Consider the following 72,089-nt stretch of genomic DNA (forward strand, 5'->3'; position numbering starts at 1 on the left):
TAACTTTTACAAACGATGGTTTGTAAACACACTTTCCCCGGGTTTAAGAATGGTACTGTTCATTGCTTCCTGGTTTCCACTACTAGGCTAATTATACCCACTGCCCCAGCAGACTTCCCGTGGCTATCATGCCAGCAAGGCAACTACTCTTCAGCAAGACAACTACCGCTTCAGCAATGGCCTACTTTTACTCACCAGTCCATAGTCTGTAGTAGGAGAAGGGGGCACTTAGTTCACCCCCTGTAGATAACGCCATACAGCCCCCCTGTAGATAACACCATACAGACCCCCTGTAGATAACGCCATACAGCCCCCCCTGTAGATAACACCACACAGACCCCCCTGTAGATAACGCCATACATCCCAAGGTAGATAACGCCATACATCCCCCCTTGTAGAGAACTCCATACAGACCCCCTGTAGATAACGCCATACAGAGTCCCCCCTGTAGATAACACCATACAGCCCCCTTTGTAGATATCTACAGAGGGGGCTGTATGGCGTTATCTACAGGGGGGGACTCTGTATGGCGTTCTCTACAGTGGGGGCTGTATGGCGTTATCTAGAGAGGGGGCTGTATGGAGTTATCTACAGAGGGGTCTGTATGGCATTATCTACAGGGGGGGTCTGTATGGCGTTATCTACAGGGGGGCTGTATGGCGTTATCTACAGAGGGGGCTGTATGGCGTTATCTACAGAGGGGGCTGTATGGCGTTATCTACAGGGGGGGACTCTGTATGGCGTTCTCTACAGTGGGGGCTGTATGGCGTTATCTAGAGAGGGGGCTGTATGGAGTTATCTACAGAGGGGTCTGTATGGCATTATCTACAGGGGGGGTCTCTATGGCGTTATCTACAGGGGGGCTGTATGGCGTTATCTACAGAGGGGGCTGTATGGCGTTATCTACAGAGGAGGCTGTATGGCATTATCTACAGGGGGGCTGTATGGCGTTATCTACAGGGGGGTCTGTATGCCGTTATCTACAGGGGGGGTCTGTATGGCGTTATCTACAGGGGGGTCTATATGGCGTTATCTACAGGGGGGTCTCTATGGCGTTATCTACAGAGGGGGCTGTATGGCGTTATCTACAGGGGGGCTGTATGGTGTTCTCTACAGTGGGGTCTGTATGGCGTTATCTACAGGGGGGGCTGTATGGCATTATCTACAGGGGGGCTGTATGGCATTATCTACAGGGGGGTCTGTATGGCGTTATCTACAGGGGGGGTCTCTATGGCGTTATCTACAGGGGGGTCTGTATGGTATTATCTACAGAGGGGGCTGTATGGCGTTATCTACAGAGGGGGCTGTATGGCATTATCTACAGGGGGCTGTATGGAGTTATCTACAGAGGGGTCTGTATGGCATTATCTACAGGGGGTCTATATGGCGTTATCTACAGGGGAGTCTGTATGGCGTTATCTACAGGGGCGTCTGTATGGTGTTATCTACAGTGGGGTCTGTATGGCGTTATCTACAGAGGGGACTGTATGGCGTTATCTACAGAGGGGACTGTATTGTGCTAACGCCATACAGCCCCCCTGTAGGTAACGCCATACAGCCCCCCCTGTAGGTAACGCTATACAGCCCCCCTGTAGGTAACGCTATACAGCCCCCCCTGTAGGTAACGCTATACAGCCCCCCTGTAGGTAACGCTATACAGCCCCCCTGTAGGTAACGCCATGCAGCCCCAACCCCCCAAAAAAATCTGACCTACAGTGTGTCCTACAAAAGACATGTATCCCTTATCCACAGGATAGGGGATACATGTGTGATCGCTGGCAGCGATAGGGAGAACGGGGGACTGAAAGTCCCCCAAGTTCTCCATGACTAACCTCTGACTTCCGGCGTCTGCGCAGCTCAATAAAAATGAAAGGAGCGCTGGTCACACATGCGCACAAGCGCGACCGGCGCTCCATTCATTTCTACGGAGCTGCCGACACAGACCCCGGAAGTCCGAGGTTTGTGATGGAGAACTTCAGGAGACTTTCAGTCCCTCATTCTCCCTATCAATGCCAGCGATCACACATGTATCCCCTATCCTGTGGATAGGGGATACATGTCTTTTGTTTAATTGCAGAGCGGGGAGATACCTCCCTGCTCTGCCGTAGTGTTCAGTGCCGTCGCACTGTAGCAGCCACAGCGGCAGCTAGCGGAGCCTCCGGCCATGGTGGGGGCCCGTGCCGGCGGGCGACACGGGCCCCCTCATGCCGCGGGCCCCGTAGCAGCCGCTACGGCGGTAGTTACGCCACTGGCCTAAGGCTATATTCAGGAATGATTATAGCCTGGAGTTAAAGGGGAATTCCTAGAGTCGACAATTATCTCCTATTCACAGGATAGGTGATAATTGTCTGATTAATGGGACCTCCCCCGCTCAACTCTAGTGAGGAGGACTTTAAATTGAGCGGCAGCCAAGCATGTGCGCTACCACTTCGTTCAAAGTCTACGGGAATGACGGAAACTACCAATTACAGCACTTGGCTGTTTCCATCAGACCCATGGACATTGGATGAAGAAGCAGGCACAAGCTCGACTGCCACTCCATTCATGTTCCTCCTTACTGCTGTCGGGTAGTGAGGAGAAACGGGGGGTTCGGGGTCCCCATTCTCACCACTGGTGGGGGAGGTTCCAGTGATGGGAATCCCAGCAATCAGACAATTATCACCTATCCTGTGAATAAGTGATAAAGTGCTAAATGTCGATTTTGGGAATAGCACTTCAAAAGGCTTGTCCACTCCAAAAAACGTGGAGATGGGCAGGAGGGATGGTAGAAGTGGTGTGCACAAAGTGCCAGAAAAAACTGACTTCTTGAATTCTCCGGTCACTACCCCTAAACTACTGCTGGACATGCTCAAAACAAAAAATTACTATACCCTTACAGTACAAGCCTTATTATAATGCCCATATTGTCAGCTTCAAAATATTATCCATAGTATCAGCCTGATAGAAGCTTCCACAGCACCAGCCTCATAGTAGCCCACAGTTAGTAGTGCCCACAGCATGGAACACTGTTGACTTTGCTCCATCTGTAAACTAGTAGATCATCTCCAGATGAAAATGTTAATGAAAAAAATTGTTGTTTTTTTTATACATTAAAATGGGGTAACCAAGTAACCAAAAATCTGATTTATTATGAAGTTTTACTGGTTGAGGATTATTATTATTATGAAGTAAGTTAATCAAGTCACTGCTACGGGTTGATAAACTACCTCATGTTTAAGGCTATTCTTATTGTTGCTCATGTACTGAGGTCACTACAAGTAGCCTAACCCTTTCCTATAACGTGACCTTCTTTAAATGGCCTGTAATTAGAATACTAAAGGTATTATATTGCCGTCACATTAATTTGCCCTGTCAAGTAGTCCCCAGCACAATGCTAAGTCATTTGATCATTTGGTATAATGTATAAAGATTCCATGACCTAGGAAGTACGATAACAATTTCCCTTTTTGGGGGTGTTTTAGTGTTCACTAATATGGTTATTTAAGAGCTTGTCCAATTTTTCATTGTGTCAGCTCTAACATACATATTAATGCTTCAATCAGGATCACATAACCTATATAGTAATAATCAATGCACTGTTACTAGAAGCCTTCAAACCAATATATCAACCATATCATCTAGAATAAAAGTGATGAGGTGGAACAGCTGTTATTCAAGATTTGCCTTTCATTATAGTCATTTTGTTTATCCTCTCTTTGTTTTTATTTATTTTTTTGTTTTTGTTTTTTTCAGTTAGTCCCTAAATAAAGTTTCTCATTTGGCCCATTTCCCTAGAGAAGTCTATAACTCAATATCATGTGTCTCATGCCATTTGTACTGAACAGTTCAAACATGTATGTGGCAGAGTGACCTACACGAGTGACTTTAAGAAAAATGTGCTGCTTAGAGCGGATAGTGCAGGATTAAAAAAACATGGCTGCTTTCTTCCAGAAAGAGCGCCAAACCTGTCCATGGGTTGTGTGTGGTATTGCAGCTAAAGTGGAGCTAAGCTGCAATACAAGACACAACCCATGGACAGGTGTGGCACTGTTTTTGGAAAAAAGCAGCCATGTTTTTCTAATCCTGTTCAAACCTATTAAAGATATTAAGGCATATTCCTGGGAAACTGTAGGACATTTTGAAACATCGAAGTAATGAGCATTGCTAATCAGACCTAAATCATCTATTTGGATGGATATGTTTTTTTTTTCTACAACACCAAACATCTAGCTAGTCATGAAAATGAATCAAAGACAACAAACGGGAACACATCCTAAAACTATATATTTTGCTCATGGTACCCTTAACAAAGCCCTGCATAAAATTGGGACAATTTACATAACATCCACTATAATCTACTATTTGTTTCACAGTAAATATGTCTTTATTTGTTGTATCACACGTATTTAGTGTTTGCTATATTTAGGGCCAGATTTACCTTGTGCCTATAGGCGGACCTGGAGGCAAGGCATCTACCATAGGGAACGTTCATATGTGCATACACTGAACGGTGTGTATTTGGATGTAAATCATACATATTTATATATAAATTAGGCACTCGCAGTGATGAGAAAGTGAGAGGAGGAAACCCAGGAAGGGTCGAGGGGAAGGGTAAAGAAGATGATGCTAGATGTAATGAGAAACATACTGCAATTCAGGGCTTCCATCAGGGCAGGGTACTACTGTCAGTGGCCCAGCCACTAAGATAAAAAAATAAGCCCGCTACTCGCAATGTGGCTCATATACAGTTGCTTTAGTGAATGGAGCGGGCCCCAATACATTACGGGGCCTGTTCTTTTCTCCTAAGTAACTATCGCTGTGACCATGCTCACAAAGTCCTGCCGCTAGCCAGCATCAGGATGTTGTCTACGCTGGCGTAGACAATGTCCTAACACTGGCCAGCCGCAGGACCTTGTTAACAGGGCCTTTGTCTCAGGAGCTTAAGTTGCCTAGAAGTGAAGAGGCAAGATGACCCAGAAGTACATAGTGTAAGGTCTTCAGTGTAAATTTTTTTAGGGGGTGTCTGGTCTGGGTTCAGGCGCCTGGACTAACGTCTGAAAAATGTTGGGGTCTAGTCTGGGATCTAAATTAATGTAAGGATTTGGTCTAAAGTCTGAATTAAAGGGGTTGTCCAGGCATGGGGCGGTTTTTCCTACTGATGACCTATCCACAGGATATGATCGGTGGGAGTCCGACACCCAGAGCAGCTGTTCCGGCTGCCTCCGACCACCGGATGTTATGCAGTGCAGCGACTGGAAGCAAATGGCTCCAGTCACTGTATAGTGGCTGTTCTGAGTTACTGTAGCTCTGTTCCTATTCAGGTGAATAGGAGCAGAGCTGCAGTACTGCAGTACAGCCACTGTACTGTGACCGGAGCCATCTGCTTCTGACACCGACCACTGCATAACATTCGGTTCCAGGAGGCAGAAGGAACAGCTGATCGGTGCGGCGTCTGGGCTGATCGGACGTCCACCAATCATATACTGATGACCTGATCATCAGTATGAAAAACCGCCCCATGCCTGGACTACATCTTTAATTTAGGGGTCTGGGGTTTGAATGAATTAAGGTATGTGGGTCCAAATTCATTTAAGAGTGTGGTCGGGGTCTGAATTAATTAAGGGGTCCGGTCGGAGTCAGAATAAATTTAGGAGTCTAGTTTCTTAATTAATTTTGGCATCCGGTCTGGGGTCTGAATTACGCAGGTGACGTGGGTGACGTGTGTGAAGCGAAGGTGGAGACTTCATATAGGCATGTTACAATGATGGAAGATCTTAGAGCCTGCAGGAACTAGAAGCAGCCGCCAGCACTGTGCTCTGAATAGGCAGTAGCTTCTGCGCAATGTTTTTTCTTATGACCACTTATACTTATCTATACTGTAAATAGTTTTCTTTCATATGAAATGCACTGAAATCACCGTAGTAAAACCACCATATTGTATTCCACATTCCTTTTAATGGTGCGGTTCACTAAACTATGTATTTGGCTTTCGTCCAAGCTTTGGATCATTTGCAGACTTTGATATTTTTCACCTTTGACCTTCCTCTCGATCAGCCATGCCTATCAATGCTGGAGAAAATGACTTTTGCTCACAAAACAAAGTTCTCCATTGTAATCTGGTGATAGTTCAATGTTTAAATAAACTGGTGTTATGTTAAATGGGATACTGACTTCAATCACACAATGGGATATAAAAGGAATCTTACATGCAATCGCAAATTAAAATTAGTGTTAGAGGAGAAGCAAATGGACGTACATACCTGGCTAGATTGCCCAAGTTCACCGTAGTTAGAAAATAAACAGATCTGGTAGGAGTGTCAATTTCCATACTGGCCCCTGGGCCAGTTTTCCTATGTAAGGAAAGTGACATATCAGTACAAAGGAGTCCTTCTTTCGTGTAAACCCTTTTGCAGGCCTGTATATTTGTATTATGGCCACACAGTCAAATTTGTACATTCATTTTTGCCTTGTGCCTTCTCTCATTGAACTTCCGTATGTGATGATAAGCATATGAGCAACAAAACACTGATTCTTAGATTATACAGTAAAGTCTGGAGTCTTTCTTGCTTGCGGCTCCTTTTTCCATCAAGGTTTATCAAGCTCCTTCTCTTTTCAGCAGATTCTTTAAAATCACGAGCACTTTTGAACATGCAATCAAGTGAACAGTGTTTGCATTGGTTAGTGGATCCAGCTGTTTCATCAAATCTTGATGGACAATTTACCTTTTCAGGAGTGTATGTTAATGGTCTGGAAAACACCAGTACATCACCCTGTCACAAAAGGCAGTTACATTTCCCTGGTTACCAAGCTTAACAAAATTGCATTTACTTGTATTGTCTTTGTGAGGCTTGTAAGGATGTAAAAGTGAAATGTTGCCAGACCCTCGTGCTGGGTTCCTCCTTTGAACAATGTATTGTTATATTTCCTTTTTTCTGTACTTTTCTTGAATTTTCAAAAAGCATCAAATCAAATATTTTTCTTTAACTTCGCCTTGAAGCTAGTTAACTGAACAATTGATCAATCAACGGCTCCCTTTTGAGAAATGTCCATGTTCACAGTCTCATATGGAAGAGGTCATCTACAATAGACATTTAGTATTTTGTCTTTTAAGAAATGCAAAGTAACAATAAAAAAAAGATCTAAAAAATCTATTGAAGTGTGTGTTTGCTCAGGTACTATATATTTTAACACATTCAAATATATTAACAAAGTTGTCCAACGTTGTACTCTCAAGTTATTTTATGTCCTTCTGGCACTCAAGTGACAAAAACTGAACATATTTTGGGATGTAGTATGACTAGTCACTTATATAAAAAATATATTAGTGGATCTATTCCCTCTTGATGCATACCAAAAATCTCATGAGCTATAACTCCACCATAAACATGCACGCTCGGCTGAACATGCATGTTTATTTAAATCGGGAGAGTGGAATAAGCCACTACCAGATCCTTCCCATGGGAAAAAAAGATAGTCATATTGAAATCCATCCAATCGGCAACCAGGGGAGTCAAGAGGTCCCCATAAACATAAGAATGTCAGCTAATCTTACCAAAATCAGCGGGATCAAGCAATTATTATCTTTTAATTTACCATGCAAGAATCACAGTATCGTGGCACAGATATGTAGCCATCTATTTATCCACATTAAATATTACCTGTTATGAAAACGTTACTTTCTAGTTCACCTACAAATATCTGCAAATATCCGTATTTATTAGCCAATTACTCTTTTTTTCTACGTGTATTATGCCCATTTAATGTAACACACCAAACTTTAAAGTAATCTAAGTAAGGAAAGAACTAGAAGTAAATGGGGGAGGAATCACTGATCCTATGTCCGAGCCCGGACAGCGCACGGATCCTCGTGCCGGCGCACAATGAAGATCAAAACAGAAAAATAGAAACTAGATCCAGCGCTGGGTTTAAAAGGAAGTAATATTCCAACTTTATTCCAAATATATCAACCCTTTCAAGACCGAGCTCATTTTGGCCTTCAGGACCAGACCCATTTTTTCAAATCTGACATGTGTTACTTTATGTGGTAATAACTCCGGAATGCTTTTGCCTATCCAAGCGATTCTGAGATTGTTTTCTCGTGACATATTGTACTTTATATTAGTGGAAAAATTTGGTCAATAAATTCATTGCTTATTTGTGAAAAACACCAAAATTTAGAGAAAATTTGCAAAAATTATGATTTTTCCAATTTTTAATGTATCTGCTTGTAAAACAGATAGTAATACCACACAAAATAGTTACTATTTCACATATTCCATATGTCTACTTTATGTTTGCATCATTTTTTGAACATTATTTTATTTTTCTAGGACGTTACAAGGCTTAGTACTTTACCAGCAATTTCTCACATTTTCAAGAAAATTTCAAAAGGCTATTTTTACAGGGACCAGTTCAGTCCTAAAGCGGCTTTGAGGGCCTTATATACTAGATAGATCCCATAAATCACCCCATTTTAAAAACGGCACCCCTCAAAGTATTCAAAACAGCATTCAGAAAGTTTCTTAACCCTTTAGGCGTTTCACAGGAATTAAAGCAATGTAGAGGGGAAATTTACAAATTGTATTTTTTTTGCTGCAATTCATTTGTAATACATTTTTTTCTGTAACACAGAAGGTTTTACCGGAGAAACGCAACACAATATTTATTGCCCAGATTCTGCAGTTTTTAGAAATATCCCACATGTTGCCCTAGTGTGATAATGGACTGAAGCACAGGCCTCAGAAGCAAAGGAGCACCTAGTGGATTTTGTGGCCTCCTTTTTTTAGAAAATATTTTAGGCACCATGTCGGGTTTGAAGAGGTCTTGTAGTGCCAAAACAGTGGAAATCCCCCAAAAGTGACACGGTTTTGGAAACTGCACCCCTCAAGGAATTTATCTAGGGGTATAGTTAGCATCTTGACCCCACAGGTCTTCTGCTATATTTATTGGAGTTTGCCTGTGAAAGTGAAAATCTACTTTTTTTCTGAAAAAATATTTAAAAAAAAAATATTTGCAACGAATAAAGAATAAAAAGCACCCCAAACTTGTAAAGCTACTTCTCCCGAGTACAGCAATACCCCATATGTGGTACTAAACTGCTGTTTGGACCCACGGCAGAGCTCAGAAGGGAAGGAGCGCAATTTGGATTTTGAAGCGCAGATTGTACTGGATTGGTTTTTAGTGGCATGTCGCGTTTGCAACACCCTGGAGGGAGCAAAACGGTGGAAACCCCCCAAAAGTGACCCCATTTTGTAGACTACACCCCTGAAGGAATTTTTCTAGGGGTATAGTTAGAATTTTGACCCCACAGTTTTTTTTTGCTGAATTTAGTGGAATTAGGCCGTGAAAATGAAAATCTACTTTTTTTCTGAAAAAACATAGAAATGTTTAATTTTTACAATGAATAAAGGAGAAAATCACCCCAAAATTTGTAAAGCAATTTGTCCTGATTACAGCACTACGCCATATGTGGTAATAAACTGCTCTTTGGACCCACGGCAAGACTCAGAAGGGAAGGAACAATATTTGGCTTTTGGAGCTCAAATTTAGCTGGAATGGTTTTCGGGTGTCATGTCGCATTTGCAAAGCCCCTGAGGTACCAAAACAGTGGAAACCTCCCAAAAGTCCCTTTAGGGGACTGGAACGAGCAATCATTAGGTCGCTGGTACAATACACTGCAGTACTAATGTATTGCAGTATAATATCATTTTTACAGGCTCCTGTAACAGCGCGATCGCTGTTCCTGTCCATTAGTCCCGGGTGTCAGCTGTAATACACAGCGGACACCTGCAGAATATGGGGCGTGAGCCTGCTCCATATATAACCCCTCGCACCACGACATGCTATTAAGTAGTGGTGCGCGAAGGTGTTAATGCGCAGCTGATGGTGCAAAGTGAAAATGAAAATTTTCCACTGATATGCCCTTTTAATGCACAATATGTTGTGCCCAGTTTGTGCCATTGAAGACAAATACCTTATACAATGTTGAGCGGGTTCTCCCTGATATAAAATATCATATATGAGGACATAAGCTATTGTTTGGGCACGCTGTGGGGCTCAGAAGGGAGGGAACACCATTTGGCTTTTGGAGCGCAGATTTTGCTTAGTAACTGTTCTATTTGGTGTTTTGCTGGTATTTCAGTTTATGATGTGGGGGTATGTGTAAATTGGGCAGAGTACATCAGGACATAATAAGAGGGTATAATAATTCGGTAAATAAATAATAATCCGCAGATATGTGGCCAATGTCGCACTGATAAATGGCGCCCGATCTTATCAGCTTTTGGACACTGCACAATTTCTGTCGCTATATTCTGAGAGCCAGAACCTTTTTTTTTTTTCTTCACCGGAGCCGTGCGAGGACTTATTTGTTGCGGGACAATCTGTAGTTTTCATTGGTACCATTTTATGGTACTGTAATGATAGGGGTAGGGAAACGGACAAGTGAGCCCTAATCTACCCGCCACTCTGTCCCTGCCTACTTGCAACGACCCGCTCTAGGCGACGGGGTACAACTGGGCGGTGGTCCCTACGCTCAGTAAGTGCACGAGACAAAACATACAAGGGAATATAAAGCAAAGGGAAAGGGGCAGTTGCCCACGGCAACACCGTGAGCAACAGAGTGGTGAACGAGCCAAGTCAAACCAGGAGAGCACGAGGTACCAAACGCAGAGCAGAAGCGTAGTCAGAAAGCCAGGGTCAGAATGGAGCAGGATCAAATTGTTAGGAGCTGTAGCTGGGCCAGGAAACCACACGGAAAGAATTACAAGCAAGGAGGAAAAGGAAAGGCAGGTATAAATAGACAGAGGGCGGGAGCTAGCTGAGTCTGGCCAGGCTGCGATAGGCTCTCCCACTCCTAAGCCTGCCAGCCTGAGTGGTGGAAGCTGGAGTCAGTCTCAGAGAGATAGACTCAGGTGAAGACTGATTACCTAAGGAAGTTAACCCCGAAGCTGTGCCTGGCAGATCCTTTACAGGTACATGTGATTTTTTTATCACTTTTTATTAGATTTTTTTTGGCAAGCAAAGTGACAAAAAAACAAATTCTGACAAAGTTTTTTGTCTTTTTCTTTTTACACTTTTCACCGTGCGCTATAAATGACATTTTACTTTATTCTGCGGGTCGATACGATTACGGCGATAGCAGATGTATATAGTTTTTTTATGTTTTGTGGCATTTCCGCAATAAAATCACTTTTCGATAAAATTATTTATTTTTTGTGTCACCATATTCTGAGAGCCATAACTTTTTTATTTTTCAGTAAAAAAAGCTGTGTAAGGCTTGTTTTTTGTGGGACGAGTTGTCGTTTTTATTGGTACTATTTTAGGGTACATGCGACTTTTTGATCACTTTTTATTCTATATATTTGGAGGGTTGATGACCAAAAAAATAGTGATTCTGACATAGTTTTTTAATTATTTTTTTTGCGCTGTTCACCGTGCTGGAAAAATAATATTATAGTTTTATAGTTTGGGTCGTTACGAACGCGGTGATACCAAATATGTGTACTTTTTTTAACATTTTCATTTTTTTCCTATAATAAAAGACTTATTAAAGGAAAAAAAGCATTTTTTGTTTTTGTAACTTATAACTTGTTTTTCCACTTATATAAAACATTTTTATTACTTTATTTTATGCTTTTTACTTGTTTTACTTGAAGACCTGCAGCACTGATGGCTGCTATAACACATTACACTACCTAGGTAGTGTAACGTATTATAAACTGTCAGTGTGACGCTGAGAGTCACACTGACAGGAAGCTTATGAGGACCGGCGTCCGGCTTGTTCTCATAGGCTGCTGTGCATGGCAGACCCAGGGGCCGTTGTATGGCCTCCGGTTCTGCCTTATAACCGACTGCAGCACCCGCAATCGGTCCCCGGGAAAGTTTGTTGTAGCAACAAACTTTCCAGTTTGTTGTAGTAACAAACTTTCCAGTTCGTTACTACAACAAACTTTCTCTGCGATCACATGACCGGGACCTGAACCAATTAGGTCCCGGTCATGTCTCCGGGACCAGAGGCAGGGGTTAACAGCGCGATCCGGTTGTCAGCGCTACGCTGAGACACCTGGATCGCGATTTTAACACCCACAGTGAATTCACGTCGGCGCTGCACAGAGCCCAGCGAGCGCCGACGTGAATTTACTGTGGGCGGTCGGGAAGCGGTTAAAAAGTTCATATACAAAGGGATGGATGCATCAGATAGCAGGCCTACGCGTTTCAGACCAATCATTTGTCCTTTCATGGCGTGTTTCAAATACTATTTTTATTGGAATAGCAATTCCTATGTTTATTCTATGCATGTGCAAAACTTGATACTGTACATATGGAAAGAAAAACTCAAACAATATCACACACAGTACTGACAAAATGCTTTACAATATTTTATTTGTTTAAATGAACTTAGATATTTGTACTGAGTGTCATAGGTGGTCTATAGTATTGTCTTAAATCTGGTGTAGCACTCCACCAAAACAACTGGTCATAGAAAAATTGCAGAGTTTAGCGGGAGGCGTGCATTTACCATCATTAATGCCAGAAACTGGAGTCGATTTCACTCAGTGGCGCACAGACAGTCAAAGATGGTGCAAGTTTTTTTACCTCTTAAATTTGTCACATCTTACTTCGGAAGGCATTAAGTTAAGAATGGCGTATGAAATGCCAGTCTTAGTAAATTTTCCTTTATGTACTTACACCATTCATCCATAACATTGAAACCACTGACTAATGAAATTAATAACTTTGATTATATTGTTACAATGGTGCCTGACAAGGAGTGGGATATATTAGCATGTCATTTCTTAACATTGATGTTTTGAAAGCAGGAAAAATTTGCAAGCGTTTGGATCTGAGGGCTAACTTGTGATGTGTACACCACTGGTTCAGAGTATCTCCAAAATGGCAAGTTCCCGTTGTGCAGAGTTTAGTACCTTACCAAAAGTGGTCCAAGGAATGTCAACCAATGAACCAACGATAAGCTCATGTGTCCAAAGCTTATTAAGATTGATCAGATTGCCCCTGATGACCCTGTCCAACGTCGAAAGCGCCAACAATGGGCATGTCAGCATCAGAATTGAACTATAAAGCAGTGGTAGAAGGCGGTCAGATCTGGGAATCATATTATGAGGTAGAGGTTAACAATGTAGAATAATAATCACTTCATTAAATAGATCACATACAAGTAACAAATTACTTGAAACCAAATTAAAGAAGCACTCAGGCATTTTTTTATTCGGCACCCCACCTTCCCTATTTGTAAATGTGACTTAGTGAAATGTAGTCATGTGTATCAATTTACCTGGTGCTGTATTTCACGGGAAGCCACTCTGGGCGCCTTCAGTCAGACTCCCTGTAACCTACATCGTCTACTGTAGAGACTCGAAGTCAGCCTGTCAATGCAAGTCTATGAGACTCACATTGAGGAACTCATAGACTTGAATTGAGAGACTGACTTCTGGTCCCTACAGCAGATGCTGTAGGATACAGGGAGTAAGACTGAAGATCCCGTGACCCAGCGGAGGACTGGATTGGAGCAGTTTCGTATGAAATACAGCACCAGGTGAGCCGATTCACATGACTACAGTTAGATCCAGAATTATTTGGACAGTGACACAGGTTTTGGCATTTTAGCTGTTTACGAAAACATATTGAATATTCAGTTATATAGTCAATATGGGCTTAAAGTGCAGACTCTCATCTTTAATTTGAGGGTATTAACATCCTAATTTGAGGAAGGGTTTAAGCATTACAGCTCTTTATTATGTAGCGGCCTCTTTTCCAAGGGACCAAAGGTAATTGGACAATTATCTTAAAAGCTATTTAATGGGCTGCAAGGGCTATTTCCTCGTTAATCCATCATCAGTTAAGCAGGTAAAAGGTCTGGAGTTGATTCCAGATGCGGCATTTGCATTTGGAAGCTGTTGCTGTGAACCCACAACATGAGGTCAAAGGAGCACTCAATGCAAGTGAAACAGACCATTGTTAGGCAGAAAAAAAATAAGCAATCCATCAGAGAGATAGCACAAATGTTAGGAGTGGCCAAATCGACAGTTTGGTACATTCTTGAAAAAAAAAAAGAGCGCACTGGTGATCTCGTGAACTTCAAAAGGCCTGGACGTCCACGGAAGACAACAGCGGTGGATGATTGCAGAATCCTTTCCGTGTTGAAACCCTTCACAACATCTACCCAAGTGAATAACACTCTCCTGAATGTAGGTGAATCAGTATCTAAGTCTACCATAAAGAGGAGACTACATGAGAGCAAATCCAGAGGGTTCACGACAAGGTGAAAAACTTTAGCCTCAAAAATACAAGGGCCAGATTAGACTTTGCCAAACAACATGTAAAGAAGACAGCCTAGTTCTGGAACAGCATGAAACGAATATCAACCTGTACCAGAATGATGGGAGGAGGAAAGTATGGAGAAGGCTTGTAAGGGCTCAGGATCCAAAGCACACCACATCCTCTGTAAAACATGGTCGAGGCAGTGTGATGACATGGTCAGGGCCGCCATCAGGAATTTCAGGGCCCCATACAGCTACATTTTCTGGGCCCCCCTTTTACTGCTCGTGGGAAAAAGACGCCGACGCCTCCCATTGAAATCAATGGGAGGCATTTTCGGGCCGTTTTTGACGAGTTTTGCGACGCAATTTCCCCGTCAAAAAACTTGTCAAAATACTCCGTGTGAACATAGCCTTACACGTGTAAATTCCCTGCGAGTGGTGCAGCACCCCATCCTACTGTACAATGGCATTCTGCAGCTTTCTGTCTTCCTGCTTCAGTTCCTCATGATTTTCAAGATCTCTGCCTGCTGTCTGTGAGTGAGAACATTAAAACCAGTCCTGGCTTATTACTTTCACAGCTGATGGTCTTGTTACAATGTATCAGTGTAGATAAGAGCCATCTGCCTGGAGTCCAGCACAGGAGAAGTGTTTGGGCGGGTTCACACATAGCGGAATTTCACTTAAATTCCGCTGCGGACACTCCGCAGCGTTAATCCGCAGCGGAGCCGTTTCTCCATTGACTTTCACTTTAATTTAGCAGTGTTCGTTTACACGATGCGTACAATTCCGCTGCGGAGCATAGGCTGCGGAGCGGAATTTGGTGTCCGCAGCATGCTCTGTCTGTTGCGGAGCAGTGGCGGACTGGTTGCGGACTCATGGCGGAATTTCTCCATTGACTTCAATGGAGAGTCAAAATTCCGCAATGAAGTCCGCAGATCTTATGTGTGCTGCGGAGCGTATTGTTTTTACTACCATGACATTTCTTCATTCTGGCTGGACCTATGTATTTCTAGGTCTACAGCCAGACTGAGGAAGTCAATGGGGCTCCCGTAATGACGGGAACGTTGCTAGGAGACGTCTGTAAATAGTCACTGTCCAGGGTGCTGAAAGAGTTACGCGATCGGCAGTAACTGTTTCTGCACCCGGGACAGTGACTACCGATCTCAATATACATGTATCTGTAAAAAAAAATATAAGTTCATACTTACCGAGAACTCCCTGCGTCTGTCTCCAGTCCGGCCTCCCAGGATGACGTTTCAGTGTAAGTGACGGCTGCAGCCAATCACAGGCCAAGCACAGGCTGCAGCGGTCACATGGACTGGAGCGTCATCCAGGGAGGTCGGGCCGGATGCCGAAAGAGGGACGCGTCACCAAGACAACGGGCGGTAAGTATGAATTTCTTTGACTTTCACTATGGAAAGTGCTGTCCCTTCTCTCTATCCTGCACTGAATAGGGAGAAGAGAAGCACTTTTCCTGCAGTCCGCAGCGGCCAGTCCGCATCAATTTTCTGCACATTTTGTGCAGATCCGCTGCAGAATCTGCAACGCAGATTCTGTGCGGCATTGATGCGGACAGTTGCGGAGGAATTCCGCCATGTGTGGTCATGCCCTTTGTGCTGTTGCGTTTAGCTCACAGATGATTGACTGATACATTGTAACAAACTTTCTTATATACAACTTTAACGCCATACAGCCCTCTCTGTAGAAAACTCCATACAGCCCCCATTGTAGAGAACGCCATACAGCCCCCTCTGTAGATAATGCCATTAAGCCCCCTCTGTAGATAACGCCATACAGCCTCCTCTGTAGATATCTACAAAGGGGGCTGTATGGTGTTATCTACAGGGGGTCTGTATGGCGTTCTCTACAAGGGAGTCTGTATGGCGTTCTCTACAAGGGGGTCTGTATGGCGTTTTCTACAGTGGGGGCTGTATGGCGTTCTCTACAAGGGGGGCTGTATGGCGTTCTCTACAGTGGGGGCTGTATGGTGTTCTCTACAAGGGGGTCGGTATGGCGTTCTCCACAGAGGGGGCTATATGGAGTTCTCTACAGAGGGGGCTGTATGGAGTTCTCTACAGGGGGGGCTGTATGGCGTTATCTACAGGGGTGCTGTATAGCGTTATCTACAGGGGGGCTGTATAGCGTTACTCACAGGGGGGGCTGTATGGCATTACCCACAGGGGGGGGGCTGTATAGCGTTACCTACAGGGGGGTGCTGTATAGCGATAAATACAGGGGGGGGGCTGTATAGCGTTACCTACAGGGGGGGCTGTAAGGCGTTATCTACAGGGGGACTCTGTATGGCGTTCTCTACAGTGGGGGCTGTATGGCATTATCTACAGAGGGGGCTGTATGGCGCTAACGCCATACAGCCCCCTGTAGTTAACGCTATACAGCCCCCTGTAAGTAACGCCATGCAGCCCCCTATAGGTAACACCATGCAGTCCCAACCCCCGCAAAAAAATCTGACCTACAGTGTGTCCTACAAAAGACATGTATCCCCTATACACAGGATAGGGGATACATGTGTGATCGCTGGCAGCGATAGGGAGAACGGGGGACCGAAGGTCCCCTGAAGTTCTCCATGACTAACCTCTGACTTCCGGCGTCTGCGCAGCTCAACAAAAATGAAAGGAGCGCTGGTCACGCATGCGCACAAGCGTGACCGGCGCTCCATTCATTTCTACGGAGCTTCCGACACAGACCCCGGAAGTCCGAGGTTTGTGATGGAGAACTTCAGGGGACTTTCAATCCCCCGTTCTCCCTATCAATGCCAGCGATCACACATGTATCCCCTATCCTGTGGATAGGAGATACATGTCTTTTGTTTAATGGCAGAGCGGGGAGATACCTCCCTGCTCTGCCATAGTGTTCAGTGGCGTCGCGCTGTAGTAGCCATAGCGGCTGCTAGCGGAGCCTCCGGCCATGGTGGAGGCACGTGCCAGCGGGCGACACGGGCCCCCTCATGCCGCGGGCCACTGGCTGGGCCCCTTACAGAAGTACCCCTAATACCCCCCTGATGGCGGCCCTGGACATGGGCATGCATGGCTGCCAAAGGCACTGGGTCACTAGTGTTTATTGATGATGTGACTGAAGACAGAAGCAGCCGGATGAATTCTGAAGTGTTCAGGGATATAGTTTCTGCTCCGATTCAACCAAATGCAGCAAGATTGATTGGACGTCGCTTCACAGTACAGATGGACAATGACCCAAAACATACTGCGAAAGCAACCCAGAAGTTTTTTTTTAGGTAAATAAGTGGAATATTCTGCAATGGCCAAGTCAATCACCAGATCTCAACCCGATCAAGCTGCATTTCACTTGCTTAAGACAAAACTTAAGGCAGAAAGACCCACAAACAAGCAACAACTGAAGACAGCTGCAGTAAAGGCCTGACAAACATCACAAAGGAGGAAACCCAGCGTTTGGTGATGTCCATGGGTTCCAGACTTCAGGCAGTCATTGCCTGCAAAGGATTCTCTACAAAGTATTAAAACATTTTTAAATGTTAAATGGTAATGTTAATTTGTCCAATTACGTTTGAGACCCTGAAATGAGGAAGCTGTGTAGAAAAATGGTTGCAATTCCTAAACGTTTCACAGCATATTTTAGCTCAACCTCTTGAATTAAACCTGAAAGTCTACACTTCAAATGCATCTCAGTTGTTTCATTTCAAATCTAATGTGGTGGTATGCGGAGCCCAAATAATGAAGATTGTCCATGCGGAGGCCAAATCATGAAGATTGTGTCACTCTCCAAATAATTCTGGACCTAACTGTACGTTGTAATACATCGCATTTGCAAAATAATATTATTCATGGTTGTATTGTGAATTGGACCTCAATGACATCACAGGCTGTAACCCCTGTTTTGGAGCTTAATGCATACTGTTTATTCATTGAACTTAATAATAAAATAGTTGGCAGTAAGACCCTCCTAATGGTGTCCGCGGCAGCCAGTTTGGAGCTCAATGTAAAAAAAAAGGAGCTCTGACCGCTATAAAGATATATTAAGAAATTATTCATTGCATGATTTTTGGAACAAAAAAGGCCACACATGTCAAATCCAAACACAAAGCAATGAAGACCACACATGAGTCAATATAGCAAACACCTCGTACATATTGACAATGACAAGAAACGGTCTATCATCTAGGTATATTTTTTTTATAATTATCATCTTATTTTGGCAGCTATAAAAGACTATGGCGCCTAACACAGGCAGTGGACTTATCTTTTACAGTAAAATCCCATGACTGATTAACCACAAACTATATAGGGCACTTGATATGAAAGTAACCTACACAAGTGCTATATTAGTGAGTGCTGACAGCAGAGTCATCACATTCCAATATGCTGCTACATAGGACAATAGTTATTATGAGTTAGGCCTTTGTTGGGCTGGTGTCTCTGGTCTTCTAATTACCATGGAATGGAGGAGCCTCATCTAGATAATCCTACAATTATGGGACAGATTTAAGAGAGTGGTTTATCCCCTGTACAATAATGCAAGTCCCAATAAAATGATATACGTGCATAGGCTATAATTGTGCAATCATTGGTTAACCACTGACAGCAATAACGCTTTGTTGCTGGTGCCTGTATGTTGATCATTCATTATAAAACTCGTGGAAAATAAAACGATACACTGCTATATTTATTATCATGAATGTCATGACATTCTTTTATCCGCTTCATCTTTTTATGATTAGCACAGCTGATTATAATCCGTCTTGTTTCATATTCTCTTCTGTTTCCATACCTGGGTCAATGGAAATGAAACTTCTACCAAAATTAAACTGTGGCTTTGCAGCCTATCATTAACCTTTGCATCCTGTGAGATTTGGTATCATGTGGATTTCTGTGTATGAAAATATATTTTAAAGATTAATCACATGAAGGGAGAGATTAAATCTGCAATATCATTTACTCATAATGCTTCAAAGATTACTTTTAAATTACTTTAAACCTGTAACTTAGTTTTGAGATTAGTTACAGTTGCATGACAACCCAACAAATATAGATACATAGTGACGTCCTCTAGGCTTGAATGGATAACAAGCACAACTCGTATATAGGATTTCTTCCATATCAATTACCACGCTCCTCATAAAATTGAGAACTACCAGTCACCAGTTCTCTGTTCACAACAGAATCCATGAAAAAAAGAAAATTGGGCCCCTTTGTTTTGCTGGGTCTTACCATCTAGTAGAACATTGATTTACAGCTTGGTCACCCGCTGCCCATTCTCTTCCTTGCAGTAGATGGGTACAACATCCCTCAGATCTTTTTTCTGCTCCCTTTTGCTGTTGTAAGGGGGATACCTAAGCTGATATTATCCATGGTGGGCTAACCTGAGATGAGACATCCCCCCCACAGGCCACACAGAAGAATTAATATATTTATTAGGATCCACTATATGTATTGTATTCTTGCACCATAGCCTTTTTGTACATATTTACATAGGAGAAACTGACCTTGACTTTATAGTACAAAATAGTTCCTAGGACCGGTAGACCTCCCGACTCTGAGAGAAATAAATATCTGATATGCATGATATGCAATTATAACTAAATTTGTCAACAACTAGAGCATGCCGTCATTTGAATAAAAATAAAAAACCCAGTAGTTAATATTGACAATGCCAATCTTGTGTCATATATGCCTTTTCCTAGCTACCTTACTGCTGTGTAAGGTGTCTCCTAACTATTTATCTGGATCTAGTTGAGCAGTTGGCATTGCTAAGGTTAATTGACAACATAAAAATGAATGTGTTGCTTATAGCATCCCGGAAAGGCACTGATTCTTGATGCCTAGATCCAGCTGACAAAAAGACTTTAGGGCAAGGCTCCCTGTGAAAAAAAATATATCCAAAATCCATTTCTCAACATTGAAATTGCAACACCAAGAAAGAAAAGTTTTGGAATTGTGGAAATCACTTGATCAATAGACATGTTAATGATATGCACATTTTAAACAAATGGAAACATAATATTACAAATATCGTGATTTATTCAGTATTGAATATGAGCGCCATGCACAGAAAAACAAGCACTTACACACCTTGGCATGCTATCAATGAGGTTACTAATGGTTGTCTGAGGAATGTTATGTCACGCTGAATGCATTTGGGCACGCAAAACGTCAAGATTGGCTGCTGACAACACCCTTAGCAATTGCTGACCAATGAAGTCCTAGACGTGCTTGATGGGAGACAAGTCAGAGAAGCTGCATGGTAGCACGTTTAGGCCACGAGGGCTGCTCACAGTAGCATGAGCAATATGTGGACTGGAGTTGTCCTGTTGAAAACCGCCTTCTGGGACACTTTGGAGAAATGGAGTACCATTGGTTCCACAACCAAATCAATGTAACGCCAATCTGCTAGTGTACCTGAAATGAAGACTAGAGGGGTCCGGCTACCGTACATTATGCCACCCCACAACATAATCCCGGGAGTAGTCCCATGTTGTCCCTAGACCAATCTCTGACTATCATTGCGTCAAAGATAAAAGCGGGACTCATCGCTGAACAGTGTAGACCTCCATTCCAGCCTCCATTGCCGTCTTGCTGTGCACCATGATAGCTTTTGAGAGCGGTGGCGTGTGGTCAATTGAACACCTGTAGCTGGACATCTGGTTCGCAGCCTGTTCTGCAAACGCCTTCTGATGGCTTGTGTCGACACTCATTGCCACCCTAGGCTTAGGATGTGAGGTCCAATTTCACCTGCAGTACAGAATGAATCACAAAGCACCATTCTTCCAATCAGACGATCCGTCCGTGCAGAGGGTCGCCTCCACGCACCTCTTGCTGTCATTCCCATTTGTTGTTGTTCTCCCAACCTACGGGACATGCAACGTTGAACAGTGCTGACATTTAGGCCTAGGCGCGTAGCGATCTGCCAAAGTGATAAACCAAGGTCTCTCAGTTCAAGGATTCTGTCCCTCTCAAGTAGCGATAACTGGCACATCGACGAAGAGGAGGCATCACACAATCATCACACACTACTTGATCCAATTTATGAGGCTTCATGTGGCTAAAAAACTTTTCTTTCAGTCTGGCTTTTATGCCCTCCCACATGCCACAGTTTGGAGCTAGGTGATTGAAAATGTGATCATTTGTAGATTTTAGCGGCACCTGCTACTTCCTTGATTTGCATAATCTTACGGCTTGCCCTTCTGGTGTTGCAATTTCAATGTTGAGGAGTGTACCTCTACTCCAGAAAGAAGAAAGGTGGCTGGTGGCTCATGTTTTAAGGCTCTTTAGAGGGTTAAATATTGACTTACAGGATAGCCACCTATAGGTGGCATTCGAGAGACTGTTTTGTTTCTTCTAGAGGAAAACTATTTTACCTTACAACTTGCGCTAGCTGGGGCAGATGAGATGGGAGTGGAGGCATTGAAGTACAGGATAAGGAAGCAGTCAGCGTCATCCAACAGATTGATGAAGGAGTAGAGGGAAGATAGTCAGAAAGACTTGCCTTGATTTGGCAAATGCAAGCAATATTCCATATTACATTTGCCAGCTTATGTGTAGTATTGCAGCAGCAGAACATTTGCTCTGGCAAACTCCTCCCATAAAGGTATGTTCATACAGTGCAGATTTACTACAGATTTTGCATGCATTTTTTATAAGCCAAAATAAGAATTAGAACCAGAAGAGCAGGCCTTCCTTTATATCTGTTAAGTTTCTGTTCCTGATTTTGACTTTAAAAAAAATACATGCAGAATCTGCATCAAATCTGCACTATGTGAACAAGGCCTAAGGATGGGAATATGAGCAAAGAAAATACTGAATTAAGCTAACTGTTCGGGTATATTCACACACGCAAAACTTCTGCATCTGTGGCAAATATCTGAATGGGACTTGCTGCAGAAACAACCCCATTCACATGTATGAAACTGCAACTATGGCACCACTTTTTTTGAAAAGGCTATAGATACTAATGCATGCATCATTCCCTGATGTTTTACCAAATCATTTAATATCCATCATTCGTAGCGAAAAGTCTAAATGAAAGACATGTACTCCTGCAGTCAAGAGGTGTATCCTGGCATGTGAACACCCAGAATCCTTTTCTCCTATACTGTTTTAGGCTTAGGCATCTGGAACAAGTTAGAGGCGCTAGTGAACTCTGGAGACCTCAATCTGCTTGTTTCTCTGCTATATACATTAGAAGAATATCTAAATTGAGGTGTGGGAGAATAAAGATGTTTATAAAGCTAGAGGCACAGCCAAAGCAAGACATTTATTTCAGCGCTGCATGTTGCCTAATATTTGACCCTTTCAGAGTTTGTGCTTTATTTGGCTGTGATATTTCTATATTTAAATGTATTAGGTGAGTTCTACGTGACCACATAGCCCTAGTGTTACTTATAGGATTGCATAATAACCAGCTAAGGCTTCGTTCACATCTGCGGCGGGGATCCGTTCATGGGTTCTGTCTGTGCTTTCCGTCAGGGGAACCCATGAACGGAACCCAAACTGGAAATGGCGATGATTATTATTATTAACATTATTCTATGATTACAAATGTAAAGCAGTATAATATCATCACTATAAGTGCATGGCTGGATTTATGTTCTTTCTTCTTCTAGTCCTAAACTGTATAATTGTCTACTCTTAGGCCAGATTCACACGAGTGTGTGCATTTTGCGCACGCAAAAAAATGCGGCGTTTTGCGTGCGCAAAAGGCACTTAACAGCTCAGTGTGTCATGATCATATGGTGCGCGGCTGCGTGCTTTTCGCCCAGCCGCCATCATTATGACACTGCGCTTGTATGTTTGTAAGCAGAAAAGCACGTGGTGCTTTTCTGTTTACATTCATAGTTTTACTGCTGTTGCGCAAATCACGCATGTCCCACGGAAGTGCTTCCGTGTGCTGCGCGTGATTTTCACGCCCCCGTTGACTTCAATGGGTGCGTGATGTGCGACATACACACAAAAAACGGACATGTCGTGAGTTTTACGCAGCGGACTCACGCTGCGTAAAAATCACGGACTGTATGCGCGGCACCCTAGACTAATATAGGTCCGTGCGAGGCGCGTGAAAATCACGCGCGTTGCACGGACGTATATCACGTTCGTCTGAATAAGCCCTTAGGGTGATTACTTATTATTTCATAACAAAATCAACCATTGTTACAGACAGAATTGTAGTTCAATGAACTTGTTAACGTTTATTAAAACCAGGGCAACTCCAGTCAGATAGAAAAATTCTCCCACCTGTTCAGGTACACATTGCTAGCCATGTAATGTAATATTGTAATTGCTAGTGCTTGTATTATAATTGTTAAAGGAGTTATCCAGGCACGGACAACTGATGACCTATCCACAGGATAGGTCATCAGTATATGATTGTGGGGGGCCAACACCCGAACCCCGCACCGATCAGCTAATCCGGCTGCCTCCGGGCACCGGATGTTATGCGCCGGAAGCAGATGGATCTGACCACTGCATTGCCGTCATGAAGCAGAACAGCAACTCTGCCCCTATTCACTTGAATAGGAGCAGAGCTGCAGTTCTGCAGCTCGGCCACTATTCCGTGGCCATCTGCTTCTGGAACGGACAACCGGTGCCTGGCGGCAGCCGGGACAGTTGATCGAGGCGGGGTCTGGTTGTCGAACCCCGACCGATCATATACTGATGACTTTTCCTGTGGATAGGTCATCAGTTGTCCGTGCCTGGACAACCCCTTTAAGTTTGGCTAAGTGAGCTTGGTAACTGACAACCATACTCTGAGGGAGAAATGTTCTCTGAGCAGTTGTCACTTCCCTTCACCCACTCCACTTTGCCGGCTATATAAAGTGCATTACTTAACAGGGAAAAATGATGAGATTATCTCCCAGAAAATAATGGTAGATATTAAGTACAGGAGACAGAAATAAACAAAAAATAAAAAGAATATGAAATATGTGGTCCATCCTGAGGCTTAATAGGTATTAAAATAAGCCTAAATAGCTTGAATATACTGTGGCAAAAAACCTTAACGTGTCTTTATTAATTGCATATTTGTGTGACTTCTACTTGTAATGTTTTATTTTTCTTATTTACACCACTGAGGTCAAAGACTTCCATTTCCGAGCAAAGTTTTCATGTCATTCATGGTAAAATTCTGACTTTTGTGATATACCATTCATTTTTTGTATATGAGGTGTATAGGAGATGAGCAGAGAGCGCTACATTAGATAGATGGTAGTCACACTTTCAGAAGAGACATCTGCTGGTTAAATGACAACTGGAGAGGAAACAGACATCAGCCTGGAGGCATCGCTAAAACACTAACAAAATGTAAAAATGCAAGATCATCTCAATGGACAGTCTTTTAATTTCTTGCATATGACGGATGGGGCCAAGGTTAGATAAGAGTCTCACACATAAGAAAAAGTCTGGGACTCCTCATGTTGGAATGTGATTTAAATGACACATGAATCCTATTAATGTAAATGTATCATGACTGGCATCTTACTCAACTTTATTGTAGGAGCACCCTATGACTTAAATATGTTTGTGTTTGTGCTGTGTAAGGGATTAGAAAATAACACAGCTTTTTTCTATTACATAAGCGTTCGTCTTTTTTACATTTATGACATCAATAAATCTGGCTCAGCTTCCCCATCAACAGCAGACTGCAGTTAGGCTTCATTGTTGAGAGAATTTGTCACTTATTTGATACTGTACAGTACGATTTCTATAATGTGATCTTCTTTGTATCCCTACTCACACTTGTAAGGGCTAGTTAACACTGTGGATTTTGCCTGGCGGGTCCCGCAGCATAATCTGTTGCGGAACTATTCTTGCTGACGGCAGGAAGATTCCTCCGTCCAACTGACATCAATAGGAGGTTTGGACGGAATCCGCCAGAAGATCGAGAAGGACACTTCTTTTTCCCGCTAGCTGAAATAATTAGCTAGCGGGAAAATGAAGCGTCTGACTCCCATTGAAATGAACGGGAGGTGGAATTTTGTGGCGGTATGCGTGGCCGATTCTCCTGCAAAATTCCTGTGTGTAGATACCCTTTGATGAAAGTAAACATTACATTGTGTTTCCTGGGCTTACCATATGGGAGATACAAAATTCCTCCCTGTATTGTTTTTACAGATAGTGCAGAAGGACATGCATGCTTTATGGCAACTGCAATGAATGAGTGTCAATTGCTAAAGAAATGTCATAGATTTTAGTCTCCAGGATTTGATAGAGTACCGACCCCTCCATCAGAAACCATGGAGTGACAGGGAAGATGCATTCAGACCCATATATATATGTGTATAGTGTAGATTGTTACTTTGCTTACAGCAGTACAATGGAAATGTCATTAAATTACCCACCATTTAATGATAATGACTGAATTCTTCTCATTCTGTCCCAGACTATTCAGCAAAGCTAACAAGTGAGCAACAGAAAAACAAAAAAACTACCAAAAATGAAAAATATATATTTAAAAGAAAAACCTGATTTAAATAGTATGCCATTTTCAAATAATACATTCCTTTTAAATAATCTTTATTATCTAATAGACAAACATGTAGGACTGTTCCACTGGTGACCTCACTTACTGAATCTCCAGCAGCTGTTTCATAAACCCATGCAACTAACTGGCAAAGTCATATTTCAACTTTATCTATCTATAAGTCACACCTAATAATTATTACGAATTTTCACGCTTTTATTTATCCTAATAAAGAACACTAAACAGGTGTCACTAGTTTTGAAAGGGCCATTTTATGGAACAAGAAGTCATAAAGTCTGATGCGTTCACAATATTTTAATATGTTAATTTACTAATTTATCATTATTCATTATAATGAATAGATTGCAAGATGATGATTCTTCAGCCATAAAATAACAAAACTCATCATTAAAAATGTAACACAGTGTATCAGGGTCTCCCGCTGCAGGAGGATTAATGGTTCTTCACATAAATAGGTTTACTAATTAGTAAAATGAATCCAAAGGAAAAAGATTGAATACACTGTATCTGTACCGGTAGCACACATTTGTATACGTAAACTCTTTCTACATCAACAAGCTCTATGGGATTAACTAGAATAAAATGCATGAAATAACTGAAACATATAGTTTAGTTAAAGAAGCACTCCGGCACTTGTATTTTTCTGATGCCCTCCTCCTTATGCATCTCAGCTTTTTTGAGATGTTAATGTTTTATAAAATCTATGCTTAGCCTCTCTATGGCCACAACATAGCATCTCTTTGGGTCGCGCACTGAGTTTTCTATGATGTGGCATCCACTGTGGCACAATCGGAGATTAAGGTCGTCAGCATAGACGACACATCATCAGATACAGAAGTAAATAGAGGAATGTTGAGCTACCCAAAGAGAGGCAGCGTGCGATGGACATGAATTACAAAGGTAAATATATTCAAAAGTTTATATTTATAGTTTATGACCAAAGAGATTTTTTCTTCTATAATACAATCTTGTGACTCATCAAAGTTAAGTTTCACTAAAATTACCTAACTACAATTTTAGGGCCTCGTAACACTCCTGTATCTGATGTTTATCTTCCATTTTTGATTTTTTTTTAAAAAGGGAATGAACCTTAGAAGCAGGAGAAGTAAAGACTCATTACTGCAGCAACCAGATCAGATATTCTGAGGATCCACAATGCTCATAAATTACATATACTCTGATAAAGACTAACTTATCGATCCAGTATGACAACAAGGACTAGCCTTAGTTTGCATGGTAGTACTCTGTACTGTGTAGTACCTTCTATAGATGCCTTCTAGGGGTGCAAAGTCTGGGTACCCAGGCTATCAGGGCTTTTTCTGGGTACCCAGCCTATCAGTTGCATCTCTTTTAGTAGTAAGAAGTGATATGGCCTGGACGACCACAGATGTTGCAAACCCCTAACGCCAGTCATGATGACAACCTCACTCTTTTTGAGGGACATTAATAAGAAGATGTACTAGTGCCACGTCTGTAATTAGTGTCATTGGGTGGAGAATTGTGAGCTTGTTCCTCTTTGGGTAGTCTGTTATTTTAATTTGCAGTTAAACCACCCATCATCAACCCCATATTGCTAAGAATTTCTTCCCTGCTCAGCCTGGACTTCTACTACCTCCCCACCAAATGTTTTGTCTTTACTATCTGCTGCATCTTTGTTATTCTTCCCCTGAGTCCTACAACACTCTTGAATGTTGGTTATGCTTCCAGCACTCTTGTTATGTCTTGCATGTTTGAATGAATATAATGAGTTTTCCTGATCACTGTTTCATCAATTGTCTTTTTGCTGTGTTAAGATATGTAAAGTGCAGATTTAGGTGACATCTGCTCCCAGACTGTTTCCAACTTCACCATCAGCAGCCAGAAGGTAACATGCAAGTTTCTTATCATCAGCTATTACATGTAACTTCCTTTTTCATTTTCTGATTTCCGACATTACAGAACAGTTGCAGGATGTCTTTGTTGCAGGAACGCTTGACTACTGATTGTTGTTGCTGGGAAGACGGTGTGTTAATGGACATCACATCTGCCAAAATTCTGCTTCCATGCAATAATTTACGAATGGGGCACCCCTGTTTCCACTGAATAAATACAATTTTACTGGTTGGGTATTGTGATTACTTTCGTAATTTCTCCTAAAACTGCCTTCCTTACATGCAGATGATCTGGGGTTGACAGGTACAGGGGTAGACTGACAGTTCAGGCAATGGCACAAAGCATTAGAAAGGGGCACAACTTTAATGCACCATACCTCTTTATAAGAGTTAGAGCTCAGTTTTTCTTATACAGAGCTCTGAATCCCCTCATAGAGCGAAATATAAGTATTTTGGATGCCTGCAGCTGCCACTAGGAGAGCTTACTGTATACAGATTTATACTGCTCACACTGCGTTCAAGGGGATGAAGGGCCTCTGAGCCCTATTGTCATTAAGACCAGACAATTCTCAGCCTACCCTGGTCAGAAGTGTAGCGTCCATGGCCACGGGCCGTCGGGTTTACTCACCTCCCGATGCCCGCAGCCATGGATCCATGAGCGCTGGTCCCCATCTCCTACCTAGGAGACGCCAGCGATCACTTCCGCTCCACTCTGCTGTTTCCCGTAGGGTGCGCGCGCATGCTCGTGCCCGTCCTTAAAGGGCCAGCGCGCGCACATCAGGAAATCATCATCATCAACGGCCCATGATTTCCTGGCCTATAAGAAGGCCCCAGCCCTTCTGATCCTTGCCTGAGCGTTGTTAGTTTATCCCAGTCTGTCTTGCAAATGGTCCCTTAGTGTTTCCCGTTCCAGTTGTTACCCGTGCCCTGTTACCTGTTCCTGTATCCCGTATTGTTCTTGTTCCTGTGCCTACCAGTGTTGGAGTCGTGTCTGCTGCACCTGCTGTCATTTGCAACGTCCAGTGTCTTCTGCCATGTCCAGTGTCTTCTGCCACGTCCAGTGTCTTCTGCCACATCGGATACTGCCCGCCACGTCTGGCGCTACCTGCTGCACTGGCCTCCATCCGTGCTGAAGCCACAGCCACCGTCTGGACTAGTTCAGGTACCCGATATCTACTATTGACTTTCATATAGACTGTGACATGGTCAGCTGCCTCTCCGCTACGGCGGACCGGCCTAGTGGGTCCACATACCCTGTGAACGTGACAGTACGCTCAGGCCATGGAACCCACTGGCCAGCCCAAGACCGCAGTCCAGAAGATACAGACGGAGATGCATGACCTACGCACACGTCAGGATCAACTCCTTGAGGCCATGAATTCTATCCTAGTCCGTCTGGATCTACTCACTGTTCCACCTCCGGTTCTTCCTCCTGAAGCTGTTGCTGTGCCACTGCCCGTTGCTACTCCTGTTTGTTCCGGATCCACAATTCCTCTGCCTCTTCCTCCTCGCTACAACGGTGATACCAGAGCATGTCGAGGATTTATTAACCAATGCACGGTTCATTTTAGGCTACGGGCTCATCTCTTCCCCTCCGAGGAGGCCAAAGTGGCGTTTATTATCTCCCTCCTCGCTGGCAAGGCCCTCGCATGCACAAACCCAATCTTGGAGCAACAAGGACCTGTATCCTCAGACCTAGCCTTGTTCCTGCAGTTCTTTTGTGCCATGTTCGAGGAGCCGGGTCGAACATCCTCTAACGCAGCCACTCTGTTGACCCTCAAGCAAGAGGGTTCCACAGTGGGGCAGTTGTTACCCGCGCCCTGTTGCCTGTTCCTGTATCCCGTATTGTTCTTGTTCCTGTGCCTACCAGTGTTGGAGCCGTGTCCACTGCACCTGCTGTCGTTTGCCACGTTCAGTGTCTTCTGCCACATCCAGTGTCTTCTGCCACGTCGGATACTGCCCGCCACGTCTGGCGCTACCTGCTGCACCGGCCTCCATCCGTGCTGAAGCCACAGCCACCGTCTGGACTAGTTCATTTACCCAAGCATTACTATCTACTATTGACTTTCATATAGACTGTGACCTGGTCAGCTGCCTCTCCGCTACGGTGGAGCGGCCTAGTGGGTCCACATACCCTGTGACCGTGATAAGAAGTCATCACATTAACTATCCAAAAATTCTCTCTGTAGAGAACATTTATGGAGGATCCTGATAGGAGAGACTTTTACTTCTCTCTTCCTAAATTTTTCTTTACGGTTTGGGTGGAATTTGCCTTTAAGTTTATTTTTATTAATAGTTTACATTTAAAATCATGTCGTTGTTAGTATACTGTTATGCATTTTAACAATGTATCCTATTAAGATATGTGTTCAAGTGATATATTTGGGTATTCAGGCAAATAAAATCACACAAAAAGAAGAAATGGATGAAGCAGGATCTGCCCGTATAGGTCATATGTCGTGATTTTTATTAGAACTCAAAGGTTTTAACAATCCTTTGTGTCTCTGTTCCTTAAACAGAACAAGATTTAGAGGATAGGAACATTGTAGCTGCTCTAATCACTCAAGACAGTTCTGCTGGTACAGAAAGTGATAAAAAAACAACCTTCCACTGTACAGTTAAGATAAAAATAAACACTTCCAACTGTTCGCAGTCTGCATACTGAGCAGTTCTCTGTCCACAATGCTACTATATGTCAGTATAATTCAGCAACTTGACTTCTACCCCAAATCTCGATGTATTTGGTGATGATTTATTTTAATGTGTGCTGTAGAAGAAAAAAAAACACTTAAAAGAGAACTTTTACTATTGGCACACTTTTGTCCAAAATTACTATGGACAAAATAATTTCGCAATATATAACTATAAACATAAAAAACCTTCATTTTTAGGCTTGACAGTCTATATTGGTCCTGTTGGATTCAGGCAACCGGAAACTAGTGGTATACACAAACAACAAGAAAGCACTACAGGACACAAACTACACACACAAGGCACTCACACACGTCACATGCCATACAAGAGCCACTAATAGATTAGACATATAGCGCACACAAGCTGCTCACACAAAGTGCATATTTTAATGATACATTTGACATTAATTACACACCCATCACTCACCCTACTTCAGTCACATACTAACACATACTAACTTTCTTCCTTTTGTCAACAACTGAACTTTGGTAAGCAGTATGCTGACAGGACATAGACACTTCTCACTGAGACACCCATGCACAACTAAACTACCCCATGTACCATCTAGGTCACACCCCTCTCTCATGCCAAGGCTTATTTTTCAATGGACCGCCCCTTCCTAACCCTCCAGCACATACTATCTGACTGGGCCCCTTCCCCTTGGGGCCTTTGTGTAGCTAAACCATATATAGATGCACACAGAGGCATAGGGGAATATGAATATAACACCCAAGGATACAAATGTCCATGTTACTGGGTGAATCGAGGCAATAAACGTCATATAAATGATTGTCCATAGGACAGCTATCATCCTAATGTTTAGAAACCAAGTCTGGGGGGCACATTCTGAAACTCCTGCCATAGGAACCAATAAAGATTGTCCCACTCCTGGGTAGGTGAGAGATCATTGAAGCTATCCACAGTGGTGGTCGCATAAAGTGAATTTACACCTCTATATTTTCATGAAAAATATTTTTGCATTGTAATAAACAGGAATATATTTACTTACAGTACTGTGCAAAAGTTTAAGGCAGCTGTGCAAAAGTGCTGCAAAGTAAAAATGCTTTCAATAATATAAGTGTTAATAGTTTTTTTTATCAATTAACAAAAATACAAAGTGAATGAACAGTAGAGAAATCTAAATCAAATCAATATTTGGTGTGACTATCCTTTGCCTTCAAAACAGCATAAATTCTTCTAGGTACACTTGCACAAAGTCATGTATTTTGTAGGGTTATAGTTAAGTGTATGATTAACCAATTATACCAAACAGATGAGAATGAGAATTTTAATATATATCTTGAAACACAGTCATTAACTGTAACAGAAACAGCTGTGTAGGAGGCTTAAAACTGGGTGAGGAACAGCCAAACTCTGCTACAAAGGTGAGGTTGTGGAAGACAGTTTCATGTCACAAGTCCACCATAGCAAGACTGAGAACAGCAACAAGACACAAGGTAGCTATACTGCATAAGCAAAGTCTCTCCCAGGCAAAGATTTCAAAGTAGACTGGGATTTCAAGACGTGCTGTTCAAGCTCTTTTGAAGAAGCAAAAAGAAATTAGCAATTTTGAGGACTGTAAACGCAGTGGTTGGCCAAGGAAACCCAGTGCAGCAGATTAAAGAAACATCATGCTTACTTCCCTTTGAAATCGGAAGATGTCCAGCAGTGCCATCAGCTCAGAACTGGCAGAAACCAGTGGTACCCAGGCACACCCATTTACTGTTCGGAGAAGTGTGGACAGAAGTGTTCTTCATGGAAGAATTGCAGCCAAAAGGAACATGGAAACAAGGCCAAGCGACTCAACTATTCACGAAAAAAGGAACTGTGTGCAGAATAATGGCAGCAGGGGCTCTGGACTGATGAGTTAAAATGTGAAATATTTGACTGTAACAGAAGGCAGTTTGTTCGCCGAAGGGCTGGAGAGCAGTACAATAATTAGTGGCTGCAAGCAACAGTGAGGCATGCTGGAAGTTCCTTGCAAGTTTGGGGCTGCATTTCAGGAAATGGAGTTGGGGATTTGGTCAGGATTAATGGTGTCCTCAATGTTGAAAAATACATGAAGATACTTGTCCATCATACAATACCAGCAGGGAGGCATCTGATTTGCTCCAAATTTATTCCGCAGCAGGACAACAACAAACGTAAAGCCAATGTGATTAAGAACTGTCTTCAGCGTAAAGAAGAACAAGGAGACCTGGAAGTGATGATATGGCCCCCACAGAGCCCTAATCTTAACATCATCAAGTCTGTCTGGGATTTCATGAAGAGACAGAAGGATTTGTGGAAGCCTACATTCACAGAAGATCTGTGGTTAGTTCTCCAAGATGTACTGTGTGCAAGTGTACCTAGAAGAATTTATGCTGTTTTGAAGGCAAAGGGTGGTCACACCAAATATTGATTTGATTTAGATTTCACTTCTGTTCATTCACTTTGTATTTTTGTTAATTGATAAAAAAAAATGTAACACTTCTATTTTTGAAAGAATTCTTACTTTGCAGCATTTTTCCACAACTGTCTGAACAGTTTGAACAGTACTGTACACATATCTGTGTATTGCAGTTGCCATTGCATAATCATTTTGCCATGCTGTGCGGCATGAACTAATGGGTTAGTCTGACATGTCAAAGTTTTTGATCCTACTATCTAAGCAAAAGACAGCTACAAGCTGCTGTAAAGTATTTTCCTTAATCTACTAAATATGAAATTCAGTCATGACATTTATATTCTAACCACGTCCATGAAGGTGAGGTCTTCATACTATATAATTAAATATTATGTATCTTGCATAGTTTTTTTTTTTTAATTTATTTTTTATATTAAACTTCCATTACAGAGACCTTGAATTAGCAGGTCTAGCCGAGAGGAGACGCAGTCTTGAGCAGCCAGTATCACAATGATTCTTTAAACGCAAGTTATTTCAAGTATTTCCTCCCCTACCTGAAATCTATATCCAAATGAGCCGGATTAAGCTGATTTCTAATTTCAATCACTTCAGTCCACATTACTTCATTTGTTTTCATCACTAAGGAAGTGACAGGTTGTATGTACAGTAGTTCCTGCGAGGAACATTTAGCTGAAATCAGGAATTGGATTCATTATGCTCTCGACAGGAGGTAAAGTTCATATAAACTGGGGCCTTTGAGGAGCAGAGTTAGAATTGCTATTAGTAATCCTGAACTGAGGTCACTGTATTGCATCCATACATGGGAATGTATATGTAGTCAACCACTGTCTCTTCTGTAACCAAGGCCCCTCTTTTCATAACAACCATAGACTTTAATGGAGAGGGCCATGCACATGTGCAGCCATTAAGTCATAAGGAAACTGCGGTGGCCCTACATTGGCAAATGGGGTCACCATTTAGTCCGGGCAGGGTTAATGCTTTCATTTGGGCTGGAGGTAGCAATGTTTGTTTTAATTTTTCTTTAATTAATTAGTATATTTTATTATATTTATTACTTCATTTTTTACCTTTTTTTTACGCAATATGTTCTCCATAATGTCATGGGAGATATTCGGGAGTCATTGTATCTCATTTTTTTTACATTGATCAGAGTTGATCTGGGTCTGATAAGCCGCTGTAGCCAATACAGGGCGCTCAGCTATCACATGATTTGTCATGTGGTCTCTGGGGCTAAAGCACTAGTGTCATGGCTTCGGTTTATAACAAAGCCATGAGACCTATGATGAATCCTACTGACTAATAATAGAGGGAGTTAGATTCACGTAGGGGTTTACGTTTATTTTTTTTATGGCAAGACTAGCTCTGTAGACTCACATATAGAGCACAGCAGAGCCTAATACAGCAATACAGAGGACCGTATATCAAGCAATCGAGAAGTCAATGATGATAACAAACTGCCGCTGTCTTCTCTATGGGGAGTCCAGTTGTCTCTATAAGGTGGTTCCCCCTTCTTTAGCGGCTGCTGCACATGTCCTGTGTACCCAAAAACTCTTCAGCGTCGTCCTATAGACCTATATGTGGCCTCACAAGATGTATAAAGAAAAGGTTTGCAAGTGGATAAATTTAATGTGTAACATAATAAAAAAAGTTTTAGTGATACTGTTCTTTTTTGCTTTTGTAGGAAAATTTTTATAAAAACTTAACTGAGCATTGCAAGTCAGCATTTTCTTGTCTGCTGTGTCCACTGGGCATGAGAAAATTACAAAAAGAATCACTCTGTTATCGAAGTAAATTATATGTAATTATATAGTAAACTGAACATTCTTTCTATGTTATGTGGATTCTCGGTTCTTGCTTGTTAAAGAGAGAAGTCACTCGTGACAAGTAAGGAATATCTTTCTGTATCCATATAATTAGCTTCCATACAAAGATTCAGTCATCTTTAAAGAATTTTACATCATCTCACTAAAATGAATTGAATATCACCTTTATGCACAAATGAGACAGATTGGTTTCTGTGTTTACCTGTACACATAACAACGACCTCATAATTACTACCCATGGAATTGAAGGGAAAAACATCTCAAACCTCCTCTGAGTTTGGGCAGTGAAGAATGAAAATGGCTTTAATATTTTTGCTTGCCTGGTAAATATTTAAAGGGGTACTGAACCAAAACATTACATAGTCCTTAAAAAAACAACAACATATCTGTGAAGGCAGACTACCTGTTAAGAAGAGATAACTTTTTGAAGTTGAGAATATTCCACTAGTTTTAAAAGTGCTAGAAAGACAATTTATAGTCTATCTATCGGAGCATACATTTCCCTTGTAGCGACATTAAATTCAAATGAATCGCTGTCCATGTAATACATGGACATACCGCGTCCGCCAGTGTGGGAGCTGCTCCTACAAAGTGGCACATAGAGGAGGGTCACTAGTAGGGAATATGGACAAGGGTTGTCGTCCTGAGAGACCCTCTTTAATGCTCTGTGACTTCCGGTTAAGATCAAATAAAGCTTATTTAATGATTAATGAAAAGTTCTGCAACTTTTGTAATATACTTTGTGGATCACTTTAACAAATCTCTGCTAATAGTCATTGAATGGGAACCTTCATTGTTTACATTTAGAGAATGAAAATCTGTCCTGGTCACGTGATGATCACACAGATGCATGACTCGTTACAGGTATCACAGCTCTTGTAACAAGCCCTGCACCTGTGTGATCATCACATGACCATGACAGATATTGATCCCCTGGAAGTAATCAATGGAGGTTGCTATTCAACAACTACAAGCCGAGATCTTGAAAACTGTAAGGAACTGATACGTCAAGTATGTTAGAAATTTGCAAAACTTTTCATTAGACAATGAATAAGCTTTATTTTCTTAAACCAAAGTACCCCTTTAGCACTTTTATTAAAAGATCTACAACTCTTCTAAAGTCTTGTATTGAAGAGAAGACCCACCAGGTATTACAGACATGAAACAATTGCCTTGGTCAGCGGCATTGACTTATAATGTAGAGCTGAGGTCTTAGCTCACTGCTCACAATCTTCTCATCACATTAATGCTTCAGTTTTGCAGTTCTTCATACAGTCATCCTCTTACCTCTGCATTAGAGTTTACAAAACCTTTGAACTGTTTATTCCAAATCATTAGATACGTCTCTATCTCCTGGTGCCTCTGGTTTAATGAAACATCTTTTTTAGTGGCTACTGTCTGCATCAGTCTGATAGCTGTGTTATAGAGCTGTAATTCAAGATATGTGGGTTCATGCCCAATATCATGCCTATATAAACCTGTCAGAGTAAATCATACAGGTCAGTGTAGATTGTAAGCCTCAAGGTCGGAGTATAAGTAAAGGATGGGTGGTAGTACAATATCCATGGGCAGTGTAAATCAAGGCACTGATAAGAAAGTCTTCCTGTAGATGTCAGGGTGATCTAGTACAAGTGACTGGTATGCACCACGAAAATACCATCATAAAATGAATATAAAGAACTACAGATGAGGTTACACAGAGTTACCACTATCACTGGAAGTCAGACAGATACGTGAAGGATTACATTGCAGCCAACAACATATTCTGTTATCGCTGGCCTATGGAATGAGTTTTTTTTGTGAGGCTTTATAATGCATAATTCATCACAAGATACTTGTAATCCTTTCTCTTCTGCATTCCTCTAGAAAAATAAAGCCCTCACTATAAATCACAATATAAAATCATATTAAAAACTTATCAGATACCATAAAAAATTCCATTATCTATTGCCACCCTGCTGCTATTAAGCATGTGATGTATCTGTAGTACAACTCTGTATTTACTGGAGAGACAAGAGGAATCTATTTATAAACACATTTAAACAATGGCTACAAAGTTCTAGATCCAGAACATTTTTGTGTAATCTATGAAAACAAGATAATGTGCACATTGCAGCAGGTATTACTATACAGTGAACCATAGTTATCTATCCTAGCTACTGGGTTTTGCGTAGAATTATTTAGTAAAATCGACACTTGAAAATACAGCGCTTATCTGGAAAGTTTGCATCGTGCAGTAGTCATATATTTGTATGCATTCCCAATAATATATTAAAGAAGACCTGATAGCTCTCTTGACATGTCTGCTTTAGTAAATACTTGCATTCTCCATGAAATAGCAATGTTAGAGAATCTTTTCTTAGAACTCTGCATTGTCGTTCCTCTGTTATTCCTCCTGGAAATGTCTGAATGAATGCAAAACTAGCTGTTCTAATTCTCCTGACGGTTTCAGACTGTATGACGGTTTTATGACTTTTACTTAATATAAACTGTTCAATTAAACCTTATTCATTTATTTATTTTATCCCATAAGCGGGCTCTTACGTTTATATATATATATATATATATATATATATATATATATATATATATACACGATCCAAAGGCAAAGAAACACAGCACTCCATATATCAAACAAATCAGGCCATGTGCTCGTCACCAGGGGATGAATCAATTCCCCTTCTTTTCAGATAAATACCAGCATAGAACGAAGTAACGGCACCAAGGACTTCAAGACGGATGAAAAACAGGGTGGATTTATTCACCTCAAGGAATAACAGCAACGTTTCGGTTCAACAGAAACCTTTCTCAAGCTATCTCAAATTAACAATGGCATCAAGTATAAATAGGGGGAGCATACATTATACAGCAATCAAGCCAATAAAAGTACAATTCCCAGAAAAATACATGTGAATGAAAATTGAACAACACAATAAAATCAATGTTGCAACAGTGTATATCTTCCCTCTGTAAAAACGCCAAACATCACCAATGTGAAATATGGCAATAGTGTATATACACCATAACGCGACAATAAGGGCAATTAGGATGATTAGGAAGGAGGCAGGGGCCAATTATAATTTGATTGAAGTCAATGAACTTACAGTTATTAGTCCACTAGTAGTGTCCACATAGCCAGCGTCTACAATCCGCGTGCTTCAACCGCGCATGCTCCAAGATGGCGTCCACACCGGATGTTCAATCCGGTGGAACGCATCAAACAGAGGCTTTTCTCGTGGGGATCGCTGATTCTTCATGTGAATTGTTCAATGTGATATTTTTGTGTATTGTTCCACATAGACCATAGCGATACAGTGACAGATTGTGCGTTTTGTCTTTCTGTAATATTGTACAACAGCCCTGTTTTTATTAAAATTTATCCATAACTTCTATCTTATTTTGAATGATTAAATAGTGGATTATTTTTTCATATCCAATGTTTGGGGTGCATATATATGGTATATGATTGTCCCCCTTTTTGTGGGACACTCCGCATCCCTATTTAGGATGCTGTGTAATGTCATGAGTCCCTGTTATTGCTCCCATAGTGACTATAGTCACATTATATGATCTTTGCATTTTTTACACTCACATAGACTGAGACTGGGTTTTGGATGGATGGTCTGCTTTGTGGACTATGAGCATCGGGCTTTAAAATCCATCAGTTTTGATGGAGTATGTATTTACCTCTCATCTATACTGCTGGATCTAGCCCCATCATCAAAACTATAGATTTACGCTATGTATATAATTACCTCGACCTGTCTTGAGACTGGCGCATGCGCGGTGAGGCTGGAACGCAAGTTCCGTTACTGCGCATGCGCAGTCACGACCACTCTGTTTGATGCGTTCCACCGGATTGAACATCCGGTGTGGACGCCATCTTGGAGCATGCGCGGTTGAAGCACGCGGATTGTAGACGCTGGCTATGTGGACACTACTAGTGGACTAATAACTGTAAGTTCATTGACTTCAATCAAATTATAATTGGCCCCTGCCTCCTTCCTAATCATCCTAATTGCCCTTATTGTCGCGTTATGGTGTATATACACTATTGCCATATTTCACATTGGTTATGTTTGGCGTTTTTACAGAGGGAAGATATACACTGTTGCAACATTGATTTTATTGTGTTGTTAAATTTTTATTCACATGTATTTTTCTGGGAATTGTACTTTTATTGGCTTGATTGCTGTATAATCTATGCTCCCCCTATTTATACTTGATGCCATTGTTAATTTGAGATAGCTTGAGAAAGGTTCCTGTTGAACCGAAACGTTGCTGTGATTTCTTGAGGTGAATAAATCCACCCTGTTTTTCATCCGTCTTGAAGTCCTTGGTGCTGTTACTTCGTTCTATGCTGGTATATATATATATATATATATATATATATATATATATAGAAGCATAGAACACAGCAACGGCACCAGGACTTCAGAGTAGATGAAAGCAAAAAGTGGATTTTATTCACCTCAATACAGCAACGTTTCGGTTCAACAGGAACCTTTCTCAAGCCATGATGGCTTGAGAAAGGTTCCTGTTGAACCGAAACGTTGCTGTATTGAGGTGAATAAAATCCACTTTTTGCTTTCATCTACTCTGAAGTCCTGGTGCCGTTGCTGTGTTCTATGCTTCTGTCTATCTCTTTGGGGAATTGATTCAACCCCAGGTAACGAGCACATGGCCTGATTTCCTGGAAACCATTGGAGTGCTGTGTTCATCTACCTTTGGACTGTATATATATATATATATATATAAAGCGTTATGGGATATTTATGTATTCGAATGCATTTCAGCCTTTGCAGGTAAAATCTTGTATATCAGGTATGAGCTAAGAGGGGTTTACACAGGACAGCCCTGGGGACCTTTGTTGTGCCCATGGCTGTATTTGCCGGGACTAACAATCAGAGCAAAGAGAGTCCCCCCTCCATTGTGATGCCACAATCACTATTAATGTAAACCTATTGGTACATGCAGGAAAGAGGTCTAAATGGTATACATATGAATATATGCTATACTGCTGCCTATATATAAAGGCTAGACCTCAATGAAGCCAAGTAACCCTTGGTGTGTTGCCCTAAACAACTAATATAAACCTAAAAAAGTGTAGGGCACAATTAACACAAGTAAATTGGAAAAATATATAGATCTTTATTGAATATTACAACGTTAAAAGATAGGTCATACTAAGCAAAAACACAAAGACGTCTGACAGATGCAGAGAACATACAGAGAACGGGTAAGTAGCGATGTCAAAGATACAAATGTAAATCCATTACTGGGTGAATTTAGCCTGATCAAATAGTAGTTGAAGCCTCTATATATGTATCAAAACATGTAGTTTGGCGAAGTGAGAGATATATATATGTATATGTACAGGTAAGAGAGAGCTAGCACGACAGATAGTTGTACCCAGTACAGCGTTTATCAGAAAACAGTGAGTTTAAGACTAAGGTCCAATATGAAGGACATGGCGTGTCAGCAGTCTATGATGAGGCAAATAAGGTGAAGAAGTACCCAAGATATGGAGTGTGTGACATACCCATTGTAGTCCTCTGCATGGAGAGAACGTCAGTCCCGACGCGCGTTTCGGCGGAATGCGTTAAATTTTTATTCACATGTATTTTTCTGGGAATTGTACTTTTATTGGCTTGATTGCTGTATAATGTATGCTCCCCCTATTTATACTTGATGCCATTGTTAATTTGAGATAGCTTGAGAAAGGTTCCTGTTGAACCGAAACGTTGCTGTGATTTCTTGAGGTGAATAAATCCACCCTGTTTTTCATCCGTCTTGAAGTCCTTGGTGCCGTTACTTCGTTCTATGCTGGTATATATATATAAATAAAAAAAGCATTATGGGATATTTATGTATTCTAATGCATTTCTGCCTTTGCAGGTAAAATCTTGTATATCAGGTATGAGCTAAGAGGGGTTTACACAGGACAGCCCTGGGCAGGGCCGCCATCAGGGGGGTATTAGGGGTAGTGGTGTGAGGGGCCCGGCCAAACCTAATTGAAAGGGGGGCCCGGCAACTGCCGCGACATTCTTTTGGTAGGAAAAAACGGGCCCCGTTTTTTTCACCAAAAGAATGTCGTGAGCTGCTGCTGCTGCTGCTGCGGGCCCCCTCCCCTCGTCATGGGGGGCCGTCAAACCGTCCGTCCGCGCGCGCGCACCCGATCGCGCGCACAAGGAAACTCCCGCGCCTGCGCACTCGCGAGCGCGCACCCACGAACGCCCGCACTGGAGACCGCCCGCGCGCGCACCCGCGCGGACACACATGGACAAAACTTACCTGGAGCCTGGCTGGAGGTGAAGGACTGGACGTCTGGACCGAAGACCTCGCCTGGAAGACATCGCCGGAAGAGGACTGGAGTGGGAGCAGCTCTTCTGACACAGTGAGTAAATTATCTCAAAGTGCTGTTTATGTATGGCCCTGTTCACACAGTATTTTGCAGGCAAAAAAAAATCTGCCTCAAAATTCCTTAAAGAATTTTGAGGCAGATTTTGACCTGCCCACACTATCTTGCCGCGTTTTTTTGCTGCGTTTTTTGCTCGCGGCGATTGAGGACAGCAGACAAAAAACGCAGCGAAAAATGCATTTTCTGCCTCCCATTGATTTCGATGGGAGGTCAGAGGTGGAACCGCGGCAAGAAAGGACGTGCTGCTTTTTCTTTTTTCCGCGACTGGCTCCCATTGATTTCAGATTAAATCAATGGGAGGCGGTTTTGGAAGTTGTTTGGTGCTGATTCTGACGCAGCGTCCGAGTCAATATCAAGGCCCAAAAACTCTGTGAACTGGGCATTATTGTTAGGGCTTATTCAGACGAACGTGTAATACATCCGTGCAACGTGCGTGATTTTCACGCGCCTCGCACGGACCTATGTTACTCTATGGTGCCGTGCAGACTGTCAGTGATTTTCACGCAGCGTGTGTCCGTGTGTCCGCTGCGTAAAACTCACGACATGTCCGATATTTGTGCATTGTTCGCGCATCACGCACCCATTGAAGTCAATGGGTGGGTGAAAATCACGCCCAGCACTTCCGCAGCCGTGTAAACTATGAATGAAAACAGAAAAGCACCACGTGCTACAAACATACAAACAGAGTGTCATAATGATGGCAGCTGCGGGAAAATCACGCAGCCGCGCATCATACGCTGCTGACACACGGAGCTGTTATGGACCTTTTGCATGCGCAAAACGCCACGTTTTTTGCGCGTGCAAAAAGCACACGCTTGTGTAAATCCGGCCTTAGGGTAGGAACACACTAGGCATGAACACTGCGCATTTTATGCAACACATTTTATTGTGGAAAATCCGCAGCGTATCACAGTCGCAGCAGAGAGGATGAGATTAGAACAAATCTCATCCACACGCTGCAAAAATAATGGACCTGCAGTGTGGCTTTTGGCTTTTTAAACCGCAGCGTGTCAATGTATTCTGTGGAATCGCCGCTCGTCTGATGCGGAAATGCTGCGGTTCTGCCGCAAAAATCACACATGAGAAGAAAAAAAAGGTACTTTTTTAAATTGATAAAGTTTAGACTTGCCCCGGCCGTAGTCCTGATGACGCGATCCTCTATTCTTAGCGCAGCCCCGCCTCCTGTCATGACGTTTCATACCATGTGACTGCTGCAGCGGTCACATGGTCTACAGCGTCATCCCAGGAGGCGGGGCTACGTTCAGAAGAGAGAGATGCGTCACCTAAACTACGGCCGGGGCAAGTCTAAACTTTTTTTTCCCTGCAGGATTCCCGCAGCGGACAAGCCTCACCAAACCTGCGCCACTATTTGGTGCGGTTTTGCTGGCAGAATTCCCTGCGGCTACCGGGGCGGATAAGCTGTGTAGTTTTACTCAGCATATCCGCCTAGTGTGTCCCTACCCTTATGATGTCGCTCCTGGAGCTGCTGCCGGTCTCTAAATAGGCAGTTGGTCCAGTAGAATTTGGAATTATTTTTTTTTGTGAACCAGCTTAAAAAAATACAAAACTTTTGTGTTAGGGCCTGTTCACATCACTGTTCGCTTCCGCTCCGGGGTTCCTTCTGAGGTTTCTGTCGGGTGAACCCTGCAACGGAAAGTGAAAGTGATAGCACAGCTTCCGTTTCCATCACCATTAGCGCAGTCGACTGCGCTATTAATTCCGTCCGAAAACCAGCCGGAATGGTGACGAAACACCGCTCCGGTGTTCCGTCTGAGGTTTCTGTCGGGTGAACACCGCAACGGAAAGTGAAAGTGACAGCACAGCTTCCGTTTCAGTCACCATTGATCTCAATGGTGACGGAAACATCGCTAATGGTTTCCGTTCGTCACCATTCTGGCTGGTTTTCGGACGGAATCAATAGCGCAGTCGACTGCGCTAATGGTGATGGAAACGGAAGCTGTGCTATCACTTTCACTTTCCGTTGCGGGGTTCACCCGACAGAAACCTCAGAAGGAACCCCGGAGTGGAAGCGAACAGTGATTTGAACAGGCCCTAACACAAAAGTTTTGTATTTTTTTAAGCTGGTTCACAAAAAAAAATAATTCCAAATTCTACTGGACCAACTGCCTATTTAGAGAGCGGCAGCAGCTCCAGGAGCGACATCATAAGGGACACACTAGGCGGATATGCTGAGTAAAACTACACAGCTTATCCGCCCCGGTAGCCGCAGGGAATTCCGCCAGCAAAACCGCACCAAATAGTGGCGCAGGTTTTGGGAGGCATGTCCGCTGCGGGAATCCTGCAGGGTAAAAAAAGTTTAGACTTACCCCGGCCGTAGTTTAAGTGACGCATCTCTCTCTTCTGAACGTAGCCCCGCCTCCTGGGATGACGCTGTAGACCATGTGACCGCTGCAGCAGTCACATGGGATGAAACGTCATGACAGGAGGCGGGGCTGCGCTAAGAATAGAGGATCGCGTCACCAGGACTACGGCCGGGGCAAGTCTAAACTTTTTTATAAATTTAAAAAAGTGCCTTTTTTTTTTTTTCTCATTTGTGATTTTTGCGGCAGAACCGCAGCATTTCCGCAACAGAGGAGCGGCGATTCCACAGAATAAATTGACACGCTGCGGCTTAAAAAGCCAAAAGCCACACTGCAGGTCAATTATTTTTGCAGCGTGTGGATGAGATTAGTTCATATGTCACCCACTCTGCTGCGACTGTAATACGCTGCAGATTTTCCACAATAAAATGTGTTGCATAAAATCCACAGTGTTCATGCCTAGTGTGTTCCTACCCTAAGGCCGGATTTACACAAGCGTGTGCTTTTTGCGCGCGCAAAAACGTGGCGTTTTGCGCTTGCAAAAGGTCCATAACAGCTCCGTGTGTCAGCAGCGTATGATGCGCGGCTGCGTGATTTTCCCGCAGCCGCCATCATTATGACACTCTGTTTGTATGTTTGTAGCACGTGGTGCTTTTCTGTTTTCATTCATAGTTTATACGGCTGCGGGAGTGCTGGCCGTGATTTTCACGCACCCATTGACTTCAATGGGTGCGTGATGCGCGAACAATGCACAAATATCGGACATGTCGTGAGTTTTACGCAGCGGACACACGCTGCGTGAAAATCACTGACAGTCTGCACGGCCCCATAGGCTAACATAGGTCCGTGCGAGGCGCGTGAAAATCACTGACAGTCTGCACGGCCCCATAGAGTAACATAGGTCCGTGCGAGGCGTGTGAAAATCACGCACGTTGCACGGACGTATTACACGTTCGTCTGAATAAGCCCTAACAATAAGGCCCAGTTCACAGAGTTTTTGGGCCTTGATATTGACTCGGACACTGCGTCAGAATCAGCACCAAACAACTTCCAAAACCGCCTCCCATTGATTTAATCTGAAATTAATGGGAGCCAGTCGCGGAAAAAAGAAAAAGCAGCACGTCCTTTCTTGCCGCGGTTCCGCCTCTGACCTGCCATCGAAATCAATGGGAGGCAGAAAATGCATTTTTCGCTGCGTTTTCTGTCTGCTGTCCTCAATCGCCGCAGGCAAAAAACGTGGCAAGATAGTGTGGGCATGTCAAAATCTGCCTCAAAATTCGGTGCGCGGTTCCAGGCGGTCGCCGGTGCGAATGCGCGGGAGTTTGCGGGTGCGCGTGATCGGTCGCACGGGCGGCGGTGTTTGACGGCCCCCATGCTACCCAGGGCCGCCACCAGGGGGGGTATTAGGGGTACTGATGTGAGAGGCCCGGCCAAACCTAATTGAAAGGGGGGCCCGCAGCTCATGACATTCTTTTGGTGAAAAAAACGGGCCCCATTGCAGGGGCCTGTTTTTTTTCTACCAAAGGCAAGTCGCGGCAATTTGCCGGGCCCCCCTTTCAATTAGGTTTGGCCGGGCCTCTCAAATCAGTACCCCTAATACCCCCCCTGATGGCGGCCCTGGGTACCATGATATAGTACTGGACGGAGTACCGTTAACAGGCGGTGCCACGGTAGGGGGGCCCGGAAAATTTAGCTGTAGGGGGCCCTGAAATTCCTGATGGCGGCCCTGGCCCTGGGGACCTTTGTTATGCCCATGGCTGTATTTGCCGGGACTAACAATCAGAGCAAAGAGAGTCCCCCCTCCATTGTGATGCCACAATCACTATTAATGACAGAATTACAAGGGTTTTCTCCAATTCTTGGCTGTTGCAGTGTGTGTCGGCTAACATTCGCAGCCGCTCCCCTGCAGGTGATTGCGTGGGTACAACTACTGTTATGTAAATTTTCAGCAATGAAAGATAAGTAGCGACTCAGAGTGCCTTACATTTACAGCTCAGGGCAGGAATAGGTTAAAGGTACTGGGTGGCTTATCAGAAAGGGAGATGGAAGAGGATGAATCCATCCTGGACTGTCCTAAGTTTATCCAAAACTTGCTTAAAGGATTATTCCAATTTTATACAGTTATGGCATGTCCCATTACTTTATGGTCGCTGGGAGTCCATCTTCTGGGACCCCTATGATCCTGAGCATGAAGGGGCCGCATCATTGATTTAGCACTTCTAAGTTTAGCTTAAATGGGGCATGCTGAAGTTCCATGCATAGTTGGGGCACTGCAGTGAAGTGGCTGCAACACTAAAGCAGTGCTGTGACCACTTCATTCTTTGAATCGGTGGAGGTACTGATCAAATCCTAGTGAAATGTCATCATTTTATGAGATTGGAATTCCCCTTTAATATCTTTTGCATCCTAGAAAGTTTTGATATTCATGAAGAAGAGGATTTATACCCCTCTCTCTCCCTTTTCCCTCCCATCTGTTTCTCTGTCTCTCCATAAAGCTTCAGGCATGTAATCCAGACCCCATATCACTGTCTTTGTGTGTGATGTATACTGTGTAGGGAATCCTGTATTGTATATTATACCCCCATACAATGAATGGTGAATGAAGGATTTATTGTGTATTGCGCCTAGTCCGTGCTCTGTCATACACAATTATACAAAGTTTTCATTTACAAAAAGAGTTAGAACTTGCATGTTTTCTATAGGTCATAAACATCAGTTTTCATAAATACATCTTCTAAATAAAGTTAAAGGGATATTTCCAGAATCGACAATTATCAAATGGGATCCCACACCAATTGTGATGTACTCGGCGGTTTCCGTCATCCCCATTAACTTGGAATGGAGCGTCAGGGAGCATGTTTGACCGCCGCTCCATTCAAGCTCCTCTTTACTGTAGGGGTGAAGTGTGGAGGAACTGTGGGTTCGGGACCCTCTTTCTCGCCGTTGGTGGGGGTCCCAGCGGTGGGGTCTTCATCGATCATCCAATTACCACCTATCCTGTAGACAGGTGAAAATTGTCGATTCTGGGTTTGCCCCTTTAAGCAAATTTGTGGCATATCATAGGTAAAAGGACGGCAGTGATCTCACTTGCAGTGGTGTCAGCTTTATGCCCATGAATGCCAGGAGTCCTATTGTAATGTGAGCGGAGGCATTCACTACTCTGCTTGGTCCCTTAACCTGCTGTCACTGATTGTCTTGCATCTTTCCAGCTCTTCTTTCCAGAGATCTGATATTAAACTCCTGTCTGGACTTCTCCTCAGGTGCTGGGCACTGGTTATTTGCTGGGTGCGGTGGTCACAGGAAGCTCAGTAGAGCGTGGAGGGCTATGAAGCAGTCCATAGCTTTTTAATTAATCAGCCTTGTCCTCAGCAGGTTTGGCTCAAAGGTCTCTTTGTAACAGAGGCAATTATTGCTCTTATCAGAAAACAATGGGATGTCACTCTGTTATTACAGGTATCCCTTTCAACTGGCCCATATAGTGATAGGGAGTCACTGATCCCTGGTGCCACCATGAAGTGATATGCAGAATGGAAAGTTCACCTGTTAAAGGGAACAGAAGGAGCGCAGATCAGATTCTAACCCACACAGGGGGTCTGTGTGTTGGCCACTTTGTGAAGATGCCTTGTCTGAAGTCATCCAGTTAGAGCAGACTATGACAGGGAAGTAAATTGCTTCTCTTAGATCTGCTAAAGTTTTATTAAGTTGCTGGTTTATGTCATAGCCTTGACGGCATTGAATTAACCCCTACTAGATATTCTCATTCACAGTCCAGACTTAGACTATAGGTAGCAGGAACAACAATCCCATACTACTCTAAAGCATGCTGTACATATACATTATCCTCATATATGCGCTACTTAAAACTGGCCATAGATGGGAGCATTTGTGTCCGATATGCCTCCTGCATTTAGAGATGTTTTACTATTGTTATGATACACATTAAAGTATATCTACAACGTGGAAATATTTTTACTACACTTCAGGCAATACATTTCAATATTTAGTTAAGAATAGAAAAAAAGTACACCTTTTTTTACATACTTCTTCCCCATAGAAGCCTATGGATACAGTACAGTAGACGTCTGGCTGCTTTCTTTGTACCAGATTTATATGCCTGATGTAATGGACAAGTGTAGTGTGAATTTCACCAACACAATTATTGCTAATAATTGTCAATTCATATGTAATTATTATTATATCTATGGCTGCAGATGCAAGAATTTAACTACTGATTGTACATGATACATTTTATTCTTCACTCATTTAATGTAATTCTTTATTCTGCAGTAAAGAAGGAAGATAGAGAAGTTACAATCTGCATGAGTAGACTTTATTGATGTTAATGCTGGAATCAAGTATGAATTAAAGGACACAAATGCAATATATACCGTATATATTAACAACAACTTTCCCCATCTTGAAAAAGAAGGTCACCAATTCCCCTTTTTCCTTTGCTTTTTTGTAGCAGTAAGACCTTGTGCAGCCTCACACCATCTGGATATGCCCACCAGTCATGGAGCATGCAGTAATTGTAAGGGGTGCCTATAAAATGCATACCGTTCTCACATAGTCTACATGTCAGACTTTGCTAACTTCACCACCTTTTTTTAATTACATTCATGCCAACTAGTGTATTGTACAAAACCCTAAATCTATTACATATAAAGGATGGTAACAAATGAATAGCACTAGAGAGTTTTGTAAAGGCACCAGTGTTAATAAATCTCCACCTATGTCCCGACAAGACAATAAATACGTAAGGGGGGGGGGGGGGTTTATTAAGACTGGCGTTTCGAGGCTTAATAACTATCAAATTGGAGTCAGATGCGACAAAGTTATTAAGGGGCCGTTCACATATGTCCTGTGCTCGTGTCAGTTTCCCTCCGGCGTGTTGCAGAACAGCTGGAAGGAAACCGATGCTAGAACAGACCCCATAGCTTTCTATGGGATCTGTCCTGGCACAGGGGACATCGTTGTGGCCCCGTACGGCGCTTAACTTGTGCAGGAGCCGGATCCAAAAACGTTACCTGGAGCGTTTTGGGGTATGGCTCCGAGGGAGGTCCGTCGCCGTTTCCTATCTATTTTAACTTTGGCTAGATGAACGCCGGGTGCTGCCACATCCACATTCTGGCAGCACCTGGCGGGAATGCGGCCGGGGGTATGTCCCGCTGACAACCGTAACTACGTCCTCAGGACACAGATACAGTTGAACACAATTCTGAAGAAGTTAACCATCAGCTCCCTGCTTCAGAATTAGTTCAGAGCGGAGGAGCAGAGGGAGCTTCTCCGTTCACTCGCCAAGTACTCCCCGGGCAAAGCGCTACTTTAAGCGCTCTGCTTGGGGAAGCCCTAAACGTCACTGTCCATATATGGACAGTGACGTCAGTGGGTACGGATTGAGCGGAATCCCCGTTGCCAATTATCTGGCCAGGGATTCCGCTCCTAGAGGAAACCCCTGAGGTCACTGTCCATATATAGACTTTGACGTCAGGAGCTCCTCCTGGAGCGGAATCCCCGGCCAGAGTTGGCAATGGGGATTCCATTTAAGGAATAGCTACTGACGTCACCGTTCATATATGGACAGTGGCGTCAGGGGGTCCACATTGAGGGAATCCCTGGCCACAGCATCAGCAATGCTGTGGCCGGGGTTTCCATTCAGAGAGTAACCCCTGACGTCACTGTCAATATATTGACAGTGGTATCAGGGACTCCTCCTGGAGGGAATCCCCGGCCACAGCGTCGGCAATGCTATGGCCGGGGATTCCTCTGCTAGAGGGAGCTTCAGTGGCGCTATCTACAGGGGAAGGGGTGCTATAAACAGTGGCGGTGACGCTATCTACAGGGGGGCGCTGCGTGACACAATCTTCAGGGGACACTGGCACTATCTAAAGGGGGGCTGTGTGACAAATCTACAGGGGGTACTGTGGCATTATATACAGAGGGCACTGCAGCATTATCTACAGGGGCATGTGTGGCACTATCTACAGGGGAAGGGGGCTAGTGCTATATACAGTGGAGGTGGCGCTATCTACAGGGGGGCGCTGTGTGGCACAATCTACAGGGGGTGCTGTGTGGTGCCATCTACAGTGGGTGCTGTGTAGCGCTATCTACAGAGGGGCTGGGTGACATTATCTACAGTGGGTACTGTGGCATTATATACAGAGGGCCCTGCGGCATTATCTACAGAGGGCACTGTTTCATTATATACACAAGAAATTCATCTGTTTTAAAAAACAAACAAAAAACGGATAACACGGACACGGAACGGATACAAAACAGATACAAAACAGCCGTCAAAAACTGACCTAGACGGCCATTTTAAACGGCCAACACCAGAACCCTGTTGTGTGTATAGAAATAAAAGCAATCCCTGCGTGGTTTGGGGTGGGTAGGAGATGCGGGGTGACAGGGGGTAGATGTAAATCCGCCAAAAACTAGTTGCTCCCTGAAGTTACGGCTAGTGTTTGGCGTCTTTGCAGGCTCACAAGGCTGTGTATAAGATCTGATCTGAGGTCAGTGGACAGCAACGGTGTTCTGGGCTCTCTCGGCGCCGGCCTTGGCGCTGCACTGAATATCACACACGTGCCATTACAATGTGTGTGTCAGATTTCAGTGTAGCGCTGAGGCCATAGCAGAGAAGGAGAGCTCTGACATGGTACACAACAAGTATCTAATCTATCATGCATCCAATCTATCACCAACTATGCTCCACATTTATAGACCCTAGACGACCTTTTTGGTGGACCATTGTGGTAAAAACTGATCTTAAAGAGGCTCTTTCACCAGATTCTCAAATCCTTATCTCCTATTGCATGTGATCAGTGCTGCAATGTAGATAACAGTAACCTTTTTTTTTTTTTTTTTTAAACGTTCATTTTTGGCCAAGTTATGAGCAAATTTATATATATGCAAATGAGCTTTGAAATGGACAACTGGGCTTGTTTTTTTTCCTATGTCCAACTGGGCGTGTATTTTGTTTTTAACTGGGCGTGTTTACTTGTTTTACTAACTGGGTGTTGTGAATAGAAGTGTATGATGCTGACGAATCGGTGACCAGTCAGCATCATGCACTCCTCTCCATTCATTTACACCTCAGCATCACGTTCTTACTAGAACGATGTGCAGCCACATACACAAGTGTCCTGATAATGAATATACATTACCTCCAGCCTGGACGTCATGTGTATTCAGAATACTGACACTTTTGAATCTTTTCTGTGAGATTCCAGCAAGCCACGCGTAATCTCGCGAGATTACGAGGTAAACGAGATTTTGTTTCCCTTGCTGGAAATCCCCCAGAAAAGATTCAGAAGTGTCAGGATTCTGAATACACATGACGTCCAGGCTGGAGGTCATGTGTATTCATTATCAGGACACTTGTGTATGTGGCTGCACATCGTTCTAGTAAGAACGTGATGCTGCTGTGTAAATTTTTTGATATTTGACTTTTTGTATAAATATAGCACTAGTGAGTGTTTTAAAAGCCGCCTATAAATGTATTTTTTATAGCTTGAGTTGTCATTTTTGAGGGTGTTTTTTTAAGGTTTTACTATATTATTGTTTATTAGGTCTTATATATCATATATCATATATCATATAGTATGTGGATGGTTTTATACAACCCTTTAAATGCTGATTGTCATTTTTTTTGTAATCTGTGGATATTTTTAGAAATTTCAGGAGAGAGAGCACTCTATTCAGTATCCATTTAAATACTGACTGTACATTTCTTATGGTTCAAACGTATCGCACTATAATTGGTTTATTTAGCAGCCGAGTGATGATAAGGAATGCTCACAGAGGCTGCCCTCAGACGGATTAATTCCTTCCACTCCTTTCATACTTACAGTCCGGTGTCTATATCAAGCAGCCATAATAAATTTGTAACAAAATGCCTGATTGCAGATAGAATTAATTTATTTAATCTGTAAAAAACCCTTACATGATAATAATATGCTGCACTGAGCAGTTGTCAGGTCGAAATGATTAAGTTATTTAAAGACAAATAATTACATTGTTAAGTTGCTCTAATCCTTATCTTACTTGACGCATTGCTCCTTATTATAAAAAGAACATTGCATATTTTAAATTATGTTAAAAGCTTCTGTATCGTAATAAAATAAAAATGCACAGCTGTAGAAAGACATTGGAGGCAAGGCTAAGGTTGCTCATACACATTAGATGAATGTCAGCCAAAGCCACAGATTTAATATAATGTTTATGGTGTTCCAACTCTCCCCTCAGTCAAGCTTTCATGTGTATAGGAGGGTTGGGAGAAAACGCTTTTGGAGGCACTATAGGGGCATTATACCGTGTGGGGCATCTATAAAGGTATATTACTGTGTGGGGGCCACTAAGGGCTCATTATTACTGTGTGTGGGCAGCTATGGGAGCATTATTCTGTGTGGGGGCAACCATAGGGGCATTATCCTATGTGGGCGCAGCTTTAGGGGCATTATAATATGTGGGGGCCACTAAGTGGTCATTATACTGAGTGGGCGCCACTAAAGGGTCATTATACTATGTGGGGGCAGCAATGGGAGCATTATTTTGTGTGGGGGCAACAATAGGGGCATTATCATGTGTGGGGCAGCTATAGGGGCATTATACTGTGGGGAGTACACTAAGGGGTCATTAGACTGGGTTGGGGCCCACTGAGATGTGTTTTTCGCCCCCCCCTTTGTGCTATACCCCTAGCTACGCCTCTGCCACCTTAGAATTAGAATAGGGCAAAGAATGAAACTGCCTAGGGGCCCAGGCATCAGTGGGACACCAAACACTGGTTTTCACTCCCTTTTCTAAGTATTTTTAATGTGGTATTGTATCATATAAGCCCCCAGTGGACAATGTTCAACCTTTTTCAGTATTGGGCCACCTCCTGTTTTCTCTCTACACAATTTTAGTTGGGAGCAACAGGTTTGTGTTCCAGGACCATATTTATGCTTATAGAGAATCACGTGAAAAAAAAAAACACACAATGGGGCAGACATAGAGCATTAGCCCACATTTCAATTGTCAGAAAATGAAAGGTGTGACATCCCTGTATACTTGGTCTTTGTAATGTGGAAATCCAGGGAACTGCAAGCCATGGATCCGTCCGGATACAAAAGTCTTGTCCGGATTCAATAGATAGTGGTATTGTAGTATATGGGTATGTTAACACGGCAAACAAAAAACGGCTCTAAAATACGGAGCTGTTTTCAAGGGAAAACAGCATCTGATTTTCATCCGTTTTTTATGCATCCAGCGTTTTTTTTGATGCGTTGTTTATGGTTGTTTTTGGAGCTGTTTTTCTATTGAGACAATGAAAAACGGCTTAAAAAACGGCTCAAGAAGTGACATGCACTTCTTTTTTACGGGGCATTTTTTTTACAAGGCCGGTCACAAATATCTCCACTCCATCCTGTCCTTAACCAGCTCCCCTTGTGGTATCAATCTGCACTTTATATCAGTGTTGGCCCAAATGCTGGCTGGGTGATGTAGCTCTATTTATTTCCCTTGCCACTAAGATATGCCATCAATATGTGCAGGTCAAACCCCCCTGATTGGACCTTTACGAGTGACGAGAACGAAAGGGCTGTAGTCCCTTCATATACAGCACCTGCTTCGTCCATGCATTGTGTCTATGGACCTTGGACTTCAATACTGTTTTTATAAGCAACATCAGAAAAAATAAATGTTTGTTGGAAGCTTCATGGATTTGGTTCCATGGTAGAGAAGAATAAGAACCCCAAACAGAAGTTAGTACACCCTGAGTGAAGCATAGCTACAGTGTAACACGGCACTCCGATTCTGATGAGGTGCCCGTTCACCATAATCTCAGTTGTGTGATCTATTTACAAATAAATAAATTGCATTTGAACTAAAGATTGTGCAGAGTCCTGAAATACAGAATATACGAGTGCAGTAAAGAACATCACCAATGGTCTCTGAAGCAGGGAAATCATTTGCTGGAATGACGAATTACGCTCTACCATTGGTGGATACCAGGAACTGTAAAACTTTAAATAAGTAATGGTCTGGGACTATTTTTCAGAATTAGGGCTCGGCCCCTGTATTCAAGTATAGCTAAATCTTAGTGCCAGAGAATAGTCTGCTTCTAACTTTGGAGAAATATTTAAAGAAGGCCCTTTTTAGTTTTAGCATGACAATGCACCCAAACACAAGGGTACTAAAAAATGGATTTGATGGATTTGGGGAAAAAGAATTTGACTGGCTTGAAGTAAACCCAAACCAGAAACATCACTGCCCAATCTCACTAAATTTATTGTAGCTGAATGAATGCTATTCAAAATCTAGTAGTAAAACAAAAAAACAAAAAATGGACGCTCTTAGAAGAACAAAAGGGGACTGACTCAGGTCTTAGATGGAGATGTTTAACAATTACATATGAATATCATATTCAGGTTTTAATATACCTTTTTAATTCTGTTTTCCTTCAATATGAACAATACTCAGGGGCGTAGCTAAAGGCTCATGGGCCCCGATGCAAAAGTTCTTATTGGGCCCCCCCCCCGCAAACTCCTCATGGCCGACGGTCCGCAGCTTTCAGCTGCATCGCTGGGTCTCCTAAGTGACCCAACAATGCAGCACTAGCAGGCGGGGGGTCACTAAGGCTGGGTTCACACACACTATTTACTGACGTAATTCGGCCGTTTTAGCATTGAATTACGTCCGAAAATGCGGCTCAAAAGCGTCGGCAAACATCTGCCCATTCATTGGAATGGGTCTTACAATGTTCTGTGCCGATGGTAATTTTTTTACGCCCCGCTGTCAAAAGGCGGCGCGTAAAAAAGACGCCCGCGTCAAAGTAGTACCTGTCACTTCTTCAAACGTAAATGGAGACGTTTTCCATGGACTCCATGGAAAAACAGCTCCAATTACGTCATTAATGGACGCAGCGAAAAACACCTGCACATGCCATTACGTCTGAAATTCCGGAGCTGTTTTCTCCTGAAAACAGCAACTTAATTTCAGCCGTAATGGACGCTGCCGTGTGAACATACCCTCATGGCTTAAAATGTCAGGGGAAATAGCCCCAATACATATGTATCCGCCCAAAAAAAAAAAGTGTGTATAGGAGACAGCATAGCATATCTATAGCACTACGACCCTATAAACTATGGATAGGATTAGATACATTGGCTCAGCAGACAGTATCACACATGATAGGATTAGATACACAGCTCAGCAGACAGTATCACACATGATAGGATTAGATACAGTGGCTGAGAAGACAGTATAACACATGATAGGATTAGATACAGTGGCTCAGCAGACAGTATCACACATGATTGGATTAGATATAGGGCACAGCAGACAGTATCACACATGATTGGATTACATACAGTGGCTCAGCAGATAGTATCACACATGATAGGATTAGATACAGTGGCTCAGCAGACAGTATCACACATGATTGGATTAGATATAGGGCCCTACAGACAGTATCACACATGATAGGATTAGATACAGTGGCTCAGCAGACAGTATCACACATGATAGGATTAGATACAGTGGCTCAGCAGACAGTATCACACATGATTGGATTCGATATAGGGCCCAGCAGACAGTATCACACATGATAGGATTAGATACAGTGGCTCAGCAGACAGTATCACACATGATTGGATTAGATACAGTGGCTCAGCAGACAGTATCACACATGATTGGATTAGATATAGGGCCCAGCAGAAAATATCACACATGATACGATTAGATACAGGGTCCAGCAGACAGTATCACACATGATTGGATTAGATACAGGGCCCAGCTCGCTGACATTGCGGCTCCAGCGCTGGACCCAGGAAAGGTAAGAATAATAATTTTTCTTCTTTATGTGTTACTGATTATTTTTGTGTGTTTGTGTTTTTTTTACAGGTTCGGTTGTTGGACTTCGGATACGAGGACTTCAATGACGGCGTTTTTTTTATTCTCAATAAAATGGTTAATGGGGGTTGTGTTTTTTATTTCAATAAAATAATTTTTCTATGTGCTTGTATCTTTTTAAACTTTATTATCACCGCCTTAGTAATGGCCGCCGGCTGATTGACAACCTCCATTACTAAGGCGGGGCTTAATATTAGCAGGTGCAGAGGCTAACACTAACCCCCATTATTACCCCGGTACCCACCGCCACCAGGGGTACTGGGAAGAGACGGGTATGAACCAGTACCCGACCATCTGCAGTGACGGGCAGCCACCGGGGCGGCCGCAGGCTGGTAGTATTAGGCCAAAAACAGTGGCACCTACCACCCTGGTAATGCTGCCTGCTGCTGCAGTGTTGTATCTGGCTGGTTATGAAAATTGGGGGGGGACCCCACATCGTTCTTTTTTTTTTTCAATGACGTGGGGTCCCCCCATTTTTCATAACCAGCCGGATACAATAAAGCAGCAGCAGCCTAGCATTACCAGGGTGGGAAGGGCCACTGTATCTGGCCTTTCCCCTCCTGATACTACCAGCCTGTGGCCACCCCAGTGGCCGACCATCACTACGGATGGTCAGGTACTGAATCGTACCCAGCTCTTCCCAGCACCCCTGGTGGCGGTGGGTACCGGGGTAATGAAGGGAGTTAGTTTTAGCCTCTGCACCGGCAAACACTAAGCCCCGCCTTAGCAATGGATGCTGTCAATCAGCCGGCGGCCATTACTAAGGCGGTAGTAATATAGTTTAAAAAAAACCACAAAGACATAGAAAAAATATTTTATTGAAATAAAAAAAAAACACACAACCCTCATTAACCATTTTATTGATAATAAAAAAAAAGCTGTCATCAAAGTAGTCCTGGAATCCGACGTAGTCCAACGACCGAACCTGTAAGAAAACACACAAGAAAAACGATTAGTAACACATGTGTTAGGCTTAGATACAGGGCCCATGTGTGATACGGTCTGTGGGACCCTGTATCTAAGCCTACCACAACGTAGGCTTAGAAACAGGGTCCAGCAGACAGTAATCTTATACAGTATAAGATTACTGTGTGCTGGGGCCCTGTATCTAAACCTACAGTGTGGTAGGCTTATATACAGGGCCCATCAGACAAGATCACACATGGGCCATGTATCTAAGCCTACCATGTGATTGGCTTATATACAGGGCACAGCAGACAGGATCACGCATGGGCCATGTATCTAAGCCTACCATGTGATTGGCTTAGATACAGGGCCCAGCAGACAGGATAACGCATGGGCCATGTATCTAAGCCTACCATGTAATTGGCTTAGATACAGGGCCCAACAGACAGGATCACGCATGGGCCATGTATCTAAGCCTACCATGTGATTGGCTTAGATACAGGGCCCAGCAGACAGCATCACAGAATCTGTGATCCTGTCTCATGGGCCCCCTAAGCCTGCTACATTGTAGGCTTAGGGGTTGTGCAGTCCCTAAACATTGATGGCCTATCCACAGGATAGGCCATCAATAGCTGATGTGTCTCCCGGGACCCGCAAATCAGCTGTATTGAAGGGGCCGCAGCACTCGTACCAGAGCTGCTTCCCCTTCATTTCACTACTCGCTCACACTGTGAATCGCCGACACCGATTCACAGTGTGACCGGAATGAAGGGGAGCAGCTCTCGTACGAGTGCTGCGGCCCCTTCAAAACAGCTGATTGCCGGGTCCCGGGAGTTGGACCCCGCCAGTCCGGGCTAATCTTACCTTCCTCTTCAGCCGCGGCGGTAGTTCTGTCGTCTCGATGCTGTGCGCGGAACCAGGAAGGTAAGTACAGTCTGTTACTATAGTAACAGGGGCCCGCGGCCCGAGTTACTATAGTAACTTTTTATTGATGTGGTGTGGGGGGGCTGTTGGCCCCCCTGGCTTCGGGGCCCGGTCGCAATTGTGACCGCTGCGACCCCTATAGCTACGCCAGTGACAATACTGTGCAAAAGTTAGAAACCAACGTTTCCTTTACAGTCAAAATGATCACTAAGTACAAGTTAATCATTTTTCAGTGTCAGAAAAAAGCAGGAAACATACTGTATATGTAATGTCGGGGTAGGGAGACAGACAGGTGAGCCCTAATCTACCCACCACTCAGTCCCTGCCTACTTGCACGGCCCGTCCTAGGCGACGGCGTACAACTGGGCGACGGTCCCTACGCTCAATAAGTGCACGACAGACAAACAGACAAGAGTACACAGAAGCTAAGGGAAATGGGGCAGTTGCCCACGGCAACACCGTGAGCAACAAGAGTAGTGAACGAGCCGAGTCAAACAAGGAGTGTACGAGGTACCAAACGCAGAGCAGGAGCGTAGTCAGTAAAGCCAGGGTCAATTTGAAGCAGAGGTCAATAGTACTAGCAGGAACAGCAGAGCCCGGAAACCAGACAGAATCACAGGCAAAGGAAGGGCAGGAAATGAAGGTATAAATAGACCGAGGGGAGGGAGCTAGCTCCGTCTGGCCAGGCTGTGATAGGTTCTCCCACTCCTCAGCCTAACAGCCTGAGTGGTAGCAGATCGAGTCATTCTATCAGACCTAGAAGCAGATGCAGACTGATTAACCACGGGCGTCGACACAGAAGCTGTGTCTGGCAGGTCCTTTACAGTATATTAATCAGAAATAAGGAAAAAGTCTCAAACACAAGGTATAATATAATTTCTATCAGTATTTATTTACAAGCACACTATTGAAATTGTAACTCTTACATCCTTACAAATCCTGAAAACAACCAGCTACAATTGTGTGCTCCAACAGAAGTTGTTCCCACATGGGACATCGACAATATGTTACCATCTAAGGAGGCACTAACATTCACACAAACAACCAACAAAACACAAATTGAATGATGGAAATGCTAATCTAATGCTGGTAGCAACTGTTAAAATCACGTAAATTTGAGATCTTTGGAAATAACAGAAAACAATATGTAAACTGTACGCAATGTAAGACTCAATTATTTCTATAACTATCAGTTAAGTCATGGTGGAGGATCAGTATAAGTTTGGGTGTGTGTTTAACATTATCTGGAGTTGGAGATCTTTGATTGAAGGCATCACGAATGCTGACGCAAACATATTTTAAAACATTAAGTAATTTTCTTTGGAAAACATTTGATTGAGAAACAAAACTAGCAAACTACTGGGATGAGAAATTCGGACTTATCAAACAAGCTGCTGGTGTCCTCAGACAATTGACCGGCCACCCCAGAGCCAGGCCGCAACATCATTGATGTGTTTTGGATTTCTTGAGATGAGAAGATCCCTTTTTGCCCCTGATAATGTTGACTCTCCTTGTTGCCTGTTATGTTTTCCTGTTGTTTGTTCTGTGTTCCTAATTATTTATGTTTTTGTATATTTTTTCTTTGTTACTCTGTATTTTACGCTTTTGGGACACATAACTAAAACAAACTTCTGCTCTTTCTGTTTAAAAGTACATAGTTTCAATGTGCTTTATCAGCACTAGTCATTAAACTGTGCAGCAGTACACTACGCAATGTTAGGCCTTCACCTCATTATATGTATTGAATTTCTTTACCATGAGTACTCCTATGGTGTATTTCGAGATTTTATTTTCCCTTACATCACTAAAACAACCATCTACTTCACATGGATTTTGTTTTTGCCTTCTTCTGCATCAACATTCAAGAGAAATAATAGGTTAAAGTGTAACTACAATGTTTTTCATTTTTTTTTTTAACAAACTAGCAGCATATTTTATTTTGAGTGCTTTCATCCATTCTTTTTTTTTTACCAAGCATAATTCCTCTGTTGACCTGCACACATACTAGGAAAATGATGTATTATTACCACTAGAAGGATGATCTGTATATAGCTCCTATTTACCTGAATGCAGATCAGTCCCCTAGTGGCCATAACAGTTGTATATTTTACTAGTATGCATGTGGGGAAACAGAGGAACAGGGCTTTTCAGAAAAGAAACCGTACATAAGTTTTGTTTTTTTAAAAGCGTCATACACTTCTCTTCATTCATGTTCAGCTGTACTCACAGCACAACGTGATCTCGCGAGATCACACTGTGCTGTCACTTACTCCCACAATAGCTTTATCATGTATATACAGAAAATGTTAATTATTTAGGGACTGTTCATATCTGCGATGGATGCTCTGTTAGGGGCCTCCGTCGCATAACCGACCAAAAATACCAAAAACAATAATGCAGCATGCTGCGCTATTGTTTGCGATAAAACCACGGACACCCCGGCGGACACCCAACGGAACACATCAAAGTCAATGGTTTCCATCAGTCGGTGGTTGTCCCCATCGTTTAACAGAACCGCAGCTTCCGTTGAACCGCCGCTTCTGACAGAGCAGAACAACGGAAAGCCGAACGCAGATGTAAACAGGCCCTTATTTTGCTTGTTTATAACAAATTATTGTAATGATATAGTTAGTACAGTACACCTTAAACGTAATGGTCTTATAAAACTAGTACAACAAAACAAAATAGACCAGACAGTTATCATATCCAGAGCAATAACACACTATAGTCAGATAAATAGTCGAATAAATGTCAGGCAGAGCAAGGTAAAAACAGTCTAAACAACACGAGATGAGTAGAACGCACGGCTAAAAGACCACAGCCAATATAATGACTGTAGAGGCCCCTGGCCAAATAAAATAGGAGCACATATCTGTGAACATTTAAAGGAACCAGGGAAAAACAGAGTAGCCAGAAAAGAGAAGAAATGTGGAAGCTATGGAAAAAATGGGTACCTAAATTATTAGGTCTGCTATCTACCACCAGTAGTTCTTTATTGTCATTAAAAGAATGGAATTGCACCTATGGAAACAAAAAAGAATGTTCTGCAGCGAGGCAGCGAGACACTCCATCCTCATGATGTCGACAGGGGAGAGGCAGAGTCCTATAGGGATAAAATAGAGGCCTGACACACAATCACCATATGGCGTAGGATTGAGCCTTCATAGATACATTGAGGGAGATCACATTAATAAAGGAGGAAAGGAGCATGGAACCTGTCTAGAGGCATGTGCGAGATTTGCCATGACAGGGCCTGTTTGACTGTGCTATTGTTTCCACCAAAAGAACGGAAACCATACGGAAGGGAGACAAATGGAAACCATTTGCAACGGAAGCATTACCATTGCAACCAATGGTAATGAAAACGGTAGCTATGGTTTCCGTTTGCCTTTCGGTTCATGGGTTTCTCCGACGGAAAGGTCTAGCGGAACCCATGAACGGAAGGGTGACGCTGGTGTGAACAGGCCCTAAGTCTATGGACTTCATCCCATCATTCCCAGAACTTAGGGCATGACCAGAAGACATTCAGCAGTGATCCTTCCTCCATAACATATCTCCAGCATAAAAAAAAGCAAAATAAAAAATAAAGTGCAATCTTATTGGCAAATAATACCAACGTGAGATAAGCTCATGCTGTCCTTCTGATCTTTACTACATATGCAAAACATGTACAAAGGTGAATGTAAGTACAAGTAATACCCAAGTCTGACGCCTGTAAGTAACTATTCTTGTTGATTAAAATGTGGCATTTTCTATTTTTTACAAATATTATAAAAGAGTATATCTAAGAGATGCTCTAGGGCAGGGGTTTACAACATGTGGCTCCCCAGCTGTTTCAATACTAGTATCACAACAGCTGGCAAACCACAGGTTGAAGACCCCAGCTCTAGAATTGTAAACTCCTGCTGCACCTGGAATCACAAACTCTACTGACAACAATACTCCATCTGAAGAAAACAATCTGAGGACCTTTTGGTACTTCATATGTAACTGACCTTATGTCAGTTGTGTAAGATGGTGACCTATTGGTATAGTGCACAGAAGCTGAATCAGGCACCCCTAGGTCACAGGATGTCATCTTTCATTATTCAATGAACTTGTACTCCCAAGTATGTTCAACTTTAAAATTACCTTTATAAATTGCAATATCATTCCGCAAGGTGCCAAGGCGTGATCAACTTAACAGATTACTTAAAGAGGCTCTGTCACCAGATTTTGCAACCCCTATCTCCTATTGCACCAGATAGGCGCTGCAATGTAGATTACAGTAACGTTTTTATTTTTAAAAAACGAGCATTTTTGGCCAAGTTATGACCATTTTTGTAGTTATGCAAATGAGGCTTGCAAAAGTCCAAGTGGGTGTGTTTAAAAGTACAAGTCCAAGTGGGCGTGTATTATGTGCGTACATCGGGGCGTTTTTAATACTTGTACTAGCTGGGCGCTGTGAAGAGAAGTATCATCCTCTTCTCTTCAGAACGCCCAGCTTCTGACAGTGCAGACCTGTGACGTCACTCACAGGTCCTGCATCGTGACGGCCACATCGGCACCAGAGGCTACAGCTGATTCTGCAGCAGCATCAGCGTTTGCAGGTAAGATCGACTTACCTGCAAACGCTGATGCTGCTGCAGAATCAGCTGTAGCCTCTGGTGCCGATGTGGCCGTCACGATGCAGGACCTGTGAGTGACGTCACAGATCTGCACTGTCACAAGCTGGGCGTTCTGAAGAGAAGAGGATGTTACTTCTCATCAGAGCGCCCAGCTAGTGAAAGTATTAAAAACGCCCCGATGTACGCACACAATACACACCCACTTGGACTTGTACTTTTAAACACACCCACTTGGACTTTTGCAAGCCTCATTTGCATAACTACAAAAATGGTCATAACTTGGCCAAAAATGCTCGTTTTTTTAAAATAAAAACGTTACTGTAATCTACATTGCAGCGCCTATCTGCTGCAATAGCAGATAGGGGTTGCAAAATCTGGTGACAGAGCCTCTTTAAAGCACTGATGGTACTGGTAGTTTGATGACAATGTATGGTTGCTTGCACAAAAATATACTCTCCACAAACTGTTCTTCTGTGTACTTGAATCCATAAAAACATTGAAAAAAAATCACAAGGAACTGCAAGGGTACGCTTACTCATCACTGCTTTGCCATGTATTTAGAAGAAAATCAGTGGCAGAAATCAGATTTCTGCCACGGGTGTGCATTTCATGTGGCGCGAATCCAAATGAGGGTCAGCCCCATTCAATGGGGCAAACCACATGGAGCTAGTCCGCGGCTTTTCCATGAGAAGAATGAACATTTTTCTCGCAGACAATTTTTTTTCAAAGCGCAGATCATGTAAACAGGTTTAGACAAACCTTTACCGGTGTAATGGTAATGTTTTTTTTTTTAGGATTTTGGCGTGGAATCCGTACTGAAATCCTTGACAAATCCAGAACGTGTGAACGGGGCCTTGTAATGGTAGAACTGAAGATAAACTATGTAAAAAATGTATAAAATGCAAGAAAAAATTTTCAGACATTCCCTGAATGTTGGTTGTTAGGAGATTCTTTTGACAATTTAACTAATCATGTCCATGTCTGCTACTGCAAGTCATAATTACAACCTTTAGCTAAAGGCAAAGGGCAGTAATGGGGGTCAAGAGATATTAAAGTGTGTGACTCTTCCGGTAATATTCTAGCTCAAGACAAAAGCAAGACAAAACTGTAGGAAGGTGGGAAAGCTAATTTTTAGGCTTGCCTAAGGCTATACTTTTGAAAAAATGAGTTGTTCTTTAGGATCCATCTACTGTATGCAGAAATTTTGCAATAAACTTTATAATGTCTAAGGTTTCATTGTGGGAGTTGTGGGAATTCAGTTAAATACAAAAATACAAAAGTACAATACAAAATGACAAATGCTAATCTGGAATCTGCAATAAAATAGAGGCACCAAAATACAGTTACGGAATAGATTGAGGTTCAGTTAAAATACTGTCACCGTGGCAACAATCTACGGTACTTTATAAATGCATCCATGTATAGATGCAGATGGCAGAATTTGCATGGTGGAGAAGTTCTGCATTAAAAAAGTGAAGGACATGCTAAGTACTAAAAAAATATATTTGTCCCCTTCCAGATTTCCCCCATCATTGTATACTGTATATGTCATAAATGAATAAAAGAATCTGCCGAAGATAGTGCTCGGCAGCCCCATAGAAATAAATGGAGCGGTGGCTGAGCATGGGCACCACAGCTACATTCCTATGGGGCTCCCAGGAATGTCAAGGTATGCCCGTTCCCATGATCGGTGGTGGTCCCAGTGGTCGGACCTCCACCAATCAGATATTTATCACCTATCCTGTGGAGAGGTAATAAATAATGATCATGGGAAAACCCCTTTACGACTCTGTAACTCCATCAAACCACCCCCCCCCCAACAGAAAATCCTTGAATATGTCATCAGGATAATTGCTTTCAATATGCATTATAAGGGCACATAGTTGTCACAGAGCAGGAGCTCCTCTCTGTTAGCCATAGTGGAAAAGTCTATGTCAATTGTGGCTCTAGTGGAATCAGTGTTACCATGCAGTACATGGCTATAACAACTCCTATCATACATGCCATCATCATGATGGAAGTTGTGGTTTTGCAACAGGTTGAAGGCCACTGTATTACATGGTTTCTTTTTAATAGGTGCTTGGGATATCAGACGATCGCCAGGATAGCTTATTTGAGGGGTTTCCAGATGTGTGCTGGTGGAGATAAACCTAATATCATGATGGTAAATACTGTATGATGCAAGATATCTCGCAACAGAAGGCTGTGTCTTCCTGACTCAGAAACATATATATCATGATGACCATATGATGCAGCAGACATAATACCACAATGTGAAAAGAAAGTTAAACAAAGGATGAAATCACTATTGATGATGCCAGATCTTACTTTTTCCTTTACCTTTTTGCTGCAAACATCCACAGACCATAGTATAGTTTACCATCACTGAGAACAAGTTATAGCTGCTTACTGATGATATCTGAGGAATGGTCTGGCAGTGAGATTTGGAATTAAATTGTTAAAGGATCCTGCAAAAATCTGTCAAATATATAATATCTATGGACAAATTCAAGGGATTTTCCCACAGGATATGTCATTAATGTCCGATAGGTGGGGGTCTTTGATAGGTCACCTAGTGTGGCTAAAAATAAAGTTATCAAAAAGTTTAATAAAGTTAATAATAAATATATAAAAATCCCAAATAAAAAAATAAAAAACCCACTTTTTCCCTTATATAATACTTTAATAAAAACCCCCCAAAAAATTAAAACATTACACATATTTGGTATCGCCGCATCCATAACGACCCCACCTATAAAGCTATTAAATTATTTAACCCGCACGGTGAACGCCGTAAAAAATAAAATAAAAAAACAATTCCAGAATTGCTGTTTTCTGTTCATCCTGCCTTCAAAAAAATTTGATAAAAAGTGATTAAAAAGGAGCATGAACTCCAAAATGGTACCAGTAAAAACTAGAAATCGTCCCGCAAAAAAGAAGCCCTCATACAGCTGCATCGGCATAAAAAGAAAACAATCATGGCTCTTAAAACATGGCGACACAAAAACAAATAATTTTGAAAAAAAGTGTTTTTACTGTGTAAAAGTAGTAAAACATACAAAATCTATACAAATTTGGTATCGCCACAATCGTAATGACCCACTGAATAAAGTTATAATGTTATTTATACCACACAGTAAACTGCCTAAAAAACACAAAAAAGAGTGGCAAAATGTATGTTTTTTTTAATATTACCCCCCAAAAAGGTTAATAAAAGTTAATCAATAAATTATATGTACCCCATGGTGTTATTAAAAAAAATACAACTTGTTCCGCAAAAAACAAGACCTTATACGGCTATGTCGATGCAAAAATAAAAAAGTTATAGCTGTTGGAATGCGACAATGGAAAAACGCAAAAAATGGCTTGGTCATTAAGGTTTAAAATAGGCTGGTCATTAAGGGGTTAAGGGTGCCTGCACAGAGTGGGGGGGGGGGGGGATTACATGCAGACTTTCAGAGAGAAATAACAATGTAATATATGCCGTATAAAACAATACCAGCAAAGTAGATTTTATTTTAACAAATCCCAACCACACACTACGTACGTTTTTCGCACGCATATTGACTTGCAGTGCAAATTTTTAAAACAGATTTTATGATTTTAAAATGTTGATTCATGTTCAGGGTTTTCCCTGCAGATTTTGTTCTTTTAATAAGAGGGGTAAAATCCGCAGTGAAATCAGCAACAAATTCTGCAGCAAAATCCGCATGTAACATTCAGATTTTGCTGCGAAATTGACGTGGATTTGTGGCTCAAAAGGTCAAGATGACAAAACTGGTCAATGTCAGTATAAAAAATGTATAAGTATGTATGTAAATATGGCACATGCAAAGACTATCACAATAAAAGCTCTTGCTATGACATTTTTCAGTTCAGCTTTGAAGACACCTTTATTTGTTAAAAGAGCACATTTTATGGAGGCATCGTAGATAAGAATGTTATATACAAGGTGTTTATCCTGAGCTATGTCAATAAAAAAGTTTCTCCGGTGGTTACAAAAATAGAATGTTGATTAGAGAATTTAAAAAAGGTAAAAAAAAAGTCTTTGTAACCAGATCTCATACAAGGTCACTTCAATTAGAAGAGATTACAGAGGAATGAGGTGATTGTCTCTATTCATTTGAAGTGTTATTGCCCTGTTAGATTATGTTGCTGTTAAGGGCAAACCCCAGATAAACTGCCCAAAGTTCACAGACAAAGACCCTTTTGGATATTGTATTACATATCAAAACATGAAAGTGTTGGCATTATTAAAAAAGGGGGCATTGTAGTCATTTTAGACCTGATCAAGTACGTTTGGTTAAATTAAGTCCTAAAAGTTGAGGAAATGTTGCAAGAATTGTTTCCGCGTGAAAAAAAGCATGCTTGGTACTGTGTGTAATAATAACACAATACAAATTGGGTTCAGTTTTTATATTCTATCTATCTATCTATCTATCTATCTATCTATCTATCTATCTATCTATCTATCTATCTATCTATCTATCTATCTATCTATCTATCTATCTATCTATCTATCTATCTATCTATCATCTATCTGTCTGTCTATTTACGCCCCTGCTATCTAATTATCTCTCTGACTGTCTATCTATCTATCTATCTATCTATCTATCTATCTATCTATCTATCTATCTATCTATCTATCTATCTATCTATCTATCTATCTATCTATCTATCTATCATCTATCTATCTATCTATCTATCTATCTATCTATCTATCTATCTATCTATCTATCTATCTATCTATCTATCTATCTATCTCGTATTTGCAAACCTTTTCACATATTCAGTGACGTACATAAAAAGAGAAAGGCCCGTAGCCTTCAAAATCAAACTTGCCACCCAGGAAAGAAAGGCAAGGCATTTGTTTCCCATTTATGCTCTTTGCATCATCCTTGCGCCAATTCACTCCCTTGTTTGCTACCAAAGCATTTTTCCTGTATAGGGGGAGTCCTGCACAGGTTCTTAACCAGTAGCACAGGGGATGGGACCAACCTAGGACTGGGCCTCTTTACTCCAAGGGCTGCCTCTATGATATCTACGCCCTTGCACACATATGAAAGGGATAATGTTAATCTTTTTTGTTCATATTACTTTTGGAATTTTAATGTCATGCAACTCCGGGCTTGATTGATGAGGCTTTTCAGAGATTCTGACATTATTTCTCACATAGTATAATGATGACTAATCCTCTGTTTTCTGACTACTTATTTTTTAAGGTCTTTTTTCAGCAATCCAAAGATGTAATATTATAAATAAATAATATAAAAAATAAGTAGAAGGATAACAATGTCAAAAATAATACTATATTCTTGTATTATAAGTGTCATAATGAAGTTATTGAGTGTTCACTGAGACTAGACATCATGTGAGTGTCAAAATCAGTTGCAGTGGAGCGGTAGCCTGGGTTCAGCCTTTGCATATATTTGCTGTTTTATTCATTGTTCTATCTCTAAAAAAAAAAAAGGCAGTAGTCTCTTAAATATTATGCCCCATTTGTAGGCAGTTTTTCTCCATTGACTTCAAAAAGCCAAAATACAAGACATGAAAACTGCAGGAACGGCACAATGTCCTAAGAAAAGATGCTCCAAAATTGTTATTTCATGGGTAATACAATTATTTACTAAAACAGACAAGTAAGGTAAGATGAAAGGTCTTCTTTAATTTTTATGTTTTTAATGTGTGCAGGCGGAAGATGTGTTGGATGAAGAGGGTGGCCAGTCGAGAAGCAGAAGGTGAACCGGTCAGCGGAACGAAGTGAGTCATCTTCGAAAATCGATCCACCACCACCCAGACCGCACTGCATCCCCGCAGAGGGAGGCAGGTCCGTAACAAAGTCCATTGCTACATGCTGCAGGGGAGCATCGGGCACAGGCAGCGGCAGGAGCAGGCCAGCAGGTTTGGAGTGATCAACCTTGTTAACTGCGCACACTGAGCAGAATGAAACAAAGTCAATGATGTCTTTGGGCAGCGTGGGCCTCCAAAAATTACAGGCAATCAGGTCTTGGGTTTTACGGGTACCCGCGTGACCTGTCAGTCTAGAGCTGTGCCTCCAGTGGAGGATTCTCCCTCTGTCTGCAAGGTGCACAAAAGTCCTCCCCGGAGGGATGTCTCTAATCTGCAGAGGATTGACCGAGACAATGAAAGACGGGTCAATAATACTTTGTGGAGACTCCATGGTGTCCTCTGTCTCTAATGACCTGGACAAGGCATCAGCCCTCATATTCTTGTCGGCCGGATGATAGTGGAGCTCAAACTGGAACCGGGCAAAGAACAGCGACCATCTGACCAGACCGTCTGGAGATAGGTGAGGTTCTTGTGGTCCGTGAATATCAAGATGGGATGAACTGCGCCCTCTAGTAAATGTCTCCACTCCTCCAGAGCCAATTTCATGTCCAGTAACTCCCGATCCCCAATCGAGTAGTTGCGTTCTGCGGAAGAGAAAAGTTTAGAGTAATAGCCACATACCATTATCTTGCCCTTGGACACTCTGGATGGTGGAGGATAGAGGCTGACATGAAGGCACTCTTCAGGCTATTAAATGCGGATTCCGCCACTGGAGTCCACACCTTGGCGTTCATGCCTTTCTTGGTGAGGGTAGAGATAGGATATGTTAGTGAGGAGAAGTTTAGAATGAACTGTCTTTAGAAATTAGCGAATCCCAGGAAGCGCTGTATGGACCTCAAGCCTTGAGGGCATGGCCATTCCAGAACGGCCTTTACCTTCTCAGGATCCATCTTGAGGTCTTGATCTGAGATGATGAAGCCCAGGAAGGGTAGCGCATTTTTCTCAAACACGCACTTCTCCAACTTGGCGTACAGACGATTCTCCCTTAACCGCACCAACACTTGACGGTCATGTCTCTGATGAGTCATTGGATCTGGAGAAAAAAACAAGATGTCATCAAGATAGACCACAACACAAACATAGAGGAGGTCGCGGAAAATGTCATTAACCGCTTCCCGACCGCCCACTGTATATTCACGTCGGCATTTGCTGGGCTCTGTGCAGTGCCGACGTGAATTCACGGTGGGTGTTAAAAGCGCGATCCGGGTGTCTCAGAGTAGCGCTGACACCCGGATCGCGCTGTTATCACCTGCCTCTGGTCCCGGAGATATGATCGGGACCTGATTAGTTCAGGTCCCGGTCATGTGATCGCAGGGAAAGTGTGTTGTAGTAACGAACTGACAAGTTTGTTGCTATAACAAACTGGAAAGTTTGTTGCTACAACAAACTTTCCCGGGGACCGATTGCTGGTGCTGCAGTCGGTTACAAGGCAGAACCGGGGGCCATATAACACGTAGTTTATAATACGTTACACTACCTAGGTAGTGTAATGTATTATAGCAGCGATCAGTGCTGCCAGTCTTCAAGTAAAACAAGTAAAAAGTAAAAAATAAAGTAATAAAAAAGTTTTATAAAAGTGTAAAAACAAGTTATAAAAGTTACAAAAAAAAAAGAATGCTTTTTTTACTATAATAAGTCTTTTATTATAGGAAAAAAATGAAAATGTTAAAAAAAGTACACATATTTGGTATCACCGCGTTCGTAACGACCCCAACTATAAAACTGTAATATTATTTTTCCCGTACGGTGAACACCGCAAAAAAAATAATTAAAAAACAGTCAGAATCACTTTTTTTTGGTCATCAACCCTCCCATAATATAGAATAAAAAGTGATCAAAAAGTCGCATGTACCCCAAAATAGTACCAATAAAAACTACAACCCGTCTCGCAAAAAACAAGCCCTTACTCCGCTTTTTTGACGGAAAAATAAAAACGTTATGGCTCTCAGAATATGGGGACACAGAAAATAAATAATTTTATCAATGTGATTTTATTGCGCAATCGCCACAAAACATAAAAAACCTATATACATATGGTATCGCCGTAATCGTACCGACCCGCAGAATAAAGTAAAATGTCATTTATACCGCACGGTGAATACTATAAAAAAAAAAATACAAAAAACATTGTCAGAATTTATGTTTCTTTGTCACTTTGCTTCCAAAAAAATCTAATAAAAAGTGATTAAAAAAAATCACATGTACCCTAAAATGGTACCAATGAAAAGTACAGATTGTCCCGCAACAAATAAGCCCTCACGCAGCTCCGTTGGAGAAAAAATAAAAAAGTTCTGGCTCTCAGAATATGGCGATGCAAAATGTGCAGAGTGTTCCAAAAGCGGATAAGATCGGGCGCCATTTATCAGTGCGACACTGGCCACATATCTGCGGATTATTATTTATTTACACCATTATTATACCTTCTTATTATGCCCTGATGTACTCCGCACTGATTACATATACCCTGATGCACTCCGCACAGATTACATATGCCCCCACATTATAAACTGAAACACCAGCAAAACCACAAACAGAACAGTTACCAAGCAAAATCTGCGCTCCAAAAGCCAAATGGCGTTCGCTCCCTTCTGAGCCCCACAGCGTGCCCAAACACCGCCTTACGTCCACATATATGACATTTTATATCCGGGAGAACCCGCTCAACATTGTATGAGATATTTGTCTTCAGTGGCACAAACTGGGCACAATATATTGTGCATTAAAATGGCACATCAGTGTAAAATTTTAATTTTCACTTTGCACCATCCGCTGCGCATTAACGCCTTGGCGCACCACGACTTAATAGCATGTCGTGGTGCGAGGGGTTATTTATGGAGCGGGCTCATGCGCTGCGCACGCTCCATATTCTGCAGGTGTCCGCTGTGTATTACAGTTGACACCCGGGACTAACGGACAGGAACAGTGATCGCGCTGTTACAGGAGCCTGTAAAATGACATTATACTGCAATACATTAGTATTGCAGTGTATTGTACCAGCAACCTAATGATCGCTCGTTCCAGTCCCCTAAAGGGACTTTTGGGAGGTTTCCACTGTTTTGGTACCTCAGGGGCTTTGCATATGCGACATGACACCCGAAAACCATTCCAGCTAAATTTGAGCTCCAAAAGCCAAATATTGTTCCTTCCCTCCTGAGTCCAAACAGCAGCTTATTACCACATATGGCGTATTGCTGTAATCAGGACAAATTGCTTTACAAATTTTGGGGTCATTTTTCTCCTTTATTCATTGTAAAAATTAAACATTTCTATGTTTTTTCAGAAAAAAAGTAGATTTACATATAGGAAATTCTTTAAGAACTGGCAAAGATCGTACTGAAAAAAACCTGTTTCCTTTTAACTGAAAAAAACCTGTTTCCTTTTAACTACAAAAATCATAAAATTCCATCTTCTGAAAGTAACACTAAGATTAGTGTAATGATAAAATTGGTATTATTATTATTATTTCCGTGAAAACAGTATAATTATGCAAAGAACACATATAAAAATGTATATATACACATGTACACACATAGAACCTGCATAAAAACTATTTTAGCTTAATATTTATGAATCTATATAGCAAAAACGAAAAACAGAATGACAAGAAAAATAATAATAAAAAATATTTTAAAAAAAAAGAGATTATTCTCTAATACAACCTTCAGAAAAAACGATAAATAAGATGATACTCCATTTGTATGCTAAATCTTTTGAATGACAGTTACACCTAGGAATTGAACTTTATATAGACTCCAGATGGGTCTGAATGGTAGTGCATTTTTTTCACACTTTTTTAAGTTTCCCTTTTAATAAATATTCTTTTCTTTTAAAATTTTATTTTAATATATTATTAAATTATATTTTTAAATAATGTAATTATACATGTGCATGACTTTGTATATATATATATATATATATATATATATATATATATGCGTTCAATCACGTCTAATAGAGTATGTTTTTTTACAACTAGATAGTTTCCAACTATAATGTATAGAAACTAATTGTCTTTCATTGGACATATGTATATATATATGATTTATATATATATTTTTTTTATCTTCGTTTTAATCAGTAGTGATCATATGTATGTTCCGATATGTAATTTGAGTTGGTGTTTTAACTCTGTACCCGACCCGGTAGTTCTTGCCTTAACTGACCTTTCACTCGGTTATTTAACTGGCACCCCACCCATTGATTTATATATACCTGAGGAAGAAACCGGTCCGGTTTCGAAACTGTTCGCTGTCAAACAGTTGTGTTTTATATTTTCTATATTGTACCAATAAATTCTTTTATTACCGACCACATTGGTACCCTTGAGGAATCTGGTTTTACGTGTTAACCGTACCGATGAGTAGCGCATGGAATACGCCCGCTTTTTGCATTTTTGCTTTTATTCCTCCATTTACTATTGAGAATTTGCACTCCAAGTTCTCAAATCGGGTCCTATGCTGCAACTTGATCCTGCTACCAATACCCCGTGGAGGCTATCTATCGGGAATCTACTACACTGGATGTTATGCTCCCAGCATAACCGCACCAGGTGAGCACTATTCAACACCTTGTTCACACTTGTACCATCACAGTGTCATGCACTATTGTGCGCTTTGTGTTTTTTCTACCCTCTTTCAAACAGAAGTTTAGTA

This window comes from Rhinoderma darwinii, chromosome 4, assembly GCF_050947455.1.
Source record: "Rhinoderma darwinii isolate aRhiDar2 chromosome 4, aRhiDar2.hap1, whole genome shotgun sequence".
Taxonomy (NCBI): Eukaryota; Metazoa; Chordata; class Amphibia; order Anura; family Rhinodermatidae; genus Rhinoderma; species Rhinoderma darwinii.